Here is a 71,742-nt window from a genome sequence, read left to right on the forward strand (position 1 = left end):
CAACATTCTTCAAAATATCTTCTGTTGTGTTCTGCAGTCATATACGTTTGGAATGATATGTGGGTGAGTAAAACATGAAATGTTTCTCATTTTTTGTGTAATCACTTTCTATTCTGTTTTATTTGTCACGTTTTTATTCCTCCCGCAGTGACACTGATAGAATAAGGTTGCAGGATACTGTGAGTGTGAAATGTATTTATTAAATTTATTTGAATTAAAACTAAGACTTCATTTTCTTTCTTTAAATGCTAAAATTCTTTTTGAAAAGTGTTTTTATGCTATTGATCTCGTTCAGTGCTTTTAGTAGATAATATGACTCAAAACTCGGATCTGCTGTATGTAGAGATTGATTATAAAGACAGCACACCTCATGATCCAAACCAAACAAAACTGAATCGTGATACATTTTCTCACAAGTGTTTTGTGTATTTTAGGCTCATTTATTTACTCTGACTCAGGGCCTGTATGTGGCTCTCTGAATCTTACGTATGTCGTGCTTGTTTGGATGTTTATTGAAGAAAAGAGCAAGAAAAATATTCCTCTGTGCACTACAGAGCTTGTATATTTGAAATGCTGCCAGCACAGAGTGAAGTGGATCTTTCTTCAAGATTTTTGAGTCTTACATCATTGCAATTGTCATTAAAGATTGATTGAACTGAAACGTTTACAGTTAAAGTTACATTAAAACGTGAAGAACAGATACTATGATATTATGGTTTCCACAGGAAGCTGAAGTCTGTAGTGTGTCTATGACAATAATGTCAGCACATTCTGCTGGAGTGTCATTGCTCAAAGATCATGTCGATATGAGATGTGGTTTATTAGATATAGTTTTCCTGTATGGTTAGAGTGTGACTTAGAAACAAATGCAAGTCGCTTTGGATAAAAGCATCTGCAAAATGCATAAATGTAAATGTAGATTATTTAACCAGTTCATTTGTGTTATGTCAAGGTGTGTAATATTGTATAGACTCTTACAAATAAAGGTGCTTCACTATCCATAGAAGAACCTTTTTTGTCTTAATGGTTTCATAAAGAGCATTTTACATCCAATTTCCTGTTTCACAAAAGCTTTTTGCCTAAAAAAGGTTCTTCAGATTATGTAAGAAAGAGATGTTTCTTTCAAGAACCTTCGACTGAATGGTTCTCTGTGGAACCAAAAATGGTTATTCTACGGCACGGCTGTGAACAACCTTTTTAGCACCTTTAGCCTATTTTTAAGAGAGTAAAGGTTATTCATGTAATATAAATGTATTTTCGGAAAAAAATCACAATTTGTCTTTGTCACTGTACTTTTATGTTTTGTTATATGTCATTAAATGTAATTGTTTTGAGTGACATCATAATGTTTTAGTTACAAACACAAGTAAAAACAGCGTTATATTTGTATAACTTTACATTTACACACAGGCTCAACAGTTATGAGAAGCTTAAGACGGATCAAAGAAAACACAAATTTTGGTAATTTTATAACTTGAATATATTGCAACTCACTTTCTCAACATAGCATTGTTATGAAATTGTAATCGCATCTCTGCAAAAAAGAATAAAACAAGAGATTTGATGTCAAATGTTTGTCTGTCATCAATGTATATGATCAGATTTTTTTATGTGATAGAAAAGATCATAAAAATATGATATAAAGATGATTTTAAAGTATTTCATTATTTTAAGTGTAATCAACTTTATTAAATACCATGCCATAAGCTGAATTTACATTTGAGCATTTAACAGGTGCTTGAATCCAAAGCCCACACAAACACTTGACACATCAGCAGCACATGTACAGTACAGTGTGCATCTATACAGCTTCTTCAGATGTACTCTATCCTCATCATGTTTGTGTAGTTAACGCAGGTCACGTCTCTCTTCAGCGTCTGCGGGCACTTGGCGACCATTGGGTTCACTTCTAATTCTCCACGCTAATGCTAATGATGTAAAGTCCTCTTCAGACATGAGATGGCTTTCTCCATGTCCTGGCAAAAGCATTGACAATAGGACATAATCGCGGTGTTCACTTGACGCGTGTGGAGGAGCTGGTGAGAATGATGCCAGATCTTCAGAGGACAATCCACCTGAGCTCTCCATACAGCTCACACGCTCATGATAAGAGAACCTGTTCATCACATCTGTTTCAGAAACAATACTGTATAATACCATTGAAGCTACACTACATTACATTTACATACGATTTAAACTATACCTGACGGATAGCACTCCATGAAAGTTCTCATGTTGACTCCCATTTGCTCTGTTTTGATGCTTTAGGAGTGCTGCATTTTTTTAGGCCTGTACTGAGATGTAGTGTGAGGTTCTGTTGGGGACGGGACTCACATTCACAAGAAATCAGCAGAAATGAAGAGGACACGTCTGGATAAAGCACATGTTTAAAGGAATAGTTCACCCAAAAATATCAAATGTCTTTCATCATGTCGTGTCAAATCTGTATGAGTTTCTTTCTGCTGCAGATCACAAAATATATTTGAAAAATTTTGATAATCAAACAACAGTGAACCCCTTTTACTTTCATTGTATGGATACAAAACCACTGAGACATTTCACTAAAAATATATTTTTTGTGTTCCACTGAAGAAAGACATACAAGTTTACAAAGTTTTGTGAAAAACATTTGTTTTTAACTTTTGCAGGAATTATTTAACTTGTAGATAAAAACAATCAAAGATTCCATGACGCCTGAAGAACATGAATTGATATGAAATGTGTTGCACAATAAGAGACTAATAATGTAAAAGAAAGACTCCATTTGATCTAAATAACCGCTTTATAACACACAGAACAATCATTTTCATCTTGATGTGAGGGGTGAAAAGAGCCTTCAACATGATCCCTGCGTCGTGTGATGCTGCTCCGGTGAAGGGAGATGATGAGAATGAATTACTCTCTGTAAAATTCCTTTTAGCTCTCTATCGGTGTGAAGACTTAAGCCTTTAATCCTGGAACAGCAGGACAAATGACGGAGAAATATAAAGCACCGGTGTGTAGTGATTTTCTAAAAAGTATTTAATAACAGCAGTGTAAAGTGACGAATTACAAATACTCATATTACTGTAATTAAGACGTTTTTTTTCAGGAAATTAACTTTTTGAAGTAGTTTAACAACAGTGTTCTTTGACTTGAGTACTTTTTTAGCGCTTTATCGTTACTCTATGTGTTTAATTTTCATGTGATTGGCTGAAGAGAATAATCAGTCCCGTCACGTGACCCCATCCACTTAAATCGTGCATAGAAAACTTGCCACGACACCTGCAACACAATTATGGAAGGCCATTCAGGCAGAAATGTCTTTAGACGTAACGTGTACAGACATATTTGCATAAAATTGATTAAACATATAGCCGTGACGTCATCGTTCACGTAGCCACGTGTCATTCATGAATAATGCTTTAAACGTGACGTGCCCTTATGCGTGGCATTGCATATGGTCCTAGTTCCAGATACGTTCCGGATGTGTCAGCAATACGTAATTTTAGGACAAGGAAAAAGAGAGCATTTCAAAATACAAGCGGTAGAAGTAGACAAGGAAAAGCAATGTCTTTGCCAAATTTTCTTAACAATTGCAAACACGTTTTTCAAGAATGTGTACATCTTTGCATGTCAGATAATGTGGAGGTTTTTTCCCCTTAAGAGCCAAGTGATCTGCTACTCCTCACAGTGTTCCCACTTAGATTAGATTAGATTCAACTTTATTGTTATTACAGATATACAAGTACAGTGTAACGAAATGTAGTTTAGGTCTAACCAGAAGTGACATTAGCAAGTGCAGGATATACAGTTAGAATAAATACAGAATACAATATTGAGAAAATATTATACAGTGGGCATGGATTATGAAAATATTTTACAGTAGGTATGTTCTATGAAAATATGACAGTAGGTATGTACTATGAACAATATACAGAGATGACTATATACCATGAACATTAACACTATGAACATTAATGTACAGTTGGATATGAGCAGATAATAATTTAGACTAAACAATAGTGCAAGTGATTTAAGTGTGCATAGATTATTGACATTAGCTGTTAAAGTTGAAGTGCAATAGGTGAGTTAATGCAGTTGTTGAAGTAACAATGCAGTGGATGAGTTAATGCTGTTATTAAAGTTACGGTGCAGTATAAGAGTTAATAATAGGTTGCAGTCCAGAAGATGAGTTGATGCAGTTAATTAGGTTACAGTGCAGTAGATTAGTTAATGCAGTTATTGAAGTTATAGTGCAATAGATGAGTAGATGCAGTTAATAGAGTTACAGTGCAGTAGATTAGTTAGTGCAGTTATGAAAGTGGTCCATTAGTGCAAATGAGCATATTTCAGATGTGCAAGTGAGCAGTATAGAGTGCAAATGATGCTGTGCGTGTGTAAACAGTCCAGTAGAGCAGATAACATGAAGTACTGGTGTGTACAGTTCAGTCATGCATGCAGCCCTGTAGCGCAATGTAAACAATGTTATAACAGCTTGGAGTTCAAGGTAAGAGAGGTAGTGGAATCAGTGGGGGCAGAGTTTAATAATGAAACAGCTCTGGGAAAAAAGCTGTTTCTTAGTCTGCTGGTTCTTGTCCGGAGGCACCGGAAGCACCTACCGGAAGGCAGGAGAGTAAACAGTCTATGAGCGGGGTGAGAGGAGTCCTTGAGAATGCTGCGAGCTCGACGCAGACAGCGTTTCTTCTGGATGTCCTCAATGGTTGAAAGTGTAGTCCCTGTGATGCGCTGGGCTGTTTTCACCACCCGCTGCAGTGCCTTGCGCTCAGCAACAGAACAGATCCCGTACCAGACTGTGACATAGTTGGTCAGGATGCTCTCTAACGGCAAGCGATAGAAGTTCACCAGGATAGTTGAAGACAGTTGGTTCTTCTTCAGTGTCCTCAGATAGAAGAGACGCTGGTGAGCCTTCTTGACCAGGCATGAGGTGTTGGTGGTCCAGGACAGGTCCTCTGAAATATGAGTCCCCAGGAACTTAAAACTGGAAACACGTTCAACAGCCATTCCATTAATGTGGATGGGGTCGTGTGTGCCTCCTTTCGCCTTCCTGAAGTCCACGATGATCTCCTTTGTCTTGGAGGTTTTAAGGAGCAGGTTGTTGTCTGAGCACCATGTGGCCAGGTGCCGGACCTCCTCCCTGTATGCAGTCTCATCGTTGTTGCTGATGAGACCAATCACCGTTGTATCGTCTGCAAACTTGATGAAGGAGTTAGATCCGTTCACAGGCCTGCAGTCGAGTGTGAAAAGGGAGTAGAGAAAGGGGCTAAGTACACAGTTTTGCAGTGTGAATAATATGTTTTGTTAAAATATATGTTTTGAAATGCAAACTAAATGCAGCATATGATATTGGTTAACCAGTACACAAAACAGAGTTTTTTCCCCAAAATACTGTTTAGTAATTATAAATTTAATTATTTATATAATAATCTTAAACTGTATTTTCGCCATGCTTTTAAGCAAAATAAAAAGAGTCAAAGGTAAAGTGTAGCTAAAACGAAATACGGTAAGGGCTACAATTCTTGATGTGACTTTTAGTTTGACAGCGGAAGTTGTGGGTTTACGCGTCTACACGCAATAACGCATCAACGCGTCTAACGTCTGTACACGAAATTACGTCTTTAGGCGCAATAACGCGTACACGCGTTACAGCGTATGTACACGTTACGTCTAAAGACATTTCTGCCTAAATGGCCTTCCATACACAATAGGCCCTTCTCACAATACGTCATTCAACTTTCGCAAAGCAGTGTATCACAACTTCCGTTTTGCAAAAAAATAAATGAAGAAATTTAACAACAACCAGTTAAAATACAAGTGGTCAAAACATCAGTAAGATTATTATCAGGCATGCTAACATTTCGTAACGTTATTGACTGAGAGAACAAGCCGAGTACCTTTGCTAAAGCAAAAAGAAAACAAAACACTTACCTTCATTAGAAGAGATTGTATATTTTATCCAGCTTTTGATCTTGTCGTAAGCGACTTGTCATCTTGCCGTATTTGTAGCAGCTGTGTAAAATAACTCGGTAAACTCCACTAGCGGAAGTAACGATACACTGTTTCGCGGCAGAACGGAAGATGCGTGACGTCATGTGAAAAGGGCCCAATCATGGAGGAGGACGAAAGTGTGCGGCAAGTGTCATCCACACGGCTGTATCATGAGGTCAAAATGTCCATCTACATCAAGCGATCTGCCCTTAGAAGTGAGTAGGGAACATATGCGATTGGAACGCATGCGAGGCAGTTTTGCAAACTGTGCATTACCAGTTATAATGTAGTAAATAACGCTCAATTTATCCGATTAGCTTAAAAAACGTCATTAATACATTGAAAGAAGCCGCAGTGATTACTTTTATGTTGCCTCTATCTGTATTTTTAACTTTTAAAGACACGAACCCGTGGACCACAACTCCAGAATCTAAGAGTAATTGAGATATTACTGTGAATGCGAATCTAATGCAATATAGGTTACAAATGTTTTGCATTTTTTGCATGCAGTATGTTGGGGCTCTTAATGATTCATTTCTGCATTATGGGGTCTAGTACACGTGATTGAACAGTGTTGGAATTACATACATGGTTTTAACTGGAAAACTGAGCTCATGTCAGACAGACAGAACAACACATTGAATGATTATTTTGAATGAGTGGTATTCAGTTATATACTTTATCAGTAAGGTACATAGGCCTATGTGTTTAAAGCTATAAATCTCCAAATTTGATTATTAATAATAAATGTATAAGTCATTAAATAACACCGCCACAAAAGTAATGAATAACTTCTCTGAGTAGTTTTGGAGAAAAGTGATTTTTACTTTTACTCAATTCCTTTTTAACACCCGTAACTTGTAATTGAGTGCAATTTCAGCCAAGTAACAGTACTTGTACTCTTTCCAGCACTGTTTAATATACACATTTAAGATCTACAGAACAGAAAGAGGGATCACTTCATATTTATAAGATCAAATGAATGATGAAGTCTGATGATCTATCGGACTAAACATCATCACACTGAACTGCGGATACAATAAGATGAGCAATAATTATAACACAAATGCATCACATTTATTATCAGAATGAATCTTTTGTAATTGACAGAAAGATAAATGTCGAGAGGGTTTCCATCTGTGACTATAGGCTGACACCTAGTGGCCGTTTACGGGTACAGACACGTGATGCTGGGGATTTACAAAGATTTAAGGTGACGTGCTGCTGTTGCATCTATCTATATAGTTTCGGTGGATTCCAGACCTTATACTTCGACCTAAACTAAACTGGTTTAAAAATTGCTCTGCATAATATATGGAATCAGTTAGTTAGTTTCATAACTAATAGTTTTTTTTTTCCATTGCAAAAATGCTAAATTGAATTGCAACAATTGTTCACGTTTCATTATGTGTGTGTGGGGGGAGGGAGATTGTTTTATTTATTTAATTACTCATATTTTATTTATTCACATTTTCATGTGTTTCACGAATGGACTCGCGTCTCTCATTCGGTTTTAATCATTTTCCCAAACTGCACAACTTTCACAACACGCTTTACATGATCAAATATGAGCAATATTTAGGCAAGCTTAAGTATGAGCAATTACAGCCCAATAGCGACGCTTTCCTAAGCAAAACCAGCTCAAATAAAACCATAAAACAACCTCAGATGGAAGAAATCTGTGGCGGGAAGTTGGATTAAAATGACATGGTGTGTCAACTAAAAATCTTTATGTCTATCTGCATCCACAAGAAAACAGATCAAATCCATCAAGACCAAGAGAAAACCCACTAACACCAGTTCTTGCATTAGACCGCAGAGTATGTGGAGTTTGCTGCCTGATGGAAGATTAAAAACGTCTCTGACGTCTTCTGAGGAAACAATGAACAATGATGGGGGGTTATAAAGAGTCGGACCCCACACTGAAGAGAGCAGACAGACTCAGATCTTGAGCTGTTTTCCAGAGTTCCTTCTGATGTTCTGCCAAGCCTTTATGAAAGAGCACAAATAACAAACACTCTTATTTCATTCTGACATCTTCATCTCAATGCCATTTCTGTGAAGCGCTCCTCATTTCTTCTGTTGGTCTCCGTTGAGACCCTGTCGTGGATGTGACACTGACTCTTTGTGACCAGCGTTTAGAAAACCGCATTTTTGAGAATGACCATTCATGAGAGGTACGAAACCTTCAGAGACGGACTGTAATGTACCTTAACATCTGTGAAGGCAGCGTCTCTTAGATGTGTTATCAAAGACAGGCGGGATAAAGCCGACATTGTGGTGTACAGTGTGGGGAAACACTTCATGTTGTCTTGTGTAGTGTGAGAGTCAAACCACAGACCCCAAAAGTGTGTGTGATGAGTTGTGCCAGTACAGCCAAGCCCACCTGAAACACACAGCCAAAACAACACCAGAACATCTACACCTGACCTCCATCCCACATGAGAACAATCTCTCATACATATTTCCAGTGTTGGAATGGAACGTAGTAAAAAGAATAAAGTATTTTTGGGAGTATCTGTACTTGACTTGACTCTTTATAGTCTTTTACTTTTACTCCACTACATTTCCTGAACAAAATGTATACTTTTACTCTTATACATTTCCCCTAAGCATGTTCATTACTACAAAATAAAAGCACAGAAACAGAACTGAAATAGACAAGTTGGCGATCCGGTCACCGTGACAATGCTGAACCAGTCATTGGTTAAAGCTCAATGCGCAAGTGCATAAATATCCGTGTTTAATTTCAACACAAGGTTTTAATGTGATGCTTCTTTTAAAGATTAACGGCACAATTTTCAGTTTCAATTAATTATTAAATGACGGGATTAAGTGACAGATAAACTACTGAGCTTGAGACAGAGTTTTTTCATAGTTGTACATCTCTATGTAAGCACCATTTTCTTAACTTTGTCAAAAAAAATGTTTTTTATTAACAACATTTGCTTCGACTTTACTTCAAATACTTAAGTAGATTTAATATAAAAAGTGCTTTTTATTCTTAAGTGCATTATTATCTGTTACTTTAACTCGAGTCCTATTCTAAAAGGCTACTTTCACTTCTACCAAAGTCATTTTCTGCCAAGATATTTGTACTTTTACTCAAGTGTCGCTTTTAGTATACATCACTAATAATGAATAAAAATGTCACGAATCTTCAGTTTCAGAAGAGATGTCAACAACTGAGCTCAGATTTGTCTCGTCTGCAATCAAAAGTCATGTTGTTGAAGAACATTTCTCATCACCTTTAAACAAAATCTTTGGAGACAAAGTTGATACTTAAAATACTCCATAAAATCTCCTGAGAAATGAAAGAGATATAATGTTACAAAACAACACAACACGAGCATCAATCACATTTGTCCTCAAAAGGAAGCCTTACAAAATGATTTCCCCACCCCTTCAAATCTCATTTTATGAAAATAAATCAAAGAATGTAAATGGCAGAAAGAGGCCGATGAAAGGGAAGGCAATAATGAGACAGAAATGTTTTTGGCTGTGTGACATATTCCATGAGTGCATTTGAATGGAGAGAAATCTCTCCAAAACACATGTGTTAGATCCAAGACTCCAAATCCCAAACCCTGGAGGACAATTACAAAAATAACTGTAATTACAGTCTGTTATTTCTCTTAACAGCTTCCAGTTACCAGTTCTGGGTTTCTGCTTAAAAAGAACTGAGCTTATTCTTATTTGTATGTGAGATCTGCAGGGAATGTTGCTTCACTACAACATGTCTGTGGTTTGTGATCAGATCAGTTGTTGATAAAAACCATTCAAGACACATTTGCTGCTGAGATGCTTTAAACATGACAATTACACCACCTAGTGGTGACATAAAACATTTGTCTTTCATTTTGCCATACATGCTCAATATGTCATCTGGCCGGATTTACAAGCATCCCAGATAGCTGTAAGATGTCTGCTAAAGATCTGGAAAACATCTGTAGCTGTTGTTCATCCATTCTGAATCATACACATCTTACAGACGTCTTCTAGAGGTCTATATGACATCTGACAGCAGATGAAAATACAGAAATCAAACAGATGTCTTCCAGATGTACGTGTGCTTTCAGGGATGTATCTGTACTGTGAATTTACTCTCCATCTCTCGCTTTACCAAAATGAGATTTTTAGGATTGTGGCCAGATATCCATTTCAAAGAAGGGTGGGGCGTGACGATATTTACGCACACATTCCAACTCTACACATTTCACAGTCTCGGATTTCCGTCGTTCCATTTCCATCGTGTGGGACAGTTGAATGCGCACTCGTGCCCCCGGGGGACATTTCTTCTGATTGTCTCCATATGTCTTCCCACGTCGGCCCTCTGAAAGCATCCAGCATTATGTGTGTGGAACATTTTTCCTCTGCAGGTTTGATTCATGTGAGCTGTAAAAATAACCCTTCTCGCTTCAGAATAATATCACTTATATTTTCATTCTTTATCATCTTTTATCACTATAACTAGACACTTTGACACTTATGAATGCCCAACATTGAATCATTATTTCAACGTTTATTAAGGCTTTGATTATGAATTTCATAAGTATATTACATTGTGAATGATGTCATGTATTGTGTATATACTGTACATACATCCACCCTTTGTTCCAGTATCATGTTGTGGTATTTTGTGTTTTGTAGCAATGATGAAATTAATTTCTAACTTGTATTTACTGCAGACGCCACAGCTGGAATAAAACAGTTTGGCAGGCGGTAACACTGGATGTATTTCTGGATCAGAGAGAGATTCCACCAACACAAATCACATGTTTTGGCTTGAGATTGTTTTGAGGAAAGCATATGAAATTTGTATTGTTACGAAAAACATCCAGATGACAAAAGTAGAGTACAAACCATCCAGATGAGTTATTTTTCATCATCATATAATAAACACTGATCAGGACCACGACACGAAGAGGTTTATCTTATCATTACACAACACTAAACCACCCTGCTTACACTACACACGTATACCAAAATAAGACATGAAATATTGAAGATGTTCTGTTTGATTCTTCTGAGTAATTATTAAGTGTTGAATAGTGCAGTGATAGAATAGCAGATCTGTTTGACTGAGGCAGGTACACTGTCTAATATCTTCATCATAAAAGCCTTGTTCTTTGGTTTAACTCAACACAGAACTGTTGAAAGCTAAGATGCTACATTATATAATGTACAAAACAGCAGCAGTAAACCGTACAGAGCTCACATCACTATACTGTACATAACCATAATGCTGTAACTGTCCCATGCTAAATGACTAAATGCAAACTGAAGTGAAACAGGAATAGATTTAAAGCCCAGATGTGTGAGAGAAGAATCCAGAATAACACATCATAGATCACTGCGGTGCATGCAGAAATCAGGGCTTTCTAGAACATTATGGATTATTTCATTATCACATGTCTTCATGTTAAAGGAGTTTACTTGAATCTTTCCTGTACGCTTTGGCTGTTTGTGTGAACTTCCATTTGACCAGCATCTAATAAACTTCATTCCAGATGTGTGAGTGGGTGATCTGATCCTGTCAGTCACATGTGATGAGTACCATGAATCCAGCATAGATCGCATGTGCATTACTACATAACACATTTTGTAAACACAATCCACATAACGTCCCAAAAACATCTTGTTTTATAAGCGCAGTCCTGATAGTTTGACCTGTTAAGAATGTGAAAATAATAGACTGAATCTATTCAAATCTCTATTGATTTTTTCAATAATATTTATTTAAATAATTTCATCTCTTTTCTACACTTCCATGCTGGATAACATTAACAAAAAACAAATCTTTTGAACTGGCTTATTTTAATGTTAAATTAAAAACAAACCTTAATTTATTTTCACAATAAAGATGATGAGGACAGCATGAGAAGTGAAAGTGTTGTATGAGATAAATATTTGACCAGCATCACTTATTCAGCGTTGCTTTGATTCAAACACAAGACTTCATGTGATTTTACTGGAGGACAAATCCATTTCCACTGCAGTCCGTTTTAGCTGAACACCATCAATAATGCTGTGAAGAAGCACTCTTGCATTCAACATTACACATCCTTAAGAAATAAAGCCAAACATAACAAATGAAAACATCATTTCTCAAAACAAAAGATCAATGACTGTTTTACATCACTTCATAATACTGTAGATGGTCTCATTATTCGGATGTACTTTCCATAATAAATCACAAAATGGAGTCTTTATAGCCTAGATAGTATATACAGAAATGTGAAGGAAAGTTACATTAAGAATTCTCAAATCTTACATGATGGAATTCATCTTTTTTCAGCATTTTGTGCAAAACACGTCTTGCATTTACCCCAAAGTTACTTTTTCCTGTGTTAGGTTTTCCTGTGGTTGATATTTGGAGAACGCGACAGATTTATAAAAAGCCTGTTTTACAAGCCAAACCAATGTAATGAGAAACAAGAGTTTCACAAACAGCTTGAAAGATTTCAGAACAGATTAAATGCAAACCTTATCATTCACATCCCACAGCCCTCACGTGTTTCATTTATAACAGTCTGAAAACAGTAGTTTTACATCAAATTATATAAAAAATATTTTGGACTTTACAAGAGAAGGTTTTTTCCCCTCTCCTTCACAAACCAAGAAGCTCTTGTTGTTGTTGTCTCTGTGTTGAAGTCAAGCACTAGAGGGAGCTGTCCTGTAAAAGCTTGGCAAACATCTGGAGTGTATTTGATATGTTAATGAAGTGCAGTTTGTTCATGGTGAGCTTGTTCTCTTTTAAATATTTATGAGCGAGTGTCTGAAGTGGTACGTTCAAGTATTTGCTGTACTGTGGTCAAGCTGAAGGTATTTGTCCTATTTAATCTCGAGACTCGTCCACGAGTAAAGTCCAGCTGTGGGTCAAGTAAACGTGTATACTGCCATATATTCAAATGCTCAATAGAACATATAGAAAAAGTATAGTGTGATTTATTTGGCGCTGCTATTCTAACCGTGGCATGCTGAGGTATATATACACATCTCGTGGTGAAACTTTAAATAGAAAGTGTGTCACTAAAGTGCAGGACGGCAGATTCAGGTGCAGGGTTTGGATGTACAGTTGGTCTTTGACAAGGCTCCTGACAAACACTTCAGTTATGAGCTCTCAGCATGCATTACAATAATAATGAACAGTGATGTGTCCTACAGAAGTGTGCTGCACTTCAGAAATATAAACTCAAATAGGTCACACTAGGTTTTTTTTCATATACATTTGTATTTCTAACACAGAATTGTCCAAATGTCTACACGTGTTTTTATTTCTAGCCAACAACTAGCGCATAAATGAAGACTGTGAAGTAGGGCGGAGAAACAGACTCCAGGTTCATTTAAGGGAACAGTGACTCTCATCATCTCACCCTCATGTCAATCTGACCTCCTCAAAAAGCAAACATGACAAACCTTTAAGCATTTTATCTGTGATTTATGTATTTAAGGTGCTGTGTGCAATTGTTTTGACAGAAATGCAATATCATATTCATAACTATGTGTTCAGAGGAATAAAGAGACCTTATGAAGCTTTATGCTTTCATTACTTTAGAATGACCTATTTCTATCTACATACACATGGCATTCTCCGTGTTATTTCTACAGTAGCCCCAAACGACAAACCGCTCTTCAGAACGTGTTTCATAAATACATTATCTCCTTCGGCATAGAAAGCAAAGGCGTGATGACATCTTAGTTCTGTGTCACGACACCGTAGTGCTTCCAAAGGGAGGGGGAGCGGTGGAGTGAGCCGATGGCTGCAATTCACAACCTCACCGCTAGATGCCACTAAATGTCCTACACTGGACCTTTAAGGTACACCGTTTATGATGTTTATCATCAATGCTCCCCCAATTCAGCTATAGAAACACTTTATGTGAAAAACAGACAGAAATGTCATTGTTAAATAGTATATTGTTGTTATTTGTGATGTGTCCCATCACCAGCAGAATCGTGTAAAACAAGACAGCACGGACATCACATCCTGATAAACCCTTTTCCAGTCATACAGGTTTGGGAAAACATTAAGAAAAGTAAATGATGAATGTTTTCATTTTTGGCTAAAAATGTTCAAATCTAACAATTTCCCTGCTATAAAAAATCCCAATGGTTTTCATTACAAATGCAGTTATGACACATCAGCTGTTTACCACTAAACTCAATATAAAATGCCTTGATGTAGTGCATCTTGGGTCTTGTTCCAGTAGGATTTAATGGCGTTCTATTGGTTCATCTGGCAGAAAACATCTCATCAACACATTACCAGTAGATATCCACAGAGAACGTTATAGGTTCCATGAAACCCAAGCAATAAAGTGCACTTTATAACAGCCGAGGGTGTTCAAGCACGACGCAAAGCAGAGTCATTAAAACCCCTTTAGCTGTTATAAAATGCACTTGTAACCCATAGCTTCGCAGGGCTTGTTGCGTTTATAAAACGGTTATCCCACATGCGTAGCAAGGATTCATAAAATAAAGTGATATTTAGGCTGTGTAATGCGGTCAGCAGTTATAAATGAGGGTATTTTATAACGGCTTAGAACTGGGCACAATCAGAATTAAGGACCAGAACTGACCGTTTTATAGTTCCCATTAGAACCATTACATCCAGTGGAATTCCTTTGATAAAAATGTAATATTGTACACATACATGTCTGGAGGAACTGCAGCTTTTTAAGTTATAAAACTGTTTATTATTCATTACAAAATGTTACATAGCAACCTTGAGTTTTACTCCAAACACTGTTGGAGTAAATACATTTCTTAAAGTTTAGTTTCTACTACCGATACATCAACTGAACAAACAAAGAAAAGAAAGAAAAATACAATTGATTACCCCTAGGAGTACTGTGTCGCTTTCATATTGTCTCTTGGTACTTCCCCAAAATCTTTTGTGCAAAGAAATCATGCCGTTTTAAACGAAAAACTTTTCCAGCAAATGTTACACTTCATTTAATTCAGACGCAAATTTGACTGCTGCCAGCACTTACAGACCTAAAACTTATACACCAAATAAAACCAATTTTGACAATCTATCCTTAAACTGAAACCGATGGAAAGTCTGTACGTGTGCTTAACTAAGTGCTCCTAAAATCTTATTTCCCCAAATGTAGTTTGAAATTTCATTCGTCTCTCCTGATATAAAAGTCCTCTGAGTAAGCGTTCACAAGTGTACACCAGCAAATACAAAAGGTACTCGAGTAGTTCTGTAGACGCTGCGTTTCTCCTCCTAAAAGCAAAGCCCAAAATGGCCCTGGAGCCCCACAGTTCAGAGCAGTCTGAGAATACAGTAGCGTGTGATGTGACAAACGCCTTCAGTTCGTGAAGGTTATGTCCAAGCACCTCGGTCCTACATTTGACAAACACATTCCACATGGCCCCGGCGAGCAGCAGCGGGTTTGGCCGGGTGTGCGGTGAGCTGAAAGCCAGGCCAGTTGCAGACAGTGGTCAATGAAGCTTGTAAAGCTACCTCACATTTCATCACTGACGTTTAAGATTCCTTCGAGGAAAGCTTAGTTCATTTTATTTACATGTAACCGTGTAACACGTCAAACTGCAATACTGTGTTGTCTTTGTTTGCATCTGTATCAAATGTGATATCTCATTGCTTAACCCTTGTAGGATTGAAAAACAAACCACACTTTTACATTAAACAACAACAAGAAAAACACACAGTCAAGAGTCATGTGAAAAGAGTTAAGCAGGCAGCTCTTCCATTATCATGTGGTAGTGTTTCAGACAGACATAGCACTGTTGCATTGCACTGATTTGTCGCTCGACATTCCTTTGGACACCTCCGTGGAAATCCTGCCCATCTCCACTTGAGCACCTGTGGCAAGGCAACGTGTATTCCAAAACTTTTGAACAGTGCGGTGTGTAAGCCGCCATCTTGGCCCCTGTTCTTTGAAATGTGCAAATCATAAACTAGAGTGGCAAGATGATGAAAACAGAAACGACGCCTCCCGTGTGTCTTTAAACACTGCTATTGGTAAGATACGTAGTATGACCGTGCTTGTCAGAGAGCGTCAAGTCCGAGTTACGCGTGGGTTGAGTCACCTAGGTGAGTTTAGTGCTGGGGTGCACTGAAGAGAGCTGAGGGGGACTGAACGCCGGCTGAGGGTGGAGGGCCGACATGGGGTAGAGGCCAGGGTGCAGAAGGTCCCCGTACGATGTCCCCAACTGGTGCCTGTACATGTGGGCGGGGTTGGGCGCCAGGTACTGTCTCTGCATCATCAAGGAATGAATGGCGAAGGGGGGCATGAGGGGTGAGAGCACAGCCTGGTTCTTCAAGTACTGCAGCGGATGAGAGTAGGTCGGCGTGACGTGGGAGCCCAGGCTTTCGCACATGTCCTGTACCTGAGATACAAAAGCCCCTGGATACAGCCCTTGGAAAATGTGAGAGTGCAGCGGGAACTTGTGACCCTCCATAGTGTAACTGTGCACTGCGTGCGCGGCTTCCGCTGGCTTCGCCGACTCGCCGTCAGCTTCCGGCGTCCGCGCATTCCCTAGGCTGTCCCTTTGTGTCGAGCAGTGCAAGGGTGTCACGGCCCGGATCTTCTTCTCTGGCGCTCCGCTCTCCAGCTCTTCGAGGTTTCTCTTGAGTGGCCGTGTAGTGCAGATATTCTGCGGGCAGCTTTTGCTGCCCAGAATGGGCCGAGTCATCTCATCCATCTTGTAGCCCGACGTGTCTTCTGCCCTGCCGTCTCGAACCTTCTCCAGAACCCTCGGATATGATTCAACTACCTTTTTATGCATGGACACGGTCATGGGAGGAACGCGACAAGCCCTGGGATGGTAATCTACGCTTGAGCTCTGACCGGTGCCTGCTTGATATAGAGAAGAGTTTTTAATGTCCTGTTGCATTGTGGGATGCGGGAATGTGGAAAGGGACGGTTTGTGAGGAGAGGGCTTCGGGAGGCTTAAATCAGTTGGTTGCTCCTCTGTTGCCCTTTCTTCGGCCGGGCCCTTATCTTTCTGACTGAGCCGGGCACAGTAAGTCAAACCCATACTGTCAGGATGCTGGTTGGGGGGAAAGCCCTGCGCTGTCTCACAGTCCCGAGGGTAAGCATCCCTGTTGAGATACTTGCTTATCTGCTCATTGTTTAGATGATGCTCGGTTTGCCGGCAGAGGTCATGCAGGTGTGGCGAGGAATAAAAGTCACTCAGGAAGCTGGGAGCTTGGCCGGGATGAGGCATCTCAGACGATTTCTCCACGCTGGAATGGGTGTCATTCCTCGTAAGATATGGCTCTCTTATCTGGATGGGCTGTGACTGGGCTAGAGGTTCTCCCTCACCACACCCTTCTTTCTGAGAGGAGTCTGTTGAGCACCTCCTATCCTCACTAGCCCGGGACTTAAAGCTCTGAGCATGCTGGATAACCGATGGCCGTTTGATCACCATGTTTGGTTCTGTTGTAGAGGGAGTCTGGGAGCTCTGCTGCCCTGTGACTGACCCCTCTGTACCACTGCTGGATAACCTCCTGCTGACTAAAGGAGGTGGTGGTCCATATGGGTAATTATTAAGAAGTCCTGTGCCACTGACCTGGGACAGCATCTTCTTCTTGGCCAAGGGTGACATGATGCCCGGATTGGCGCTGGGGTAGAGGAGTGGATTATAACTGAAGCACGCTTCTTCCTTTCTAGGGACTTCAATCCTCTCGGGTGGGATTTCTGGAGTTGTGAGGGGTTTCTGCTTCAGAGTGGGCAGCACCATTCCCACCTGGTTGTGGCTCTCCTTTGGTTCCATCTTTCCGAGGATGCCAGGTGGAACCTTGTACTCCACCAACCCATGCTGCCATTGGTCTGCTGTGTGTGAGTTGGCGAGAGGGTGGGCATGGCATAACGGCACAGCTGGGGCAGAAACGGGAAACGGATCACAGTCCTCTGATTTGAGTGGCACGCCATCTTGTGGAAGGGAGGAAAGCACAATCCCATTTGCACGTTCATACGTGCTGTGGAGCACTGGCTTCTGCTCTTCATCCTTGACAACCAGCTGAACACCCTCATCTTCAGAAAGAGGACTTTCAGGTTCTCTCTCCTTCATGACTGGACCCGGATGGCTCTCCTGCTTTACCAACACCTCTTGTTCCTTGTCCTCTTGTCCCTTTAAACACACACGTATAAAGAAATAACCGTTAATGACAGTTACATGTATAGAGCAAGAATGCAATACTTTTATTCTTACACCACTACACAATCAGTCATTTGGATTATGCTGAAAAAGGCGCTGTCAGTTTGTATATAGCCTTTTGGTTTAAAGGTGGTTTCTTACCTAAAATGTCCACTAACACAACCGAACAAACAAACACAACGCTTGCTAAAGGCCGAAATCTTAGTCTTAGTCAGGTCGTGTAGTTCACTGAATGATGCTTGGCATGAATCTGAGAATCTTAAAGCCTACAGTACAATACTCTCTGTACACAAATACCTTTTCTCTCCTGTTATAATCACAAATGAAATAAAAATCGAGACTGTAAATCGAGCTCCATATCGAAGAAATCTACCTCCAGAATCTCAAAATACACACAGATTAAAAGAGAGCATAAAACCCAGTCAGCAAAACCCAAGTGTGTGGAAGAGACAGCGAGACGCCTGCTGCCAGTCCTGTCATCCCGAGCATGATGCAAGCTTTGCACTCTGGGTAAACTCGAGATGACTTTCATCCACATATGCTTGCCGGAACTTCAGAGCGGTGACAGAGGTACGAGCTCCGCCCATCTATTCATCATCAGTGTTGGAGGAAGAGATGCGCAGATGTTTGACATCAGCTGGTGTCAAAGGAAAGTCTGGCTCGTCCCTTTCACTCCATTTCCCTACTCAACATGGATAAATGTGCATGTGGATAATAGCATGTTCATTACACGCTGCAGAGACCAACAGCTTGTTGATTGGCTCATCATGACATCAGATAGTCAAAGCAATAAAATTAAAATAGTCTAATTGGAATTACAGACTTGTTTCTCAATCAACGTTTGGCCCCGTGACATTATAAGGTAATGTTTCAAACTGTATCTAATAATTGGGGTTTTCATTTATTTTTGGTGTGCATTGGACAGTTCACCCAAAAATGAAAATTCGGTAAACAGTTGACTCCCATAGAAGGGAAAAATGACTTGATAATGTAACCTCTAGGAGATATAATAAAGCGACACGGAGTAAGCTTTCACTGTTATGCTGATGATACGCAACTTTATATTTCCTTCGAAGCCTCATGAAACACAGCAATTCCATCGAATAGTGGAATGCATAGTCGATATAAAAAAGTGGATGAGTAGCAATTTTTTATTACTGAACTCGGACAAAACTGAAGTGTTACTTATCGGACCGAAAACCGCCCTACGTAACAACCAAGAATACTGCTTAACTATTGATGGATGTTCCATAAAACCCTCATCTTCAGCTAAGAATCTTGGCTTTATATTCGATAGTACTCTGTCATTTGAGAACCAGGTCGCCAACACCTCTAAGATTGCGTTTTTCCATCTTAAAAATATATCTAAATTACGTCATATGCTGTCATCATCAGATGCGGAGAAGCTTATACATGCCTTTATGACATCAAGACTAGATTACTGTAATGCACTATTAGGTGGTTGCCCTGCAGGCCTATTACAAAAACTCCAACTGGTCCAAAATGCGGCAGCTCGAGTTCTTACACGTACAAAAAATTATGAGCATATTAGCCCGGTTCTGTCAATCTTGCACTGGTTACCTATAAAGCATCGCATAAACTTTAAAATCTTGCTTATTACCTATAAAGCCCTGCATGTTTTTTCCCTTTAACAGAGACCAGTGAGTGACGATCTCCAGGCACTGCTCACCAGCCCACAGATACTTCACCACTTTCAACAGAGGCACGAGCACAACCTTTAATCCTGGGGACACACGAGGAGCTAACTTCCCCACAGCTGCACTCACCTGTAACCCTTTCGTTGTGTCTCACATTAAATCACCCTCTGGGGCTAAAAAGTTTGAAGTACTGTGTCGGTCTCGTCTATGCTTGCCACATAGTCCATCACGTGCACTACGCTCTCAGGCGTCCGGTCAGTTGGTAATACCTAGAATTTCAAAATCAAGTGCTGGCGGAAGATCCTTTTCCTATCTAGCGCCTAAACTTTGGAACAGTCTTCCCTGCACTGTCCGGGAGGCAGACACACTCTGTCAGTTTAAATCTAGACTAAAGACGCATCTTTTTAATCTTGCATACACTACACTATCATAATATAAATATTTCAAAGATCTAGGCTGCACTAGTTAGATCAACCGGAACCAGGGACACTTCCAATAACAACTGATGTGTTTGTAGCATCAAAGAGTGCAGAACAGTTCTCTACTCTCAGCCAGTCTTGTCTCATTGTTCCAAGGTTACCGGAGCGGGCAGGACGCAGTCCATTCCCAGACCTGACAAATGCTGGACGAAGGACGTGGTGACTCTACAAAATTTCAGCCGCTATTAGATTATTAATGATAATCTTAAATCTAAATGTTTTTTTATTTTGTCTTGTTGTGCAGCACTGTCGAGCTTGTGCAGAGGCTGCTGTTTTTGTCAGAGGGGAACTGGTATCCCCTGGTTATGCCTGGTTTCCCTCCGAGGTTTCTTTCTCCTCCAATGGAGTTTTGGGTTCCTCGCCACCGTTTGCAGACTGTTTTACACTGTTTGCCTGGCCGGGGGGGCTGCTAGAATTTGATAGTTTTATTTAATTAACACTGCATATAGGAATTTATTGTGTGTCTGATATTTGACCTGTGTTTTGACCTGCATAACCTTATATGTTTTACTTATAGTCAATGTTTTCTTGTACAGCTGCTTTGTAACAATGAAAATAGTCAAAAGCGCTATAGAAATAAAGCTGACTTGACTTTTGACTATGGGAGTCATTGGGGTCCAAGAACATTTGTCCAAATATCTTTCTGTGTCCATCAGAACATTTATTCAGATTTGTAACTCGAAATACGACATTTTTATTTTTGTGTGAACTATCTCTTTAAAGAATTGAATCATGTTTAGCTAATACTGTAATACTGAAATCATATGTATTTCGACATTTTAGAACTTGAAAATGTTATTCCACTGTTGCAATGATGCTTTTAAAAGGCAAAACTTTGAGAACGTCTTTAAGCGTGGTGAATCAGGTGACCTCAGGGGTCACTCTGTGTCCTGCCCTTTGGGTTCTCGTACAAGTGGTCATAAATGGGTCCATGAGAATGCTGTAATGGGCTCAGCGTTTATCTCTCAATAGGTGTGATTGTATGTGATGCCTGAGGAGGAACAGAGCATCTGTACATGACTAACTTCTGTCTCTCCTCTCTGAGATCTATAGCTCTGAACACCATTTTTATTTTCTGTCTTGTACAATGTACAATCAATTACATGGTTTTGCAAATGACACAACATAACAGACAGATGAGCTCTGGAAAAGAATCCACACCGGCCTTTTTGTTTCCACACCACAATCTACAATGCCTTTCACGTGTGGCAGACATGAACACGTGCCGCTTAATGCCTCTGAAATGTGTCTAACTTTGACAATTCAAACACTCCTTTCATCTTGTCTGTAATCATTTGCTTATTCATGTGAAAATAATAACTGCATTTTCATTCTGTTCTACAGCCGCGCTCTTCTTTTTCATATTTATGCTTAACTGGAGAGACATTTGCAAATCACCATGGATTTATCGGCTTTCGTGGATAAAAATAAGCCCTGTTCTTGCAATTTCTATGAGAAGAAAAAAACAGAATGAATTGGCCCTTTCATGTTAGTTTATCAGATGTGAAAACATCTGCAATGGCAGCGGCTCTGAACACAACAGATCTTGTTTATAAAAGGAATCCTGTCATGATTTTATCCACGAGGAGATTATTTTGATTGATTTGTGAAGGTAATTTAAACAGATTTACAGAAATACGGAATCAGTCTCAGTCTACAAGTCACATGGTTTCAGACGGACAGATGAACATCGTTTCTACAGGAAAGTCTTTGCTTTGATCACACCGATACATCATTGCCCAAAAATTCCCATTTCTGAAGAAAAGCCACACCGACAGACAGTAAATGACCCATCATCATTTGTTTTTTAATGTATTCAAGCAGCGTGGGTCCTCGACTCTGATCATTAGATACGTGTTGTTTATTGTAACTTTCAGACACGACACTGTTTCCCTCCGGACTCGAAATCTCGAAATAAAAGCTGCGTTGTGTGAGGTGATTGACAGATGACCATTGTATGATAAGAAATAATAATATATCAGAAAGACATATTATTCGCTCTCCACGATTAACATAATATCACGTGTGGAGTTTTCATGTGTTCACGTCTGTAAAATGCTGGTAAATAAGCAGGAATGCACATAATATATGTTTATTGAGTTGTGAAATGAAATGTGGAAAGCTGTTCTGGGATCAGTGTCAGCATCATTTCTGGAAATGGAATCGATGTAATAATGATGTTCAAGACTGAAATACCGACCTGTTCTGGGACTTTCCCCGAGACCTCCTTTTCAGTCCGACACTTTGCATTTTGTTCGTCTTTAGGTCGCTTGATGACTGTCAGTTTTGTTTTGACAGGCCCCTCCGGACCGCCACTCTCTTGTTTGCGGGATTTGGAGGGGGGGAGCGGTTTGTCCTCCTCTCCTTTGGTAAATCTCTCATAGGGCAAAATGAGCCTGAGGAAAAGAGGAAAGTGAGACGGGTTAGTGGAATGAGGAGTGACGCTTTATTGTCTTCCTTCCCTGATGATAATAATCATCTGTTATCTTACACAAACTCACGCATGACGTCATCAATCCATACGCCTTACTTTTTACTGTGAACTCTGAAACACTTCAAACAATGTCTTCTTGTTCAACATGTGATAAGGTTTATATTGTATGCGTTTCCTCAGTAACCAAATAAGTAACAAAAACTAAAAAAGGTGTTTTAAATGATTATTAAAAGTCTAAGTCTGACAGGTTGACTATAAGGCGTGTTAAAACACATAACATCTACAGTATATGAAGATGAGATTTTCAAAAAATCTTGATTTTTATTATGTTATCATGTATTTTTTGAGTTATTATGGCTTTCATCAAAACAACCAACTGTAGTTTGATTGATAGTAATCGGAATGCACAATAAAAAACTAGATTTTTGAACACTTTGAAAATCTCATTTTGGAAACAATGTATGTTTATATATATATATAAATAAAAGGCATTTAGAAAGCATTATAAATGAAAGAAGGCATAGTGAAGAGACCTTAAAAATACAAATGATGCAAAGATCCAAGATATTCTTTTAGGAAGAAACTGAAGGTATGAAAGTCAAGCGGTCCGTAGAGGATAATGATTTATTTCAGGACATGACAGTTTTGCTGGTTCACGGGAATCTGAGACGCGTTTCTGCTTGTGTAGTTTGTATAATGCGTCGCATGTGATGAATGAGTCTGGCTGGGAACTGTTTGAGGAATAAAACAGATCCACCTTAACATCATCAAAATACACTTCGCAGAATGATAAACAAAATAAATTGATGTTAATGTCCCTTTTTTAATACATTTATATCATAATAATCTTAAATCGAGTGAATATACTTTTATTTCTATGAGTATTTGGCAAGCTAAACGCCTTATTGCACTTCACTGGGAAAAGCTAGAGGCATCACGAATACTGAGGTGGTTCACAGAGATGGAACTAAATATGTTAATGGAGAAAAAACGTATATTATTAAATGCAAATACAAAGCTTTTGAAGATGCCTGGAACCCCTTTTATGTCTTTTATAGAAAATGAGAACGGAGACATGTTCAATGGAATAATGTTATTCATGTGTAATTTGTGTCCTGTAATAGGAGGTCTTAAAGATATGGGTTGTTTCTGTATATTTTATTACTTTTTCTTTATTTTCTTTATTTAGGTGTAAAAATATATGAATATTATTTGTGATTTAAATATATATAAAAAAACACGTCAAGTCCCACCAATTACAAACCACGAATGCAAAACAAGGTCCAGAAAAAGCCCTTAATACAACACCGGCCTTTCAGAGCCGGTTCTCCTCTTTCGTATCAACCGGATCACTACCGCACAAACGCTGGTCTCTTCTTTCTTCATTGTGCCTTAATAACATCTGTCAGGAATTCAGTTTGGAAATCTAGTTTGGAGCCGTGTGTTTATTGGACACAGAGATGTCCGGGCCGAACCGAGCACGTTCAGACAGGCCGTGCAGGAGAACTATGCCGGCTGAGGTTTGGCGTCCGGCCAGCGGCAAAGTTAAACAGCGGCCCCGGAGGGAACATTCATCTTCAGATCCCATTACCACAAGAGTTTAAACATGTTACAGCTGCTAAAAGTGGAAAACGACTCGGGCCTCGCAGTCAAATGAAAATAGCGGACAGCTGCCAAATACCTGAATAACACTGTAATGTTTCAATCCGTGTTTACATAGCGGAGGCCTAATAATGCACACAATGACTTATCTTGTTCACGGCTAATCCTCCCAAATATCTCTCGTCTGGAACGAACGGGAGTTTTGCAAACCCTCTCTTACCGAGATCTGCCAAATAATCACCTTGATATTCTCTCCAGAGGCATGTTTGTATTTGCGCATGTACGTCTGGATTTTCTGTGCGTGAGTGCATCGAGATAAGAATGGAAATAATAACCCCGTCCCGCTCGTAAGGTGAGAGAAGTCAGGAAATAAATCTCAACTCATTCTCTACACAAGACCATTTATGGCAATAACAAGTCACTGTTCCTTCCCATTTCCAAGAAAAAAAGCACTCGGAAAATCATTCCTTACAAGTTGAGCTGTGGAGTGTTTCCTCAGAGGGGAAACGTTTTGAAGAGGTTGAGGGCGTATGTGAGATTTACATTTTTGTTATTTTCATTGAGCTCAGCAGCTGGCAGATAGACAGCAACACAACTGTATTTCATAGAGCCGGCACCGATGCCAACAACTGGAAATATGCAATTAAATGTTCCTTTATGACACAGACAGAGAGAGAGAGAGCACAGCAAGGGCAGAGATTGGCTTTTGTTGAGAGAATTCAACTTTAGTTAAACCGCACAACTTTATCTGTGGATGGCTTTCCTTCCCTGTTTATTAATACTTGAGAACTGACATTTTCATTAAAACATGAAAAAAAAACAAGGAATGATGTGACTATTAATCTATTTTACAACTTATTTCTATGTCACTAGTAAAATGTGCACATTTGTGACATGTTAAGATCAAGGTTGAAAACACAACACATCAAAGAGATGCGAACAAGAAAAGATAAAGACCTTCTAAAAAAGGCCAGATGTACCGTTCCGTCACATATGAACCAGAAGCCTTCATGATGCTGTGAATGTGATGATCAACTGGACACGTGTGGCTGGAAACCGCACGCGTCTCATTCACAACAAGCTTCCAGGTCACATGTCAGGTCTTGTCTAACCTCCAGTGATGTCACCAGCGTCCGGCTGAGCTCTCAACATCTGAAGAGCATCCCAGACCCGTCTTCATATCATGTTTGTTCTGTGTTATGACATTTCTGCTCAATGAAAACAGCGTTTCCAAGTCAAAACCCTCTTCATCAGAGAAATTTTGTTTCAACCGTTTACAGTATGTGTCTATGGAAGCAAATACACAAGTGTGATTTCAACTAAATATAAATAATATTTTTAAATATAAATAAAATATTTATACAATAAAAAAGCATTTGATTTATTAACATTAAAAGTATTCTTTTAAATGTTTTCATCTATATGGTGCATAGTTTTTTCCAAAAATACTACACAGTCCCGACTGCATCATAATCACAAAACTGTGTAAAAACATAAGTTGTGTAATGTTCAGGTGCTGTGAAAGACCCCCAAATCCCCCATCGCTTGAAAACTAAAGACAGCCAATCACACCCATCACAGACACAAGATCAGGAATGTAAAGAGCTCGGCCGTTGCTAAGAGGTTGCTAGGGTGTCCATCTCCATCTGTGAATGTTTAATGTCAATCTGTGGGAGTTATGTGCTGAATACTTATGGTCTGGCAGGTGAACAAACCTTGAATCCAAAGTGTGATGATAGTTTTAGCGATGCTTACTTTAGCAAACCCCTCTTACTGTATGAATCCACTAAAGCCTAATTCAAACCACTAACATAAAAAAACGCCTCAAAGTCACAGTTTATGAGACACCTTAACCCTGCTCAAGTGAATCATAAAAGACAGGCAAGCCAGGAAAAACAAGAATTTCTCAAGGCATGAATTTATTATAGTCTGTGTATACAGTACAGTGATAAATATTCGGTTGTTTAGTCTGACGTCACGCACCACCATATACTGTTTCCAGGTACAAACGCTCATTGGCAAACATCCAAAAAATGGTTACATGCGCTCATGGCGAGCTCGGAAAACCACGATCCTAACCTTTATCTTCGTAAGAAAATCCCACATGGCCAGTCAGTGATTCATTTATTCAAATAATGATGTCGGAGATTCTGTAAGCCTGGAGACTGTAGTGTATACTGTGAGCTAATAAAGAGAACTTCTCTCAGCTGAGATGCTAATGAGATTCTCTCAGTAAATTACATACAAAGTCAATGCAAAGACGTTCATACGTGAACCCCTCCAGGCGGTGCAGACGCCCCAAAGGTTGAAAATATTTGTCATTTTGTTATCGCGAATTTCGAACTTTTCCGTTCCGTTCCACGCTCTTTATTGCTCGCGGGAAAAGTTATTTCCGCGCGAGTGACGCGAAATGACAAATATTTTCAAACTTCGCGGAAGACGAGATTGCTGCACGTTCGCGTCTGTACGCGTCTACTGTACTCTTTACTAGTTTCATTCGCGTTTGGTGTGAACCCAGCATTATAAAACACTCATTTATATAAGCAACTCCATTCGAATTAGGCCAATTTTGGCAATCGACTCAACTTTTCTTCATCATACAGTTGATATTTCAAATAAAACATTATCCATTCAATCTCATGAGCAACACCAGAACAAAAACAGATTCCTCCAGACGTCCACATGCAGATGATGAGAGATGTAAAGTGTATAACTGGAAGTCTACAGTGTTGGGTATCGATGGTGAGCGGTATTTTATGTCCTGTCATTTTGTGTTTTTATAGCTTCTGTTGGTACATTGAAGGAAGAAGCTGTCCTGAGGTCCGTGGTGTTTTCTGCACTGAGAACAGACCCTGCTGGATGTAATGAAGAACCAAAAGAGGAGAACTTCATCTGCTGAGAGCGCAACCACAGGAGCCGGCGGAACTGAAAGCCCGAGGACACTAAACATGAGGTCAGATTTTACACCTCAATTACGACTAAAGCCCGGCTGAATGAGGTCCAACACACGGATGATATCGACCATTCCACGTGTGTTCAGATAAATGACTGTAAATAAACCTCTGGAGTCTTACAGGAGCTCTCGCTCTCTCTAATTTGTTTGACTTTTGTCTGAAATTGAAATTGATTTCTTAAAAGAGAGTAACAACAGAAGACAGTATTTACACGCTAAGCCGTGTAAATAGAGAATCCGACATGGCGGGAGCGCAACTGGCTCTGAAAGGGAATGGAAGAAGATTGGTTTACTGAACGTTACACCTAAAGCAATCCGTTTAGACCATGTGCCCGGGCGCGCCAAACGTTTTCCAGCCTTTAAACTAGCAAAAGTGGATTCGGACACCTCCGCAGTATGCATTAAACCATGCGCTTAGATCGTGAGAATAGGGCCCTTATCAGTTAACGTTCGGATAACAAGTGTCGGTTCTCGGTTAGGGAAATGAACCGAAATGAGCACGGATCGATCGAGACGTTACTGAGATGTTTTCTAAAATGACAAGAGACTCCAGGTGCTCTCCTGTATTATGACAGAAATCTCATTTGTGACTCCACATCCCTGTGAGGTCAACGGCGAGGAACGGCTTCATCTGGTTTTCACCGGTGTGAATTAAAGATGTCCTACGAGTCGTTCAGGCTTCTCTGTCTTATACAAACATCATCTCAGTGTTATTTAACAGGCCGCCCCTGCAGTCGCTTTTAGAACAACAACACCTCACCGTTCCCGCTCAGCTTTCCTCTGTGTGCTGAAATAACTCATGCACAAATAACTGTTGATTTACATAAGCATTACATAATCCCATCGACTCGCATTGGAATAATAACAGTCAGACCATCCAGTGTTGCCACAGTAACGGAAAGAAATTCAAGAAGAAACGTTTGAAGAGCAGATTATATGATGTAAACTCAAGCTTGATCGACCTTCATCAGATCTATATGAATGTGATTTAACACACATGACAGCAGCAGATGTGTGACTCTCGCTGAACCCGATCCAAATAAATGAGAATTTATTTCACAATTGAACAGTTTCTCATCACCACGATGCAAGTATTCCTGGTGAAATCTATAAATATAATCAATATTATTAACATGTACTTTGTTCCTTTGTAAATCACTGCATGTCCCTTTGATAAAAGAATGAGCCAAATATATGATTGTTCTTACTGTAAAGCAAAAAAACCTGATCATTTTAACTTTGCTGTGCTTGTTTAACTGATTCAAAATATAATTCAATAATTGTATATTTACAGTATAAATGAAGAGTTTTTGAAAATCACGTTTTTTATTTGTGGATTCCAGGCAATATCAATCGATCAACAGTTTTGTTTTGGTGAAGTAATACAATTCATGTATTTACTGTATAATATCTATCTCTGTTCTACTTAAAATGTTTATAAAAAAAATTATAATAATATTTCTATACATTTACAACTTATCTCTGTATACTGCGGTAGGCTATAATGAGACTTGCACTTATGCTTTTTGTTGTCCTTCCAATTGATTCCTTTGTTTAGCTCAACTCGCTTTGGATAAAAGTGTCTCTAAATGACCATGTAAATGTTATAAAACATTATATAAAAACATGAATAATAATCTGTTTTGCCGCATACAGTTTACTGTATTTACAGTCACTTCTGTGTATAAGAAATGCCAAAACCAAGGTTACAATGTCAGAAAATCTTGAATACAAAATATAAATGAAGTTATTTTGCAATCATGGTGAAATGTTGGAGTTAGATTCACACCGTCATGAGCGTGCTGTCACTATTTTATATGGCGAGTATTTCTAACTGCTACGCTTCCATGTGTTTGTCACAAGAGGGCGCTACACCCGTCCATCAGACTACACAGAACAGGAAGTGAAACAAAACAAGATCAACTCTTTCAGCTCTATTTTTAGCATGTTTGAGTGCTATCAGAATCTCTCTCTCAGTCCACAAACCATTATAACCAAGACAAACACTTGTCGACATGAAGAATGGGTCTCACTGTGCTGTTTTGGTGCAGAAGAGACGTGACATTACTGCATATTAAACACATCGCCTGATGGAGACTTGACTTTTCATCTGCGCACACAGTAAAGCAAACACGCAGCTTCACATGCTTAATGAATGTTAAACAAACAACCGCAGGACATACTTATTGGACATAATGGAGGTTACAGCAGAGCAGCAGGGCCCGAGGACGGAGAAAACCCCAAAACCTCAAACCAGAGCGTTCAGAAACACATCCGTCCTCACTGCTGGGATCAAACTTCAGCTCTTTTGAGAGAGGGAAACAAATAAAGAACTCGGAGGAAAAAACGTCTTTTCTCCGCAGGGGGAAATGTTGAATTCATCATAGAGAAAACAGACATTGTTCCCTGAGCTTCACATAACGCCGGAAAGGTTTAGTTGAGAATTTGACCCTTGAACTAATCTAGACTGGGGTGGGGTGGAGGGGTCTTTTTACATTTTTGGCCTTTAGACCTGAAATGACCTCCCTCACTCCCTTCAGCCTAAAACCCTTTAACTTTCAAAAGCCAACTTTAATTATTAAACACTACAAATAATGCACAGCCAGCGGTGCTTTCTGTCATATGTACAGACTGACGTCCTCTCCGTGAAATATTGCCTGTGTTGGAATTAGATGTGATGCGGAGAGAATGAAAGACACTTTACTGAGCGGTGATTTAAAGACGTTATATTACAGAGGCGATCTCTTCAGTCCTCAGCCAAACATCCGACTGATAAAACCTACATGAAACAAACATGGAAAATTTAACTACATCCATATTGTGACCGTTACGAAACAAAAAAGTCCTTAAACGCTTCTCATCTCCTCATTCTAAATACACACATAAGTCATCTGTACAGGTTCACACTTTACTCACATTTTCTCTTTAAATACTCATTTCAGAATCAAGTTTTTGTACTGCGTAATATTATATCACTTCATAAAAAAGTGCTTTTAAAGTTAGGACATCTTTGTTATTTTAAGCAGTTGTTTTAAACGTTACACATATCACAGTTTTGACTATTTAACCAATATTTACTCTTTTGTTACATTTATTACATTTTTGGGTAAAGTGACTCACCTCAGAGGAGGCGACAGCTATTGTGTACTAAACAAACATCTTAAATTGTATCTTAAGAACGTTCTTATTTGAATCTTATTTAAGTAAAAAGTTTCAAATGAACGACAGCAGCAGGTCCGCTTTAATGCCGGTTCCTTAATTTCCAGACTGTGTTTGCTTAAATAACACATAACTATTTATTTTGCATTAATATACATTATTCTTATTATTTCATTCTATATGAATTGTATTGAATTGAATAAAAACGACTCGACAGTTATTGACTCTTTGATCTTTGGCACATTTTCCTCAGAACATCATCTTAACCGAGAAGACTCTGACAGATAATTCATCATCTTCAGACTCGTGTTAGTTTCTCTTGTTGAAGAACATGAAAGTGCGGCTGTAAATGGACATGCAAATAATGATGCTCAAGAAATGAGATCACTTGGGGATTTAATGAGGTTTCACATCAGCGTCACAAGCACAATGTCACACCGCTGACAAACACAACATCAGACATACATGTCAATCAATGATGGTCATTACTAACATTGGGTCTTTGTATGGCTCTTGTTTATGATTTTAAGGCCTAAAAAAGCACAGGAATATTGTTTAACCTGCAGTCAGAAACGATGCTGACACACCTCTGGGGACAGAAACAGCTGTTGCAATGCACGCTGGGAAAAAGGCTTCCTTCAAAGACACATCATTAAACTCCACTTATGGAGATGCATTAAAACTCTGTGGTACGGGCTCAGGGTTCAAGGATTGCTCCTGCGAGGCGTGAGGCTACACTCCTTCTAAAGGGCATACAAAAATCAATAGTCAAGTACCGCCAGGATCTTGCTCTGTGCTCCAAGTCCTACAAATAAAAACTGGCAAATTACACTTTACTTCAAAGTATGCCGTTTTACTTTCAAAACCCCACTCGCCGAATCAAAGCAGCCGGTCATGTTGCATTCATAACATGCTTCACTATATTTAGCAATGCAGTATTTAGTGAGCCCTTGCATTACGATGAAAAATCCATTGAAAGCAAGATCATATTTGCATGCGGTCTAGCAAATATTATTCAAACATTACGTAAAGCAATACGCTGTCTGATATGGATTGTGTTTGTGGCAGCGAGTGCATTGAGCAATCGTCCGCGGAGCTGTTTTAAAAAGCATAATAATATCTCACACCGCAACAAAATGGAGCTCAGCGGCAGAAAGACGAATGCTGCACGAGATTCATCTGCAAAGGCATTCACTGTGGAACAAAGATCTTTCTCTCCCTTGCTCTCTCTCTCTTTGGGAAAAGGAAGATTAAATAAATAAGCACGGCCAGATTGATCAGTGGCACTGACCTACATCATTAAACACCAGAGGGGGGGGAATGCCGCAGTCTCTTTCAAGGTTACTGATATCATTTTTATGACCTAATTTGTAATCTACATTTGTTTCTCTTCCTCTGCAACACAAAATCTCTTCAGATAATGAAGCAAATATTACTGACGGAAGACAAACTGTGACAGACATCAAAGGAATTCTTTAGCAAACGTTGCAACGTTTTGTTTCCTCATTCAGACTTTCTTATAAAGAACATCCCGGCATACACGTGTGAACTCTCGTCTGCCGTAAACCAACTGAAGACATTCAGAATACACCGAGAGATGACATGTCTGTTAAAGCGCAGACGCAGTCTTTGTTTGGAATGACTCCATATCGGCTTAAGAAAGCTCGCAGTGAGTTCAGATTCTTCAAAGACTAGGAAGTACTTAACAGTAAGAAATCTTATAAGAACTCGGTTTAACCTAAAGAGGGAGGGAGAGAAAAGATCAAGGCATGTTTGGCTTGTTTCACAGAACTGAGGGGAAAAACCTCAGACATCTTTATTCCCATCTGTGTCCAGGGCAGACGTGTGAGAGGACTTCTATGAAAAGAGCGGACGGATCGACCCATCGCTTCTGATCGCCTTCGTTTACTCAACTAATTCATTGGCTTCTGACAGCCTGTTAATCTCAGAACAGATATATATATATATATATTGGTGCCTATTGACTGGGCCTGAGGTTTGATGATGGGAGAACACAAACTTCACCTGTCCTGTCCTACTTAACCTCTCCAAGAGCCGGTCACAAGACAAACACACGTCACATAAACCTTCAGAACATCACGTACACCTCTCTAGACCAGCCCATAACCTGCGCCATATTCACAATAATGCCGGGCAAAGTGAAATCGATTCATCGCTGGAAGTGACTAAAATATTACACGAGCCAATAAAGTTATTTCATTTCATGGTATTGATGTATTTTATGATGTGGTTCATTTCACTGGATATTGAATAAAAACCGGCTTATGTTAAACAGGCTTGCAGGAGGATGATGGACAACCCAGACAAGGACATACTTGACAGATGAACGTGTCCATTATTTTCTCATAACACATCAAAGTCTGACATCTGTGTAAAAAGAGCTTCACTCGAGGTTCAAAAGAAACAAGCGAGTATAAAACGACTAAATGACTGAATGAGGTAAAATACACAGAATTCAGTCTTTACGTGCTTTTCTTTTATTCTCAACACGTTTCGACACTTATGTTATTAAAAGTGTTTCCTTTCCCCGAATCTCTCAGAGGTTTGAGATTGACAGCTCTTCAGATTGAGTCTTAATGTTTCATATAGCGATATAGACAAACCTCTCATAATGTCGGCGTGTACACGTGGCGGCGCTGGTGCTTCCCGGGTTTCCGCCCAGTTCATCGTATACATTTTTCCACTGCCGGCGAGCCGTGATCTGAAATGAGATTCCATAATCAATGCAGATACATTAATATCCCATTATTTAAATATGTTCTTTGCCGTTGAGTGTTGAACTTATGACGGTCAATTGAGTCGTATTAGAAAGATCTTTTATATTATACACCGACCACACACAGTACATGATGTCTGATGCGAGGTCATTTTGAAACGACACTGATGTCCTCGAACGGAACATCATACATATACAGTCTTTAGTGTCCATGAGAGACCTTCAGTGCATTCAGCGAATGATTTTAAATGGCTGTTTCCTGCAGCTCTTCTCTATAAAACAGACTCCATGGGAAAGCAGATGGAAATGAACGCATGTGAAATATGTGCGATGTTCCAGTATATGAGCCACAGAGATGCGTGAACTAAAATCTTGTCAAACGCAGAAGACTTTAAAAGCGTCTGCAGGTTTGACGCCTTTTATAAACTCCTGCCGTCATAATACTCTCTTAAAAATAAAGCTGCTAAAAAGGTTGTTCACGGCGAGGCCATAGAAAAAAACATTTTTGTTTCCACAATGAACCTTTCAGACAAATGTTCTGTAAAGAAACATCTCCATCTTACTTTTTTATAATCTGAAGAACCTTTTTTGCCACAAAGAAGCTTTTTTCAAACAGAAAGGTTCCTCAGATGTTAAAGGTTCTGTATGGAACCAAAAGGTTCTTCTATGGCAAGAGCGCTGTTATTTTTTAAATGCCCATTGTCAGGTTTCAGTACTCAAGAGTTCAACCCCGTGAGAGGAACTGAATCGGATCTTTCTGAGCAATGTTTCCAATGACATCATGGTGTGTCCTGCACAGTGATGATCTTTACAGATGTCAGAAGCGTCGTGCAGCTGAATGAATCTGAGCTTTGTACTGTAGCCGCTCGGGGACGTAACCGTTAGCGTAGCGCGAGAGAGGCGGCCGGCGCTATCAATACGCCAGATGGGAAGAGAAAATAAGCAACAAGTGTTTTCCTGTTGGCTGATAATCTGCCTTCAGCACAGACATACGAATACTGTAACATTACTGAAACGATCAGAAAAACCCGTTGCGTAGAGGAAACTTGAATGATTTCAGCAGAACAGATGTCAGATAAGCTGCCAAGCAAAGTCCTTTTATTGCACAGTTTTCTCATTGCACAATAACAGTCCCTCAAGAGTCTTAACATGGGCACTGAACGCACCCCGGCCAATTCTCTCCACCGCAAAAAAAAGGGTTACACGTGTTTTCCACTTGTAGATTTGACAACAACTGCGAGCGTTCAGGCCAAATTAGGATCTGAGAGAGTTGGGCGTCCAGGCCGGGGTCAAGTGAACGGCACACGGTACACGGCAGGCTGTTTTGGAGGAATCTTTGAGAGCTGAAGGAAAAAGCACACTGCCAAGGGCACTGGATGTCAAACAATACTCACCACCTCATATCCTCCCAGTTTCTGAGCCGCTTGAAACATAGTCCAGAGGTTTACTGTTAGAAAAAGATTCAGAAGAATAAAGGTCACATTCCCAGAAGAGCAAAATCACACTTCCATACTATTCTTAGTACGAGTACTTTTATTTACAGTATGCAAGCAAAATGACTACAGTCACTGTGACATCTTTCAAACATTAGTATCAGGCAGGTATAATATTCAATATATTTGTGTTAATATTACTTGAATACAAAAAATACCAGTTAACTGACATATAGACACATTAGTGACACAACTTTTGTTTAAACTATTTACAAAAACAAAAGTCAAGTGTAGTAACAGAAACAGTGTTGGTGTGCTGTTATCGGTGAAATATCCAAGCAGATTAGAGAACTGTTTTATAAAGGCATGAACAATATTGACATCAACACAATCTTCAAATCAACTGCTTGTCAAAGATTCATTTCCTTCCCGACTCATTTTCTCTGATTCAGTATTTGAAACTGAACAAGCAGACGTTGACCCATCTCATTATGACTGAACCTGTTGCTATAGAGATGTTTTGGATCTGATACATCAGTTCTGTGTGATTCACATGAAGAAGAATGTAAAACAGACATGTAATGATGAACATGTCATCTGTTCTCTGTGTGTGCATCTTGACATTCACGTTCTCTCAACAGCGATAAATGATCATGATTCTGCATATGCAGTATCAAACTCAAACTGTCTCTATCGTAAAGTACGTTTACACGATAAAAAACAGAAAAGTTTTAACTTTGCATTTTTTGAAATTTGCAGGTACACACGACAGCGTTGTCAAAACGATCTGCATTTACAGGAATCTGGGAAAACGTATAAAAACGCTGTTTTATGTATGCCAGGTTTATACCCTGTATTTATCTAAAAGCACTTTTAATACACTTTGTCGGCATGTATGTGTGTTTATACTAGTCTGTATATAAATACCATTTCTCCGCTGGTGCAGTAAATCTACTTTTTTGCAGGAGAAATGATCATAAGTATGTCACACGGAACAAACATGCAGCACGGAGGCCGCCATTATAGTTTGGGGAATACTCGCGCATGCAAACAAACTGAACGTGTGATATGCATGCGCATGTCGTCATCGTCTATGGAAAACACCGCCTTCAGAGTGGAAACGATAATAACGTTCACTTTGAGACCCAGTCCGTTTTCAATTTCCCAAATGCCGTGGTCGTGTAAATGTACCGCTGAAACTCATACAACTTTTCCGTTTTTAGTTAGAATCAACAACCCAAACAAGAGATTCAATTTGTGTGCGCATGTCATAAAGAGCACGCTGTATTCTTCCATCAGACGTTGTTTTAAATTCAAGCTGGATTTAATTTGTTCATATTCATATACAGATATTCTGATGCTTTGTCTGAACGCAGAAGGCAGAGATCTTCATGCATCTTCAGAGTTTGTTATTGATGCGTGGCGTGTTTTGCAGGTCAGAGCCGGATATCTTCAGGAGACCCGCAGAGCTGACTGGGAATAATTGCATTTTGTTGACCTACTTTGCAATCCTGCAATATAAATCGCACATGCGTGCTGTTTAGAGTCTCTGTGTTTGGTGTGAACTGAAAACTAAGTTTGAGCTTTGTGAATTTCACTCTCCATGTGTCTGCTGGCTTCAAGAACGTCTACATTAAATACAAGTGTACTCCCAAAAGTTAAAGGGAATTCTGTCATCGTTTATTCCCTCTCATGTGTTTGTCTTTAGTGGAACACGAAAGAAGATATTTTGAGGAATGTCTCAGTGGCTTTGTGTTCACACAATGGAAGTCAATTGGGTTCAGTGCTGTTTGATTTCAGAAAAGGTTCTTCTGTGTTCTGCAGGAGAAAGTCAAGAGTCGTGTCACAGCAGAAGCTAAACTTACTCTGTTTGAAGCCCAGGTATGGTATTCTCTCGATGGGGCTTTTTCTTTCTTTCATGTACTTGTAGAGCGCCACCAGAAAGGCCTGTTCATCCGTGTGACACTCCTCAGGTGTCTCCATCCGCTGTTTCTCCTCACCTGTGATTCTCTTACAGCTGCTGCCGGCGCTCCTCGGCTTCCACACACCCGGTTTTGAGTCCACCTTCACCTGAACGCCACACAACAAGAGAAAGAACAGAAGAACGATGAAGAACACAACCGGAAGATCCAACGACAGAGGATATATCCTACAAACCCCTGTTTCTTAACCAAGATTAAACCGCAAAATATGTCAAACTAGTTTGCATTTCTTGACTTGTTCCCTCCAGTCTGACTCAATCACACGGATTGGTCATATCGATTGTTCTCAGATCAGTGAAAAAGGACGTGACGCAACAATAGACGCTGTGCATTTCAATCACACACGGCGAGCCCTCAAAGACTTTAAATAGCTGTTGTGACCCGAGCGTGAGCGTGTGAGAACTGTTCCAGAATCAGTCTTTCAGTGTCATGTACTGCAGTCACGGCTGGCCCACACACGTCTGTTTGTCCATCTGTTCCTGATAATCAAGAGAGCTTATTTTCCTAAAGAAAACATCAAGGCCAGCGGAATAGGTCAAGAAAAATAAAAAAACAACGTTCATGTTGACATGAATAAAAAACAGTTTCACGTGCTTTGGTTGTATTCATGTGATCAATAAACACACGCCACTTGTTTCTGTAATTAGACATTATCACAGTTGTGTTGTTATGATGTGAGTGAGTGAGTGAATAAACATCAACAGCGATTAGTTGCGATGGCACTGATTTGAGTATTGCCGGCTCTAAAGTGATGTGTCAGGTGATGTCCTCTTCTCTGGATGGGCAATTCTTGGTGAAAAAACCTCAGTGTAGTGGTCAAGAGCACATGGTGGTGTCATCTGTCTGCAGTATATCAGTGCGCTGTGATGTCTAATGAGTGCACTACCTTGACAGGTGACTTGTTCTCCACGGCACTGCTGGCCTCTTTAGCTCCGCTCTGACCCTGCGAGTCTCGTCTCTGACAGATGGAGAGCCTCTTCTTTCTGGGCCGGCCCTTCAGGTTGGGTGCTGTAGATGACAGGACATCACTTACAGACATCTGAATACACCCACGCCCCGTAAAGAACACTGACGTCCACTCCAACACAGAAACAGGACATGACAACACATACATACATTTAAAATTCTCTGCTTTCATTCTGGATATTTTTACTTTGGACGCAATTACGAGGAAATTCTGTCCCTCACTGTTACACACATGCACACACAGATATCATTATCTAGAAATCCAGAAGTCATTATTTATCCTAAAGCTGCTAAAAACCTGCGGTGATTTAAAATCAGTTGACAAAATAAAAGTGAAGGACGAGAGTGAAACAATCACTCATACATCATCACGGCACAGGGGGAGAGATGCTGTGCTTTCATTAGAAACTGGGTCTCAGTGGCTATGTTGGCAGTAGATCGTAAGCTTATTACCACCGCACACTACATACTGCATAATATTTTATTATACAGTAATAACAGTACGATCACCTCACACATCATCCATCCTTATAAACACTTCAGTTTTATACTTCATTACTGTCACATGACCTAGTGCGTGGTGTTTATAGAACAAGCAGGATCATTCTAATAAATAATATCTGATATCAGCAGTCTCCCGGTGAGCAAGCCAACACGGCCCTGTGGCGAGGAACCCAAACTCCAAGGAGAAATAAATGGCCTCGGGAGAAATCAGACTCAGCCGGGAGGACCAGTCCTCCTCTGACGTGTCACAGCTGCCCTCACTGACTCTGATTTAAAGTTCCTGAGTAAATGTTTATGAATAATAGGGAGAGATTATTAGTTCTGATTAAGGAAATCTCTAAAAGGTCTAATTTCTCATTTTGAATGTTGATCTAGTTTAGCTTTCGGCCTTTTTACTATCTGCTTTAATTTATTTCTACATGTTTTATATTGCTTTATACGTTTAATCGGTTTTCATTTTAATGTTTTAACCGAGCGTTTATTTATTTGTGACTGATCTAGAATTTATTTCAGCGTATCGAGAAATCAACTTTCTTATCTTCTGTTTTCCAAATATGTTCTGAAAAAACTCTTACAACCAGATCAAGTCCGGCAGACCCATCGAAGGGTCCAAAATCCCAACAGCAGCGGCACCGCGGAGAGGACAGGTGCAGAGAACGGGTTCAGTGAGGTCGCCCGGCCAGCACTGCATTCCATACGCTGAAGATTAAATCATCGTCAAGGTTACTGAGGACCGCGCTCACAATGATACACTTGATCTTCAAACAAAGCATCGACACCGGCCAAATGATATCTTGTTTGAGAAAAGATTGATTATCTAAACAGCTTTTGCTGTTATGTTTCGGTGTTTTCTCATTACAGCACTGTTTAATATTGAATCTGGAGCTGGCAGTAATGAGGTCATCAAATGAGTCCATTTGCTCATAAATAAACATTTATGTAAGAAGCCTTTTTGTCACCTTGGCAACAGGCAGGTTGTTTACTTGGCTGCTGTTCCTATGGCAAACACATTTGTACAGACGTCCGTGGGCTCTGCTTACGTTCAGGGAGGAAATAAGATGCTTCTTTCTCAAATGTCACTTTTCTTTTGTTATTGACAATAATTCGCACACACACAGACAAATATGAAAAAAAGGATTTAATTCAGGCTCTGTGAGTGATGTTTTACTCATCAGCTCTTTTAAAATGATCTGTGGGATCACAGACGCTCTAATCTAAAATATACACCACCTCTAACTTAAGACGTCACATAAATGAAACCGAACACGCTGAGATATTTCTCACGTTTTACAATGTTAAGTATGGATCTTTATGCTTGAAGACAAGACATTGTATAACTGAATGTGTAACATCAGAATATTAAGCGTGAGTTTGTTTGACACGCGCTGCAGTCACTAATATTACAGTCAGATTTAACTATAAACCTCGCTCTGGTTATGAAACAAATAATTATGGCAGAATAAAACTAAATGCAAATGCAATGTAAAGTACATCGGTCACTTCTGTCACTGTGGTTACAAGAGTAAAGACTGTAATAAATGCTGACGGCTGTTCTCTGTCCATAACAAACACTTTTGGATTATTGTACACAGATTGATTCGTGAGTCACATCTTTAGTCATTTCTTCATACACGTGTACAAAGACACTGAATCCACAGAATGACACATCATACGGTGTCACAGTTATATTACTGATATTATCTTGCCTGAAATGAAGTCTGCTGTAGCTCAAAGTCAAAATCAAACTCATTTGAGTGATGTCTAATATATGTTCTTTTTAACAATTTCAGCAACCGAAATGTATTATTTATTGATATAATTGCATTCTATTAGCCATAAGCAAAACTAAAGACAGCTTTTCTCTGTTTTGTAAACTGACGAGAACAACAACATGATGCTTCAGTGTTACACACATCGTGTAGAGATGAGCTCATCTGTGGCCAGTTTGTTTGCAGTAATCCGAAGGATTTACACCGAAGCTGAACGATGTAAAGCTGAGCAAAACTTCTCTACATTCTTTCCAGAGTCATTAGAGAGCTCTATGGGGTCTCTGAGCGATCAAAAAGATCTGCTTGTGCAGTCCTGTGGTCTTGCTTTTCTCTCCGAGCAAATACGTTTGAAGTGGATCTGTGGATTCCCAGAGATTTGGCCTGAAACCTTTGTGGTGGATAGAAGTTTTAGAGGAATCTGAACGAGTCTCAGCCTCGCCTCCGTCCACACACACACGCTACAGTACAGGAACTAGTACAGTATGTTTACTTTTCACTTTTGTAATGTGCTGTATTCCTGATTCAGTCAGAAAATAAATGCAGAAACTTGATATTTATATCATTTAGTTGTCAGATTTTGTTTTCCCCTGTATGATGTTAGCAGACAGTTATTAAATGTATTGAAATCTATGAGATCTAACTTTTGGTTTAAAATGATGCAGAAAAATGAATGAAGAGGTTATAGCCGTACACGCCCCTCTGCCAGTCCAGTACCGCCCATCTTTCATCACATCCGCTGCAGTTCATTCAAGCATCCCAGCACACGTCAGCGCACTCGTATACAGTATGACAGAAACATTCAGATCCATAATCCAGAATAAAGATCCTCATCAGAGACTAAAACAGTTAGCACAGTGTTCTTTGTGTTTTTCTCTATTGCCTTTCCACACACAGAATTGATTAAGAATCAACATTCACTTTCTGAAAACACAGCAAAAGCTCTGTGATCCTCTGACTGCTGTGTGTGATTTAATCCAGCACTACACAGCAGATGGCACTGCGAGGTGCAGAAGGAGCAAAACATACAGGATGAATAAATGATATCGCTGGAGTTAAATAATGCTGCGCGCGTCCAGATCGCATCTGACACAGCCGTGCCTCTGAAGGGTCTGAATCAGCAGCAGTCGACTTCTGCCGCGCTCAGATTGAACAGACTGAAGCAAACAATGAGTCAATGTCACAGCGCATTCACTCTCTGGGGGGGGGGTGTATGCGGCGCGAGCGCATGGATGACGCGCACATCAAGGTCACATGTTAATTCAGGAGAGCGCAAGCGGTCCGGTCACACGCAGGCGCATGCCGGAGGACCACTGGACACACACGTGTGTGATTTATTTATCTGAATTGTTTATGAGAATGCTGCATCAGCTCCATCCCTCACCCTGCGTCACTCCTCCCATCTGAAAAGTGTTATAGGTGGTTGCTAGGGCATTGTGATGCAGTTGCTAGGGTAATTCCTATGTGGTTTCTAGGGCATTTAAAGGGCTTGATTAATTGTTCGGGTTGGTTGCTAGGGTGCAGCTATTGTGTTTTAGATGCTTGCTAGTGAGTTGCTAGGGTGGATGGTTGCTACTCGGTCAAAAGCGATCACCTCCAGCTCACTATGGAGCTCTGCTCTGTTGATACAGTATGACTCGGTTCCTCTTTCAGTGTACATCTGATATTCTTGCCTTGTTTTATCATCTCAAGGTCAAACATTATGAGCCCTGACAGTTTAGACAAGTAATAATACACCTGAGTCACATGATCTGTGATGTCATATCAATAAAACATGCTTTAAATCAGGTTACATGTTTCATCTGCTATTGTTATACGTACCAGTTTTAAGCAGAACCATAAATCAACCAGCCATCTTAATGTATCCTTTCTGTTCTTAAGAAATGCCAAGAGATACGTTACAGCCGCCAAATGATGTATTGTGGGTAATAAAATAAAGCGATGTAATAGAATCAGGTTGTTTTGTTGTGCTAGTGAGTCGCTAGGGTTATTCCCATACCAGCTTTAAACCTGCAAACTCAGATTCTGCTATTCTGACCGTCATCTGATCTCTTAAAATAATCTCTCATTCATCACACAGTCTGTGTGTTTTAGTGTAGGTGAAACAGTTCAACACTGAAGAGCGTCACGAGCACATGCTGTGTTAGTACAGACTGAAGAATATTGACAGTGTTACTGAATTATTTACAGCCGTCATGTTACTGTAGAGGAGTCTCCATGACAGTCAGATGCCCTCTAGTGTTACTGCGAGGAATCACACACACACACACAGTACTGTATTACACAAACAGTCAATATCGCCAATGTAGCAGAAGCGCTTTAACCTCATGCTGTCATGACCTCATAATAAATAATGTAGTTGACTAATGGAAGCACCCTGATATCCCGTACAGATTCTATTAAATATGACGTGCCCTTTTATAACGGCTCTAGTTGTCATGAAAATAACGCTTAAAACAGCCTTCATTTTCATATTTTATTTAATAAAAGAATTGAGTGAGATAACAGATAAAAACGATTTAATTAACTCGAGTATTAATGACAAGTTGTATGATGGTTTTGAGGGGTCTATTTGATGGTTATGAGGGGTCTATTTGATGGTTATGTGGGGGGGTTAATAAAATAAGCACTTACTGAGATCACCGTCACCTCAACCTGTTCACATTTGACCTGATCTGCAAAAAGAAAATATAAAAAAGCTAAAAGCCAGCTCCGTTATCCAAACGCCTCCCGACCGCCAGCTGGTCATCGGGAGCGCCGCCTCCTGAAAGCTGCTGGCACCGGGCTCGGCCTTGGCGAGTGTGGAACGAGACGCTACGAGTTTATAGACATCCAAATTAACAGTGGATGCTGAACAACAGATGCACGGTCACCCGATCCGGCCCCTCTGCGTTTATTTAGTGTCTCTTCCATGTGCTGGATTACATCCTCATTTAGACACACAGTCATGACTGTAAGCACGCGCCCACCGTCTCAAGAAGACCATCAGGACCATTCCTCACTGAAAATGCTAATATTGCCTTAAAACAATCCGGCGAGGTCTTGAAATCTCAGAGCAATCAATTCCATGCAAACAGTACTATGAATTATTCTTATTGTATACAGTATATAATTCATAGTATAGTATAATATGATATAGTATACAGTGTTCCGTGTATAATGTAGTGATAATAAATAGTTAAATATCTCAAAACAACAAAAAACTTCCAGGACAATATATTTAAACCATAATGTAAATATGTGTTCTAAACAACACGATGATTAAATTATAATCTTACATGAAAATATTTAACAACCTATTTTTGTATTTAAATACATAGAAAATATTTGTGTAATAAATACGTGGCAGAGACTTGGGTAAACAACGAATGGCTTTGTGTTTTCGAAGAAGATGCAATAATGCACAAAAGCACTTCATCCTTTAGTAAATTCATCAAACTAAATTGCATGATCCAAAGGGAGGGCAGAGAGCGCAGTGCACATTTGCATAAGAATTGCTGATGCAACCACATTAGCGGCAGCGCAGCGCGAGCACAGAGCGACTGACAGATGAATCCCGCGGGAGAAAATAAAAGGCCAGCATGTGCCACAGACACTCCTCTCTATACTGTGTGTGTGTGTGAGAGAGATCAGTCCACTTATATAAACTAGCTGTTCATCATCTCATCTGTGTGTTCAGTCCGGGTGCTTGCGGTGGTCCTGAGGTGGTCGGGGGGATACAGCAGGTTACAGATGGCAACTCATATGTTGCAGTATCAGTTTCCTCACACTGCACACCAGACACATTATGGTCATGATACAACACTTGCCAGATGAGAAATATTCAATGGACCAAAATGAACCCTTCCATATTACACGCTCAACACACTTCACCATTTCACAATCATCAGATTATTTAGTCAAAACTTGCCCATAACACGGATGAGATCTCATTCATATCTCCTGAGAGAAAGAGTTTGAAATGTGTCATAAAACAATGTGCCTGTCACGAGAGTTTGAGAAGAGACGTCAACAGATTTGTGTCGTCTGCAATCAAAAGTCAATATTATTGAAGATCAATATCAACTGAGATTATTTGACCTCTACAATCTAAAGTACGTTCATTTACGCTGATTTTAACAACAGTCTCATTTGTTTTTCAATTTCTTGATCAGCTGTAGGAGAAACACGAGAGATCTGATACTTAAATGAAGCACAACTCAGCAATACATGTTTCTCTGGGTGTGTGTGTGCGTGTAGAAGAAACAGAGTTTGTTCATTGCTGCAGATATAATGTGAATTCCACGCTGGCTGTGATTTCCAGGGAGACGGTGAGCTATAGAAAGGATCTGCTTCAGAAACTTTGATTTGCACTGAATATAATTACACAGCACAGCGTGTGCTTTTTGTCCAAGTCAACACCAAAGGGGGTTATTTCACAAGCTCACGTTGTGTCTCCGGCATTAATGATTTTCATTAGCACACAACTAAAACTAACGTCTACGCAATTCTACTGCACACTTCATGTGACCTTTATTTTAATATAAACATTCACGCTCGCATAAAGGTCCCAGATTAATCCTTTAACTCTTAACCTATAAGAACTTCAAAGGATGACATTGAGGGGGTAGAGACTTCACCCAGGATAGTTATTGGCCAATTACTAGTCATTCTTATATTTACATTATACATAATTACTGTTGGACCCAGTACCACAACATCCCCATGATGACCTTACGCCCCGACACCACGTTGTCCCCTCATGACAACCCCGCGCCCAGGTACCACGCCGTCCCCGCCGTGACAACCCCGCGCCCAGGTACCACGCCGTCCCTGCCGTGACAACCCTACTCCGGGTACCACCGCATCCCCCCAGTGACAACTGTACCCCTTTGCCACAATATCCCCGTGACAACCGTAGATCCCATACCACTTCATCCCTGTGACAACCTCGCACCCCATAAAAACATCATCCCCATGACAACCGTGGTTTTGGCTGAGCATGTGTATTTGGCAGAATCTTAACAGAACTGTGATGTCAGAGCTCTCTGTTATAGTTGAGCTGTATGAAGTGATGTGATGGAATAAATTCAAACACAGAATGTTAGTGTCTCATTTAAAACTGAGCAATGTGCCAGTCAGCAGTTAAAACGTCTCCTTCTTCTTCATTTTTTTAAATGATGAGATAAGTTATGGACATCTGTTCTCGTTTAAGGATCACCTTGTACCCAAAGGAAATGCTTTAATTTCAGTTCTCTTTTAAGCATTTCTTCAATCATTCTGAGAGGTTATTTTTAAGACGGTTGGTTTACTTACTTACATTTCTAAGTTTGGTTGATTTAAGTTGAGAATTGTTTTTCTGAGATGTACATCAGGTGTTTCTGACTGCATCAGACAAAGGTCTCTGGCCAACCTCAGTGTATTTCCGAAAACTAAAGAGGAAATTGAACTCCATTCCACGAAGCTATACACATTAGCTGTAAGATAAACTCTGTGTTTATATGTCCATCTTCAATATCATGGGAATGTCATCCTGGAATTTCATGCCATAACCTTTCGAACACACAGTTACATTCCATAATCTTTTCAATGCAAGGACCTTTGTGAAAACAGGCCAGCTCTCTCCACAGTGTTGAGTTTTTATTTGCATCTTATCCACAGACACTTAACAAACTCTTTATAATACAAAGACAAAGTGTTAAAGTCCCAGAGAGATAAAAAATGACAATGCCTATTTTTCATGAAATATTGTAAACAGTTTATCAATGTGGGTCATTCTCTTATTAAAATCGTGTGCCCTCATCATCTTCAGTAAAATGCACTTCCTTCCTGTAATGACTCTCCATCTTAAATGATGGCTTGGGCGGAGCATCCGTTAACTCCTCCCCTTCAACTGTCGGTCTTCATTTTTGCATTTCCAAATCGCAATCAAATCAAATCGCAGAGAAAGAGGAAAGCAACGTCCACTATTTTCTCATTAGAAATTCCATTTCATTCAGAAATGCGTCAAAATACGGAAGTAAAAGCTATCGCATCTTCCGGTTCATGGGGACTTTAACTCCATGAACGCCCCACTGAATCCACCAGCAGATCCAGCTCACCTCACGAGCTCAAGACACGCCCCTCATCTTCCCTAGAGGGAATCCCATGTAAAGAGGGCAGCCCAAGCCCCTCCCCCTTCCACTCAAATCTTTAGCCCCTCCCTCTCTGTGCCAGCGTTCACAATGATATCATTTACATATCACTGTCAGGATCTGAATCAGCAGCTTTCTCATCTTTGGCAGGAGTCGGCGCTGTTAACCTGCCTCGGGCCCTGCGGGAGCACAGACGTTTGTTTTACAGGAATGGATCTGCTCCGCTGGCCGATGGTGGAATTTACATAATTTTCCATTCATTTCCATATACTGTAAATATATATATAAAGAATACATTTGAAATGTAAATGTGACACAGAGAATAGACATCGGTCAGGATATCGGGTCAATGCTTGACTTCCTCTTTCAGATATGACTTTGTTTAAAGGGGAGTTCATTACGGTCAGTAAAGAGGAATCATAAACAGTGAGGGGCTGACTCCTGAGCTCTTAAAGGAACACGTCACACAATATGCAAACACAGATCACTCCTTCACCTGAGATCTCAAAACGAATCTTGTAAGAAAGGAAAAGATATGTGGGTGGTGATTTATACTGCCAAAATCCAAAAGGACGAGGAGGGTATCAAAAAGACTACATATGAATCACATGCTATATTTTGACCCTTCTTAAGTCATTGAGTGTTCATTGGAACATCATTTACTCAGCCGCACGGCATCCAAAGCATTTTGACTTTTATTTTTCAGCTGAACACAATCAGAGTTCTTTCTAGTTTTGAGTGGGGGCTCAAGCTAAATGTATGTTAAACGTTTCATTTTTTGAGCTTCTTTAGCAATCACGCCATGTAGAAATGAGGACAGACTGGATTTTTAGGGCTTCGTACACTTAACAACACAAGGAAGAAACTCTAATTGTGTTTAACTGAAGAAACAAAAGGGAAGTCACAGACACCTAGAATGGCATGATGAGCGCAAATGAAAAGGAAAGGATTTTCAAGTGAACCTGTTCTAGTAATGACTAAACAAGGACAAACTTCTGAACTCTTGCTCAGTGCTGAAATGAAGTGTTTCCATAGGCGTGGGGAAGCGACATCTTTCATTAATGTTAATAATAAATGAAAAAAAACAGGAAGCAGTAATTAAACAAGACAAAGAACTATTGAGCGAACAAACTTCACAGTGGCTGGAAAGCCTTTTTACACTACATCAAATCTACAGTTAAAGGGCTGAAGACATCACAGAAGAGAACCCACAGATCGTCGGTCACCTGCAGACTAGTTCAGTCACACATAAAGTCTTCATGTGTTCTCTGAGGGTCATGATCTCACGCAAAGACCACCGTAACAATACTGCATTGTACACTAGCAATACATTTCACTCCACAAGCCTTCGCCGTCCCCGGTGCTTTACAATACACAAACTGTCCTCTGAAATCCAGAGGAAATTCTCAATGGATAAAGCGTTTAACAGCGGCAGGCCGCACTCGAATCTACTTTCACACAACATGAAACCAGAAATGTGTTATGAGATTTTTGCAATGACCTTTGTAAAGAGAAAACAACAGGTCAAAATGATGGTTTGTAAGGTGCTCTAAGCCGAACATGAACTGGAAGCAGATCTGTTTGAAGCAGAGAAATGAAAAATGATACTGAGGGGGAAATGGAAAGAGCATATGGACTGCCTAAGCCGAACATGAACTGGAAGCAGATCTGTTTGACGTGTGTGTTTGAAGCAGAGAAATGAAAAATGATACTGAGGGGAAATGGAAAGAGCATATGGACTGCACCTGTAAACACATTCATTGTTATTCATCTTGTTTGGTTTTAACAGCGCTCTCTGTCATCTTCCCAACATGACACTTGAAATAAAATCTCAAAAATGATTGGGAATGCTGTACACAGGCGCTTCTGTATCAGAGTCTCTTTATGCATCATGCAAATAACACTTCTAACAGCTTACACTTCTTACACAAATAAATCATCATTAAAAGGGACGGTCACCCAAAAATAACAATTCTGTCATCATCCAGTTGTACCAAATGTGTATAAATGTCTTCGTTGTGACGAACACAGAGAAAGATATTTGGAAGAATGATTATAACGAAACAGATCGTGGACCGCAATGACTCCCCCATTGAAATCATTTTGTGTTTTTTGTTCTGTAAAGCACAAAAGAAGATGTTTTGAAGAATGCGGGACAGTGAACAGAACTTTTGACCACCATTGTATTTTTTCCTACTATAAGAGTCAACGGTAGCCAAGAACTGTTCATTTATGACATGTTTTTATGACATTCAGGCGCTTATAATGTGCATCCCGTCAAACATCATCATTATAAATATACTTTACTATCATGAAAATACCTGAGAAAAACATTGATAGAAAGCATTTTTTGGAACTACGTGTGGTGTTGTTCTTCACCTGATGTGCTTATTTGGAGTTTCTGCGCAAGAGCGCCCTCTGGCTTTCAGGCGCAGCAGCATTTAACTGTACCTTACTGAAGAACTGCGCAGAAACAATCGTAATAAATCGGCTAATCGTGTGCGGTTTATTACTAGAACAACTAGAGAGCGAGTAATTCATAGCAGAATTTTCATTTGTGCGTGAACAATCCCTTTAACTCTTAAGAGTTGGAGGCACATGGGAGTTTGACATTAGCATCTTGCTAGTCAACAATATCACGTAACACATTTGATTTTATTACACTGGTTCTGGCATTATCCAATAGAAAAACTCTCTTCTCTCGGCATGTTCACCAATTCTTTTTTCTTTTAACAGAGCCTATCGCAATGCATTCTGGGATTGTGTTTTCTGTTAGAAATGTCTACCACAAGTGACTCCGTTCATATGAAGTGTTTTGTTTATGTACATGTAAATCCAGCTGCATTAAATGTTAACTTTAAGAGCCATCAGAAAGCACTGGCGCATCCGTAGTGAACTTATCAAACACACACGAGCCAATCAATAATCTGCCTTTGAAGAAAGACTATTGGACGACTACAGATGGCTCATTAAAATTCATGATTCACTGTGATGAGGTTGATAATGTTGTCTAGATGATATTATATTTGACCACAGAACACACAGAGCTCATATCAACACTGGCTGTTGTTGTTGTTGTTTTGCTCTGGTGTTGTAATTATTCCTCACAATGACCTTGTTGAAACAGCATGTTCTCTCCTCACGTTTACATGCTCAGAATGATGTGTGATTGGCCCTGTGATTCTGTGCTTCAAATGGCCGGGGAGGTGCAATGCGCTACCTAATTGTTTAAGCGTATCGGAGGGCCATTAAAGAATCTCTTGACAACAGAGCTCCATTATTTCTGCACCAATGATACCACGCTATGCGAACTCATCCGGGGCCTGCCGCTCACTTCAGAGATGTGTCAAACGCTGACGGTATACGAGCAAATAAACAACAAGCGTTATTATAAGAGTTTTCATCAGGTTTAAGGAAAGTCAAGTTTTTTTAATTTCCCAAGTAGCCAAAAGCACTCAGACTAATGACAGTTAATTACAGTGAAATACAACGCCGGGCAAATTTGTCCCCTGGGTCACTGATATGTCAGCTTGGCATGCAAAGCGCGCTTGTGCCCTAAAGCCCTGCGGGGGGGTTGACAGGCATATCTTCACATGGATGTTTAAAAGCAGCTGAACCCCTCATGGTTGGGCTATTGTTCACCCTCATGACTCCAGAATCACGACTCGGCTTTATTCATATTAAATGACATCACGTGTCATCGCAGACAGATAGGAGGGTGAATGTGCAGTATTATTAAGTGCTGTACTGTCACAGCCATTTAAACCGTATATACTGACATAAGGCTTAAGTATAGTTCCCCTTTTACGCATACGCGAGTGACAGCGTACAGTGAGCGCGTCACAAATTTCGTACAAAGTCACGCATGCGCATTCCATTTCTTGCAGTAATTAGTCTAACCACTAGGGGGCAACAGTGTAGGGGGACCATCGGTTAAAGGTAGTAGAAGAAAAACTGACCCCTGTAGGCCCGGAGAGGCATTGCAATATGTCGTAAAACACACGGCGTATCAAAAGCAGGCTAGGTTGTGCATTCACTCGCGAACACATAAAATAAAAGAAGTATGCCACAGGCTTTACACTGACCTCACGTAATTTGACAAAGAAACTCCAATGGTGATGTTTATGTGCTCATGCTGCACCGGGAAATGAATAAATCATGTGTTTTTATTATTGGCTTTGGTTTGTTTGGCTGTTGTCGTCCCTGTAAGAACATTAACAGATGAGAAACATCTCTCTCTCTCAGTTTAATTTGGTGGCTTTCAAGTAGAAACAACGGCGATGTTAAAGAATACAATTCTCAAATGTTTCTGCAGCGAGGTGGAGAGAGCAGACGAAAGCCTTTGTAACCCAGAATTCTCACAAGATTATCTCAGATATATTATCTTATATTTATCACAGCTGAAAACTCTCCTTATCGATGAAAGAGCGACTTTAGAGCAATACAATTTTCTTCTGGGTTTTGTCAGTCACAACACATTAAGCTTAAAATATTTCACTTAAACACTTATATTCCGTCATCGTTTACTCGTCCTCTTGTCATTTTAAACCTGTATGACTTTCGTCTGCAGAACACAAAAGAAGATATTTCATTGGTCCCCAATGTCAACGGTGGCCAACGGTTAGATATCTTCTCTTGTGTTCTGCAAAAGAAAGTCATATAGGTTTAACATGACAAGAGGATTTTCATTTGGGTAAACTATCACTTTTATTCAAAGCATTGATGAAATGAAGCACAAACCTTCTACATGTTTATAGCTATTTTTACGAGGTATCGTTATGACAGATCAAGCCTGCTTCCATTCAAAGAACTCACTGTGAAATCTTATAAAACACGTACAGCGAGTGCAGTAATATAAGCTCATGTATAATTCACAACAGCGTCTGTGTGATACAGTGAGATGTGATGATGTTTAATGCCTCAATGTCTAATGAATTGATAAAGTCAAATGAAAGAGAAAAAGTGCAGAAGCAGACACGTCCTCAGCGTGCGGCCGGAATGAATATGGATGGTTCTGTGTTCAGAGAGCACCTGCCGGGAATCTGGCTCTTTACCTGGAAGCGCTCACAGCGGGAGCTTCACTTTCACCGCGGCCGGGCCTGGGCCACGCACGACATCCCACTGCAAAACCTAATGCAATTAAATGTGTACTTGAGCAAACATAAGCAAGCGGAGACATTACTCATGCGGTCAGCACATTCAAAACTACAGCTTGTTGCAGAGAAAGCCACGGCAGTCAAACGTGATGTAGGTCGTGCATGTCATGTGACTCTCCGCATCATCCATCACTCAGTGATATCACTCCACTTCGTTTGTTAATACGGCCTCGTGAAGGAAAAGCAAGAGTCCTCAAAAACTTCATGTCCGGCTGTCCGAGACATAATCCATCACACGTGTCCGGTCACCGTGAAACTGCAGTGCAGCTGTTCTGAACTACACCGTGAACAATACATGAAACATCCAAGCTTTTCTCTCTCTCTCTCTCTCTCTCTCTCTTTCTGTACAAAAACATATAATCAACACATTTAGAATTAGAGATGCGCCAAGTATTTGTCCATAAAAGAAAAATGTCACACTATTGGCCAATATTCTAAAAACAGCTGTTGATCAGGGTCCAATTATCCGATCAATCAAAACTGGACAGGATAATGAATTCGTGCTCTGTATATAGAAAATACTAAGAAACATTACCAGTTCGATGTTCAATATGCATAGGCGTCATATGAATTAATAACATTCAGAAAGTTATGATCAGTATCGGCAGGTATCCCTCTGAATAACCAGCGGTAGCTGCATCTCTATTTATAATGCCTTTACAATACATACTGCAGTCCTTTAAGAAAAGACTTGATCTAAAAAGAAAAACAATGTCATTATTTATTCACTCTCATCTGAATTCAGTGGAACACAAAAGAAGATATTTTGAGAAATGTCTCGGCGGCTTTGTGTTCATACAATGGAAGTGAATGGAGTTCAGTGTCGTTGTTGACTAATATCTTCGATAGTGTACAGATGGTGAAATGTGAATGTATAATTTGTCATGTGCTAACGGCTATGCTAAGAGCTTATATCTTCTGCAAGTTTAATATATGAAGAACAGTTAGCGCCCTACTTCTGTGATAACATACAGCACACTAGATGAGAGAGAGAGAGAGAGAGAGAGAGAGAGAGATGAAGCATTATGTGAAACTATAAATATCCATCCGAGTAATGAGCGGGTTATTGAAGTTTCCCTGCGAGCCGTGTTTATTGGTCATTGTTTAGACGGGAGGAAAAGCCTTTTAAAGATTAATTTGATAGAAAAAGCTCAAGGCCGCTGCAAACAGTGAAGCGCGTGGTGTTACGCAACCCGTGCCATAGAACAAATCAAACAATGGAGCGTTCATAATGTCTTTACATGGACATGAAAGATCAGTGGACAGACGGAGAGATTTACTGCGAATCATAATAAAAGTGTTCAGATGAAATCTGTGAGCGGTCACAGAGCGACACCGCAGCGCATGCGACCGCACGCATTCCATTTCTGTCGCAAGATTCCATCACCAAACACGTGTTTACATTCTGAATATGCCCATATGAGAGAAATGCCATTTACCACCGCTTTCATCCGCAACCACGGCAGAGCCCTTTAATTCCCCAGCTGCAAAATTACAAAGAGAAACATCCGTCACAACCAGAACGCAAGAGAAAAAGCAGAAGCGCATTCATTCCACTGAAACCCATTTGACTTCAAATACATGAGATAAAGCAAACTGCAGTCGTGGGCCATCGGACAGCCGTTCATTATCAGATTACATCAGTTATGACGCTCTCAAATAATAACAACACAACTGAGCGAACCACACATGGGGAAGTAACGTTTTCCCAACGGTCCTAGAAGATCTGTTTACTTGAAAGCTATTATCGGAAACATTTCACAAGCTTTTCTTTCACGTCCGTGTATTTAGTCTCATGAAATGTTTATGGGGAAGGGCTCGGAACGAGGCAATAAATCATACAGATGCATCTACACGTCTTCTGTAAATCCAGGCCACATAACACAGCTCTGAAAAAGAGAATTAAACCGTAAAAGCCATCGGGATTTCCTGATTCACATTAAATAACACATTTAGTCTTAATGCACACGTAAAAACATGTTCTTAAACCCTGTGTTTGTGTCTATATATATATATATATATATATGTTCATATACACATTTCTTTGATTCATTTCTGTGTGTAGTGCTGTCCGAGCGAGCACAACAGCCACTGCATGTGAATAATCTCTGGCCCTGAACTGTTTTTACCATGAATTATTAAACCAGGAATACATGCAACTAAAAATCTAACTCGATGTTTATTTTCTCAGCGCAGCATTCTGAATCGGTGTTTCTTTACAACACTACAAGTGTTGACACGCACGGCTCTTTTCCAGAACACAGAAAGAAGAAAAAAAGAGGTGATTCGTGGAGAAGCGTCAGCTCTTCTCCGGAGGATTTATTGCCAAGAATGAGCCTTTTAAACTAAAGGGAGCCAACCGAGCAATTAGTCCAAATCACAACGGAGGACGCTAAAAATATCAACGCAACCTCATATGTCACGTCTAACAGACATCCACTGGACCAAAACCTGGATTTGCTATAGGAATGAGATAAGAGAGAGTGACACTATGTTGAAAGCGTCCTTAAAGAATCAGGCCGGACACAACAATGATGGGTGTGAGGGGACACAATGTGTATGTGCTGGTCGGGTGTCGTTCTCTGCTCCTAAATAAACTAGTTTATAACACACTGAGCTGTCCAAAAGCCAAACCACCGACACAGCAGGGAGCATTAGGTGGAAATAATGGCAATTTGGTTTTAATTTGAAGTGATGCGTTACAAAACACTTACTGGAAAATACTCCCTCTTTTTCTTTCCTTCTCTCCATTCCTGAGAAGTTCTTGAGCTGATGAATGCCAACAGAACGACTGCTATTGAACACAGAGCCACGCTGGAATAAATGTGCAGATTTCAAATGCCTTTAATGTCAAAAACAGACCGGACTGGCACGGTGGTCCCAACACACACACCTGAGAGACGCTGATGAATAAGTCACACTGATCCCTTAAGCCAACCACACCTTTTTTTAATGATATGTAAACGCAGGAACGTAAAGGAATGCAAGCTTGATTCCACCGCTGCGGAGTTACAAACACACCAACAGAGTGCCATTCACACATTATGTTCCCAGAACAATATTGTAAAAGCTGTATCAAGATTAAGTTACGATTCTTCAGTTGTTTTTCTGTTTGTGTATGTTTCTCTTTAAGGTTACACATAAACTCTTCACAAGACGTTACTGTTCTCTGACACACAAAAATCAAGTTTGCATAGATTATATGTCTGTGTTCACAAACTACGTAAGTGTGTGTTTCAGGATGGGGATTGTGTGTTGCTGCCGTAATGAAACATCTGCAAATGACAGTCAACAAATAAACACTGACACTGAACACACACACGTCTGGTTTATTATCACCGTGGGGACAGTCCATAGGCGTAATGATTGTTATACTGTACAAACTTTATATTTTGCCCCTAAAGCTAAAGATCAAAGAAAAGATTTTTACAATATATAGTTCTGCACGATTTATACGCTTTTATATACGGCCCCACTGTGACACGAGTCCCCATTGGTGTGCATTCATGTCCCCACCGGGATATAAAAAACAAGGCCAAACACACACACTTCAGCAGAAATGGTTGTTTCTCAAGGCTGTTCTGGCATAACTTGCTTCTAATAATCTGCATGTGGCCGTCTTGTACGTTATTCATTATGAAACAGGAGAAATAGTAAAACCTCACTGTACAATTATGTAAATTGTGCTGAAATGTAAAACATTTTCTGATTTGAGAGCTCGTTTAATTGCAGGAGTGGGAACGAGATGAATGTGCGGACAAAGGTACGAACAAAGATGACTCTGAAATGAAAAAGCGAAAAGATGAAATGGGCCCTTCACTTTCTCCTTGAATTCTTAATAAGACACATGGATGAGGCATATGGGCTTTTAAAAATGCATGACCTTTAGTAATCCAAGCCAGATTGTGAAATAGGTGAAAAGAATGGAATCAAACAGAACGGAAAACAAAAAAGAACATTTTCACATTTACAGTATGAGCTCATTCATTTCTAACAACTGTACGTATGGCCACAACTGCTGGAACAAGAGGCAGAGAGAGAGAGCGAGAGAGAGAGAGAGAGAGAGATGAATCCAAAAAAAAAGAAATACAAAAACACGATTTGTTATGGAATACAGAAACAAAGCCAGAATCTTCAGAGTTTTTTGGTTGAATTCATACAATGATGATGATGATGACATCATGAACTATCGTAATATTTTTGCGGAGTATTTCAGGTCATTTTGAAGCGTGTCGCCCTCACTCTCTTTTCACTTCCATAATACGCACAACAACGTCTTCTGTATTCTGTTTAAATTCCCTTTTTATGTTCCACAGAAGGAAAAAGTAATATGCACTTGGAAGAACATGATGACAGTATTTTGGTATTTGGACAAACGATCCGGTTAAGTGCGGAAAACAATAATCGTTTAACATTTTGTTTACTGAAAACGTCTTTAGCAATCTCTCTGCACAGAATTACAGTGGAAAGTGGCTTTTCATCCCCACATTGCAATGCTAAAACACATCTGGACGGCATTAATAACTTTAACATTAAATCTGGTGCTGGGAACATGCGAGAGAGAGAGAGAGAGAATGTGGGACGTTCTAGTGAAGTGCACGCTGTCAAACAAACACAGACGCAAGTATTCAGCTGTAATGAAGAAGAGAATCACAGAAATAGAGAAGTGAAGTCAATTCACTGGAAATGTTGTAAAGACAGAAGTGTGTCAGAGGTAATCTTGTTTTTTCTCTCTTCTGATGGGTGGGAATAAAAAGGGTGTGTCGGATGTTTCTCAACGTTCAACAAAAGTCATTTCTTTGCTCACAGAATGATGAATTCTTTCCCAGCGTCCAATTATTTCAAGCTTTCAAAAGCCACATGTGCTACCCAGAAGCCTTCGCCTGCTTTTCCCAAAGTCCACGCTCTGGAAAACACTTCAGCCAAATATGAATATAATACAAACCCCTGGACCAATCCTTCAACACTACGCCACCATCCCCATCAAATACTTCAGATGTTTTATTAAGACGCTTCTGTTAAACATTTCTCCCCGAGCCTCCTCGATGGCGCTGCTGTGATCTGCAGGGAAACAAAATAAATGACCCATTTTTATAGCGGTGTATGTGGTAAACACGGCATCTACATGAAGGAGCAGACGAAAGCCAGTCGCTGCCATTCCAAACGGCGATACAGGAGGAAAACACGCCCGTAATTACTTTTATTTTAAGAGCAAATTATTAACACTCAAGTGCTTAAACTGAGAGACGTCTTGAGAAATATAAACGGCTGTGATCCTCTCACAAAACAACACGCTATCATTAAAATCCCTGAGGCGGTGAATATCAATCACACTGTAATCATACATACAGCATTCCCATCACAGCTCAGCTCCTGCTGGATTACCCACAATCCTCTCTGTCTGCCCATCAAACCCATTCAGAGTAACACACTCGTGATCGCTCCTTTAAACAGATGATGAGGGTCGGGAATCAATTCAAAAGTTTGTATGCTTTCCCAGCTCGTCGAAAAAACTCAAAGCATCACCGAACTGTTTATTAAGCTTAAATATATTCCATCTTAGTGATGACTTGTTGTAACTGGATAAAAGTCAAAACTGCTTAACTTGTTTTGATGAGTTAATGTAAAACACGTGTTGCCATGACTCACATGACTTTGTACAGTGTACTATACAGACTGTAATCGTATCATGAAAACAACTGAAGTTATGAAACATATTTCTTCACATTTACACTACATACAACCACTTGGGCTCAAAGCAGAATTCTTTTCACGTGAGGAATTACACGCGTGAGGAATGAAGATGATTCTTCACACGGCTCATGTCATAATGACGAGAACGTGATCGGTTCGTTCCCTCTGAAGCTCGTGCGCTCAATCCAACTCACTTTTTTCTGCAGTAAGTGTGTGTTCATACAATAATACTGACTGACCTCCTAAACATAACCTCCTGAGAGACGGCAAATGAATCAAGAGAGAGAGAAATAACAGTGTGTGGCCATTACATGATACCAAACTCTCTTCAATAATTCACCATTACACAAACACACAAATACACACAGACGCAGCCATTAACAGTGTTCATCTAAACATTCACTGATCTATTCCACAGGACTGAAGTCTTGCTCTGCCTGGCAGTTTTGTTGAGGTATATTTCTAAAAAACGGGTCGTATCATGAACATTTTTTGTGATACGAGTTCACGTACTACATACGAAAAACATTCAGTAACTTTTACAAGTGTTCCTCAAAACTGTCCAAAATAAGAATTGACTTCATGATTCTGTATTTCGCAGTGTTATATTAACTACAGAATCATTTACGGTGCACTATAAGATGCGTCAGTTCTGGGGTTATCCAATAATAAACACTTAAACATCGAGATGCCACATTCAACCGCTCCGTGTCCGCCATCATGGAATGGTCAAAACTTCTGTTGCTGTCATCAAAGTGAAAGTCAATGAGTATTTCAAGATGCCACAACATTGCGCAGCCACTGGTTGTAAAAACATCTGAATTTAAACCTTTCACAGGTTTTTATATTTCTGAACTCAATGTTCGTTTTCAAACTATAGTCACTGTTTAATGTCATGTTAACAAACGTCTTCGTATTGTCGTATTGTGTTAGATTGCATGAAACATTTGATAATTATACGTGTGTATAACAGGTTGCAGGTTTTGACTTTTCCAATATGGCGGATACCCTCTGAACAGCTGCTCGTAGAAACAGATATTAAAGTCCTTGTGAACCAGAAGTTGTGGCCATTTTCATTCTGTATTTTGACGCATTTCCGAGTTAAATGGAATTTCTAATGTAGTGGCCGTGGCTTTCGTCTTTCTCTGCGATTTGATTAGATGTATAAAAACAGCTGTTGCATTTTGAAGTGGCTGAGGGGAGGAGTTAACGGATGCTCCGCCCAATAAGTCTAAAACACGTCATTTGAGATGGAGAGTCATTACAGGAAGGAAGTGCACTTTCAGATTTTAACTAAAGATTATGAGGGCGCATGAATTTTAACAAGACAATGACCCGCATTGATAAACTATTTCCAATAAACCTTGCGATATTTCATGAAAAAATAAGCATTGTAATATTGAATTTCAATGGGACTTTAATAAGGGCATCTGTGTGCATTTTTCTATGCTTTCATCTTCCTGAAGGTCACTCAAGTGAAAATGAGACTTCAGTCAACATCCGGCTGTTTAAGAAGCATGCGAATCCAACCCTGCCTGCAGTTATTTCCATTAGAAGAGGAACAAATGACTAAATATATAATAGACATCTCAAATAGCACAGCTCTCTGTTCTCATCTTTGTTCTAGAATGCATTGGAAGTGAATTCTGGAGAACCCCTCTCTCCATTGCCAAGCCCTCGCTGTTATTCTCTTCAAACAATTAATGACAAGACTAAACGCACAACATTATCCGCCAAGTAACCGTCACTCCGAGCAGAAAAAGCACTCTTGATTCTTTTTTCTCTCATCTGTCTTGGCTTCACAAATCAGATCTATTCCCCTGTAACAAATCCAGAGTTTGTGAACGATGACTTCATATGTTGAGCTAAAGCCTTAATAAATAACACACCCTACGAAGATCATTCTCAGGGTTGTAATACAGCACGTCAGGGCTCTGCTGAGAAGAAGAATTCCTGATTCAAGCACACTCACTTCTGTTTTATTTGTAGAGAGCAGAACATGTTTTTGAGCAGAATATAGTGAGTCATTGATGCAGTTTGTCTGATTGTTCTCTACTCTTAACCAACGATGTCTTGAAAACAGCGTTCAGAAACCCAACTTTCCCCAACATCAGCTCCAGCAGTAAACTTGACTGTTTTTTTAACTGGCAGCATCTGTGGAAAACCGAGGCGCTCAGGAACCGTTGTGTTTTGTGAAATGACCTCCAATTCAATAAACAACACAAGCACTGAAGTACAGAACACTTACAGTAAGAATGAGAACACAAATGAAACGACCTCAAGCTAAATCCAAATCACTTACATTTAAATAATCACTCTGATGTGTGAGGCAGTGAATGATTTCGTTCACTTTTTAAATTCAGAGGGGCAGGACACCCCGAAATGAGAAGTCTTTCATTATTTCTTCATCCTCATGTGACCTGAAAGAAAAGATTCTTTCTTCTTCAGAACACCTTTTGAAGAATGTTGATAATCAAACAACACCGAACCCCAGTGGCTTCCATTATATGAACACAAAACCATTTCTCAAAATATATTTTATTTTGTGTTCCACTTAAGAAAGACTCAACAGAATTACAACCACAAAAAAATGTTTTTAGGGGCTAACTATTTCAAACCTTTAGACCCCTGGAGTGCAACAACATGTTCTGGAGGAGTATGTCACACAACAGGTTGCCTTCAAAGATTTACAGCCCTTCCTTTATCTTGATTTACATCTCCTGAGGTCAGAATTCCAGTGCTTACAAAGCAGAAAGTTAGTGTCATGTCAAGTGGCTTGTCTTCTGTTGGCTGTGCTTGATAACCAACACAGCAAATGAATGAAGACAGAGCATGTTATAGCACACTCTAAAATGTTGGGTTGCTTCAACCCATGGTTGGATAAAATATGAACAAGTAATTTGACCCAGGGTGTATTTAGAGCATACAGACGTGAGAAAGATGACCAAATGAAAGTCAAGTCAATAAAGTTGGTCACGGGATAATAACAATACATTTCATCCGTTTAGAGACATACTTCATTTTAGAGCCAGTAATGACACAGCTGGGTTTCTGACAATCAATTCACATTAAATATCAAAGCAGCCTTTCTAAAGGAACATGTTCCTGACACGAGCTGATGGCTGGTGACAGATTCAGACTTAAGTGTAAAAACAGTCTTTCAGTTCAGCTTTGAAAGTTTCAGACTCTTGACAGGCCAATTGCACTAAAAGCCACGAGTGTCTGTTTCCATCACCAGTTCCAAGTCAGTTCTGCATGTTTGTAGAGCAACACAACATGAAAACCCTGATGGTCCTTATACACAGCCCAGCGGCACTCCACTAATGAAGATAAAAGCTCAATCAGTAGAAGTAATCAGCACCCAATCATACGTTTACTCATTCATTCCTTTATTTATTTTCAACCCTCACTTAATTACAATTACAATTAAGCGATTACATTTGCTGTTCAAGTCGTTAGTTTGTGAAAAACACGCTCCAAACTATGCAGGACAAACTCTGCAGTTATTATGTGGTTTGCTTCAGCAACTACAGAGTTATTAATCAGTTTGTTTGATAATTAATCTATAAACAAACGTCAGCGCCTATAAGGTCACACGGTCATTTTAACTTGCGCAGAACAAGCACTTACCGAATTCATCACACACGCTCTCGTTCTCCACCAGCGTGGGGTGATCGAAGGTGTCCCTGCAGTACATGATCTGAGTGTTGTTGGTCAAGGAGGCAATGCCGCCCAGCGCCAGCACCACATGGTCGGTCAGGAGGGAAGTGGGCCGCTCGCGGAGTCTCGCGATGATGGACCGGTACCGGCAGTATTGAGGATAACTCAACACCAAAACTCTCTTCTCTTCCAACTCATCACCTGGACACAAGAGAAAATCATTCACGTTAATTCAATCAATTCCTTCATCGTGAAGACAAGCTCCCATTGATGTATTGAACGGTCAGGATGCACGGAAATTGTTACGTACACCGTCAAGGCCATTCATGAATCTTCAATATTATCTTTGCCGTAATGATAATTCAATCCAAATGGAAGTGCTATGAGTTCATATAGCTAATCTCATTCTATAATGGAGGATTGTGGAGGAGAGCTGCTCCCAGGGGTGGGGATATAGATTTGTGGGCTATTATGTTTTACTACAGCCTGAGCTGCTGGTTTAACATGACAGCGTTCTGTTAGGATTGGCAATATAAAAGATTCTGGGCAAGAAGCCATGTGATTCAGTTCCTGGAGATGAGAGCTCGGAGCGATGGTGTGCGCAGGTTAGTCTTCCCATCACCCAACCTGCCTCCTCAAATACCTGCAATGAGCTTAATATTCTATTGGACTTTTTCTGCATGTATCTAGTTTCTCACAGTGTGAAAAACATCTTCTCTCTAACCTTCTCATGACCCGTACTGCACTAAAATGACATTCAAAATGAAGGTATTTGTATGCCTGCCTTATTACCAAAACTGTAATATATCACTCCGTTAAAAAAAAACTAAGATTCCATGTTTAACTGTGAAATAAAACACATTGGAGGGCAACACAATACTCTGCCATTTCATCAATTATTACACAAAATCAAGTCTTGACTGCATTTGTCAAGATGAATCGTTCAACCCTGTTACTGTAATTACTAATCCAGCCCCTACAGATTTCTTACTCAACCCTGTTTCATCATTTAATTCTGATATATTTGTATTTATTGCTAGAAAATATCATCACATAAATGAAGGTTTTAAACTGTATTTAGTCCTGCACTTTACCATCGAGTCAACCATGATCTAAAGAAGATTTCAAACCACACAAAGCTTATTCGCTGTTTATAGACACTGTATGACATCTTGATATGACGAAACTAATTTGTTTTCAAGTTTAAGTGCCTCGTCTCACTACATATTTGTTGAAAAACACTCTAACCTTGTATCCTTCACTCCCGGATGTATTTGACAGCATGTGTAATGCTAATCACGCTGGACTTCACGTACATTTGCTTGATTAGATTTGGCTTTGGGCTACAGAAGAGGTCAAGAGAAGCTCTGCCGTCACACTCTTAATAACATCTTTAATTGGCTAAGAAGGCGCTATGATTCCAGCCTTGATAAATCACATTCTGTAAACGCTCTTGACAAGAAGCTTTTGTGACGGAGGAGGACAACACCCCGACGACCTCCCATTGGTTGTTAAATCAATAGGCTGAAATGGCCATGAATAATCCTGGCGTGTCTTATCAGATCAGAGCGACAGGACTCGGTCTGCTTCTCATTCACAGCTCAAGTGCTCCACAAAATGTCAAAGGGGTCTCTGTGGAATAGATCTACATAACACCTCTGCTGCAAAGAGGACCAATTAAACATAAAACACGCGCGTGCGCCCCCGAGCTTTAATAATTCATGTTATTTTGCTTCCTGTAAAACTTTCAGGATGTGTGACATCAATCAAACGAATGAAGCCGTTCTTCAAAAGAACTTTTGTTTGTTTTTGATGAGACTCTTGAATTCATTATTTCACAACAGGACGGCGTGTCAGGATACAAGACAGAACAAAATGTTTTGAGAGAAGAAAACGGCAATAACACATGACGGTACATAGAGTTTCCACAGCAAAGATCGCTCGTGGATTTTACACTGCAATTACCATGTAACATGACAAAAATAATCCAGGCCTGATAAACGGCTCATAATGCTTGTGTAAAGTTCACTGTCAAACCTGTCCGAGCTTGTGACGCCACTTTAAAGAGCTCTTTATCCAAACCACCTGTTAGCACGTCTTTCACAAATACACCTGGTCCTGAAATTAACTATTTGTGTGTGTGTGTGTGTGTGTCTGATCCCTTCATGAATTATGTAACACGTTCATTTAATGTTCAACGGTAGAAAACAAAAAACAAAACAAAAACATTTAACGTTTTGGTTACAGGATTACCATCGCTTAATATTACAAAACACTTATCGTTCATTTATTCCTCCTCGCTTTCATTACTGACTTGATGTTTTTTTATAACCTATTTGTGGATCTCTTTATATTTATAAAGTGTGACATAAAAAACAAAGAGAGTTCAAATGTTGTATTGCTTGTGTAAACCTGCCTGAGCTTGTCATGGGAGATTACAGGGCCATTTATCCAAATGACTTGTGGGCAGGTTTTACGTGATCTTTTTCCTATTTTTGTCGATCAACCAAAGCAAATACCTCTATAAACCCAGATTACCACATGAAAAAAACCCTTTGATTTGTAACACCCAACATCCCAGTACACCATTGTTCCTTATCAGCCAAACATCTGCAGACAATGACTAATCTTCAATATTACCAACCGCCGCTAATGTGCATCACGTCTAACCTTCAAAAGTTTCGGCCCGGGTGAATTCCCAGAAAGTCAAACACGGGTCTTAAGATACATTCCTGTTGATCTCCACCCTCCCAAACCACCCCGAGTCAATACATTCTCCCTGTCAGCGCTTTAATAGCTACCTGTCTCTTTAAAATATGCAGGTCGAAATCTCAAATCAAGCGCGAGGACGAAGATAGAGGCGTAAAACACAGACTCCTGGAATCCTGACTGCTTATTAGTCGTCCTGGTTACTGTATTAAAATAAGATATTATTAGCGCTCGCTGCACTGCAGCACAACACAATAATGAAAGGAAAATGTGTGTCATTGCCACGGCAACTGTTTTGATGGAAGACTCCCCGTCAATAATACTTAACAAAATTGCACTTTAGTCATAAACCCACAAATCAATTTCATGTGTGAGGATGTGTGTGTGTGTGTGTGTGTGTTGAACGGGCAAATGGAGATTGAAGAGAAATGTGAAATGCATGTCTCATTACAGTTGAACAGAATCAGTCTTTTCCTAATTATTATTCACAGCCGCGACCTGTAATGAGTCAAACAACATTCATGTATTAAAGCTGCGAGCTGCTGGGATTCTGAGCCGCTGTTGGGTCATTAAATCTGTTCGGATGCTTCAATATGTCACAGCGTTCACAACCCAGAAAAACATCCATCAATATGATATCAATGCACAGACATTTACATTTAACTTACAGTGAAAATACATTTCATCGGTGAGTGAAACGCAGAAACACCGCTTTTATTATATACTTCATTATTCATTTCTTAATATCATGAAGATGTATAAAGAAATGAATGATTGCGTTTGGTGTGTATAAATAATCTGATCTGAATGGTGAAATGTCTTCATTTACTTGCCCTCAAGTTGTTCCAAAGCTGTATAAATGTCTTTACTCCGTTGAAAAGATATACATTGACTACCATCATAGGAAAGAAACTATTACTACGAAAGTCAATGGTGCCCCAGAGCTATTGCTTTCCCACATTCTTCAAAATATCCTCTTTTCATCCTCTTCATAGCTGTTTGGTATATTTCTGTACTTAAAAGGATAGTTCACCCAAAAATAAAACATTCTGTCATCATCACCCTCTTTGTTATCTTTTCAAACCTGTAAGAATGGCTTTGTTCTTATGAACACGAAGGAAGATATTTAGAAGAATGTCAGAAACCAAACAAATCCCTTCGTATTTATTCTCCCTACTATAGCAGTAAACGGGAGGAAGAGATATTCACACAAATATCTTCCTTTGTGTCACCAGAACAAAGACATTTACGCAGACCACCTGAGGGTGAGTGAACCATGACAAACTTTTCATTTTTGGGTGAACTGTCCCTTATTTTCTACGCAGAAGTATGTTTGTTTATTATCATTACTCACTTGATAATATGATGTCACAATAGAATGCTGTATTCCTGTAATTATTGTGCTGAACATGAAGTTTTATTTGTACTCAATAATCAGCTCGTGTACACAAATGCAATATTCAAGGCTGTTGCTTTATGGAAGGCACAAGGCCATTTGGTGATTTCACATTTGTCGGTGAATAATTGTGCAGCTTTACACAAAAACAGCCGCTTCTATATGAAGAAAGTGTTGTGATGGAAACACCGTTTGAGTCTTTCAAGAGTGTTATAGCTCCTGCCGGGCTTCTACTCTTCATGATGATGACGCTGTGACACACAACACACAAACACTGCAGACTTTCACGCTGTGTGTCTTTCTATACGATAACATGCGTGCACTCTCAAGACAACCAATCACATGACACGAGAGTTTTACATAAGTCAAATACATAAAGCCTTTTATATGTCCTCCGCCCGCTCTTCTTAAAGGCAAAAAAATCCATCAAGATTCCACAACAAGCCCTTATTTCATCCAGTGGTGAACACTGAAAGAAATCCTTCCATACATAATAGGCACCTGAAAAAATACACTCGCATCTCTCAATGACAATTTCTGGAGTGAATTTGTAAGATTGCCGTTTACGTGCCAAAAGAAACACTTGGAGAGTAAACTCAATATGCTTTGATTCACTCTATACAGATGTGGGCGGCACGGCTCTGCCCGTGATTCTGTGATATTGGTCTTTATTCCACGTCCGAGGTGTTATTACCCCGAGCTCATTTTTCCAGCATATCCCTCGATTTCAACGTCAAACCTTTTGTTGATGATTTATGGCACCTGTCGATATTTTACAGCGGCAGGCATCCGTTCGCAACAGTTTCAGCACATTTGTTGTCGCTCCCTAGCAACATGCCTAAGCTGTAATATTCCTGCAGGGAGAGCGGCTCCAAATATAACTGTCTGTATTATTGATCACCAGACTGCAAACTTTGCATTTAATGGCTCTTGTAAAACATGACAGGCTAGAACAAATTTGGTTATGTCAAAACGTTCTACCTTGTGAAAAGAGACGCGTCTAGCCTATTATTCTAATGATGCCTCCGTATAGAGACGTGAATAACAAGGTGCCGTCACATACAAAAGATGCAGATAGTGTTTCGTGCAGAGGAAAAGTGTCATTGTTAGAAACCAGAGAGGCGCTTACAAAATGTGTGTCGCCGATAGATTATGCATTTACAATACGTTGCATCATGAACAGGACTAGTTAAGTGATGAGTAATGTAATAAGTATAACATGCGTGATGTGAATAGTCCAACACAGGCTCAATGGAGACTCTCTGTTTGTCCATCGATGGCAGACGGAAGGAGGGGTTCAGGAAACTGCGGTGAATTCAGTTTGGTTATGCTGGTACCCCTCACTGTCAAAGGTCCAGAATTGAAGTCATGAAAATGTCTTCAAAATGTCCTTTTGTATAACAACTGCCAATAATAAGGAACAGTGAGTAAGACGTGTGAGAAGGAATATTCGTTTTGAAGATGTAGAAGAGTTAGTTTGGTGAACGGAGGATTGGAACTTGGTTGATAGCATCACATATCATATCCCACAGGCTTTTTTTTCAACAACGTATGGGAACGTTTTCATTTTGGCCCGTTTTTTCGACACAGCCTCACAGCATGAGTTCTCATGAGACTTTTGTTCATATAAAATCAGTTTGCAAAAACAAAATTGTTGACAGTGGAAATGCCGGGTAGCTAGTGTAACGGAGACCAGCGAGAGAGAGAGAGCCGTGCAAGTAAACCGGACTTCAAGGGTTGATCGAGCGTCAGACGCTTTGATGATTGATTTACATGGTTCACTGGTGATATTAGGTATAATTATTGACACCCCACCACAGACCACACTCATTATCAAACCCTGGCTACGGCCATGAAAGGGCTAACCTTAGCTAATGCTGGAGTCATTTGTTCAAAGTGCTCCAGGTTGACTACATGCAAGTACATGTTTGTTAGATAATGTATTAATGTAAAGAACATGGAGTTCTTCTGAGTATGTGTAATGAGCAGCTGGATTCGTAGTGGTCCTCCCATTACACATTTGATCATTTGTATGGAGAGCGGGGCTTCACATAAACACTGTTAGCGCATCCAAGTAGCCTCAAAATGATATAATAAATGTGGGGGAAATGACAAAAAAGGTCCACTCTTTGAGAAAATGAACCACCCCTTCCACAAGGCTGGTTACGGCTGGTATGTACGAATAAATTCAATTCATTTCTGTGAATCACTGTAAGTCATCCATTTAAGTGAGTCATACCTCAAAAGACATTCAATGATTTGTTCGCAATGAAAAAAGTACAAAAATTTAATCATTACTTTGATAAAGAAAATAAAATAAGACGACGGGATAGGCAAGGCAGGTATTTTATTTACTGTGGTGGGCTGAGAGCAGTTTTACTGCACCTATGCATTGTTGTTCTTTTGTTGAACATATTGCTTCTATTGCTTTTTGGATAAAAGCGTCTGCTAAATGACTAAATGTAATAAAAATATGAAAAGAAGATAAGAGCTTGGCTTATTTGAGTTATTCAGAACAAAAGCTTTTGATCTGTCCGTGCCTCGTAAATATAAATATCACATGTTCTTCTATTAATAAACAGTGTTCAAAGCTTGACAGGGTTGTTTTTAACTCAAAATGTGATGTATTTTCTTCTTGCATTCAGTTGAGGTTTTGCACATTGTCTCCTCTGTTGAAATCCATCACATAATTCGAGGCTGAAACGCATAGAAATGCACTTCTGGTCTAATGTAAACATTCTACACATTAGAAAACAGTCTGTATAATCATGATTATTCATTGTGAAAAATATGCAGGCCTTCAAGCAGAAGATGAAAACAAATCTGGCACCGTTTTTAAAAATAAACCCTCCGAGTGTCATACGAGTGAAAATAAAAGGTTTCTTATAGAAGCGCGAATAGACAGAGCGAGCGAAGCCGAATAAATACAGGTCTGTGTTTCTACAGCTGTTCAACACTCATGAGAGTATTACACAAAAGCAGAATGATGCAACAGAACGTTTCTATATAAACGTGAATTATAGGATCTGAACTGTTGGTATGAATGAAGGGAGGGCAAAACTTTCACGACTCGATATCATGAAACATCGTCGTACACACAACAAAAGAACAGCACGCTGGAAATCATCTCCAGTTGAGTCCATCTCAAAGCACTAATACAATGGAAATAAAGAAGCTTTCATCTGTGAAATTCATAGTCAAGACACGGATTAACATGTCCACCGTCTTTGACTTGACATGAGAAAACAGCCAAGCGTAGCTAACTTTCAATAAATACTCAAAGCAAAACTGCACTTATATCGGTGTGTTATGCTTACACACACACACACACACAAGCACACGCACACACACACAAGCACACACACACACGTGTCAAATCATTCAATAATTCAAGAGTGAAGTCAGAATTTGTACAACGTGAATGATAAACACACAGCATTATTACAAAAAGAGCAATACAACCTCTAAACACAACACCAGTGAGGTGAAATGAGCAGATCGTGTGGCGTCGCACACATTCACACGAATCAGCCACCAATCCACTGCAATGTGAAAGACTTATAAACGGCTGTGAGATTTGTTTCTGTATGACATGAAATGCAATCTGCAGACACGTTCATGGGAAACGATGGAGTGTATTCTGAGCAGCTCCGCTGGAAACAATGGCAGCGCTCATGTGACGACAATAGCCGCAGACAGAAGCAAAGCAGCGCATTAGCCAATGAAACTAATTAAAAAGCGTTTGGAGTGCGACACAAAAGAAGGGATTAGATGACACAGGATAAGACGATAGTTTGCCATCAATGCACCATTGTGCTCATTTCTATATCTGCGGCGGTCAGTGGCAGACGAGCGCCTTCGCAATTACTGTCGAAAGAATTAATCATTCATAATTCTAAGAGCTGTCACACACCAGCGAGTGTTTCCGTCCATCTCAAACCGCCGCACGTTCCCATGTGGGAAACAGCAGACTGACCGCATGTACAGAACTCATTCATCTTTACTGGTCAGAGGCGTTTCTGGGCACGATGACCAACACATATATGAGCAGAGTCACAGGTGGACTCGCAGGGCTTTCTTTCTATCAAAGATATCGTGATAGTCACTGTTGGGGAAAACCCACTGCATTAAATAGTTGAAAAATAAAACATTGATGTAACTATTGACACTTTTGGTAAAGCATTAACTAACACAAACTTTTTCTTTGGTCTTTGTTAATGTTATTTCTGTTTATATCATGGTCTGTTTGAATACTGGATTCTGATTGGCTGGAAGGTGTGCATTTAAACCGTTTAAAACACAGGAAGTGCCAGTATGTTTGATCAATGTTTGAAATGAACTGACGAAAATCCGTATGATCAAAAATGACACTGTAAACATCAATAACAGCGTGTGGTGAATGGCCGTGGTATAAGCGGGCCGGCCGTGGATTATTTCTTACTCCATGCATAGTTGATTCTAAACTCATGTACAGACCGATACCTGAAATTTGCTTTGAAAGTATTTATTTTTTCATAGGGGTATGTGTAAGAATATGTACAGGTATAGGTAAGTATCGTATATTACAACACAAAAACATTAAGATATGTATCGTAGACTATGGCAATATTTTTTTTGTGAAATTATTTCTTCATAGGTTTTATTTAAAATTTTGTTTTATTTTTCAGTGACAGATCTGTTCAGTTTTTTTGTTGTGTTAAACCTTGAATGTTGTCATTTCTTTGATAAAATAAGAAATGTTACTAAAACTACTAATAATGTAATAATGAAGCTGTTGTTTTTGTATCAGTCTCACTGTGTTGTGAAAAGATACAGGCATCAGTGTCGGTACACGTACTCGGTCTTTAAAAAATGGTATCGGTGCAAGTCTAAAAGCTGATTTAAAAATGCATAAAATTAACATGAATTATGATGAAGAAATGCTTAGTTCAGGTTAACTAATGTACTTAAGTGAAGTTACCAAATCTCTTATTTTGGGAAAATTGGTGGACACAACCAAAAAGAAAATATTATTCACAGGATATGAACAAATAGTCTGGCAATCCGGCATTATTGAGACAGTCCAGCTGTGGGTTTGTTCGTGGCAGGACACTCATCACTGTAGATGAATTTGAGATTGAGTTTGAGATGTTGTTGGATGTTAGACACCTCGAGTCTAAAGGTGTCATGTTGATATGTGTGTGTTTGAAGAAGAAAGGAAACACTGGTGTTCACTAATGGCCGTCGTTAAGAGACCGCAACATTCTGTGAGGTTAAAGGTCAAACGGACAACTGCCCCGGGGGGTGAATAAGAATCCACTGTGTTGTTATTGTGCAAAAATGTCATAGTAGTTATACAGAACAGTAAACATTTGACCAACATCTTAACAGGTCTCAGATCAGCAGGGGAGGACTAACAGCTGACTTTATAAATCAATCCAAGAGAGCTTTTCATCATTTCATAAGAATGAAATGATTTCCAGATTTGTAATATAGTACACAAGTTATTCAGACATCTTCAGTTACACCTTTCAGTCAATTTGGTGGCAAATGTGGTCCGTGTACCGTGTCCAATATTGTGATTTAATACGCGATTCTTTTTTAAGCACCTTATCTTCTGTATTATTTAATAAAGCAAATCAGAAAACCATGGCAACACGCAATATTAGACAGATTGACCATTAACTGTAGGCCAGCCTCATGATGAAATTAGGTGATGCATGAACTGATTGACATATTTCTACAGAATTACCTCAATCACATTGTATATTGAATGATTTGTACATTTTCTAGCCATGTAAACATGTAATAGTTATTATGCCAAAGCGTTACTTTAAATGCAGATGCGTGGGAAGCGTACTTAAATAGAGAGCGGCGCAGTCGTGGCGTGCATGTGGTGCAGTGCGCTCTTCAGCCGCGGCTCACGGTTCAAATACAGAATCATGTCAAACATGCTCAAACAGCGCATGAGGTGCAGTCACCACGAGAGAGCAAGCTCACGTCCCGGGCACTTTGGGGAAAAAGAGAAAGCTGTGTGCCCGCATATTTCATGCATTTTTGTATGCTTTTGAGATGCGGCGAGCAGGGTTGCATCAAACTGTACATCCACATAATTACTCGCAGTCTTAGAAAATGGTGTTTTATCAAACGTTCAGCACCGCTTTGAGCACCTCTTACGGTCAAGCTTTTCTGAATGCTGACGCTGCACTTATAGTGTCTAAATGCAGCAGAATTTTCCATCAAGTGAGCATTGTATTCTGCACCACTGCTACGATATTATAAAAATATGGTCTACATCTACATAATAATGTGCTTTGATATATACCTCGAAGAGGACATGACGTATAACAACATCATCTGTGTTTAGTGTGGACTACATAAGAATCAACTCCAGCATTAGTCTGAAAGCGAGGAGAAGCAGTCATGACACTAATACACATTGTGCAGGTCCTCAATCCTCCCTGTGTTTGTGTTTATTCACATCTCAACACCTGATCATCTTCAACATTCTCCATCCGGCGTCCAGTTACACACACACACACACACATCAGGGTGTGTCCTAAACACCTCCGATAGCACAAAGACACTCTTCAATCTCATATGTCACATATAGATCATACTACTGGACCACACAGAGAGGTTTGTGTTATACTCGTACAGACAGAGAACCTTCACTCACGTTCATGTTCGCAGGCAAAGATATCTGTATCATCACAGGATTTCATTTGAGAAAGTAAATCTCACAGACAGGAGGTCAAGCATCATCAGACAGAACCAAGGCCAGAGGCGAGATCCGTTAATTACAACATCAAAACCACATCACCATGTTTTTCAGCGAGAAGCATTGAAGCTTTCGTCTCATCTAACATGGAAATTTGGCAGCTGACACACAATATAAGCAAGAATCTCAGTTTCCTACTGCGGAAATAAAACGTCACTTCATAACTAATGACAGCCACTTGACACTTGTTTCCCGATATAGATATGCTCTTAATAAAGACACACGCACACACATACTGGAAGATATCAGCCAATGATATTCTGATGATCTGCTCGTGCTCATCATCACACTTTTCTAAGATCCTCAAAAGAGTGTTTGGATCAGGAGGACAAAAGCAGAACTCGTACATGATTAAATCTACGCCACTTATACAAGGTCAGCGTCAACATCTGACCTATTATAATACGCATCCTTACAGCCCATTCCCTCGAGACCCAGATGAATATAATCCCTCCGTC

General features: G+C 39.8%; 1 protein-coding gene across 1 annotated transcript; it reads right to left on the reverse strand.

Annotated features, from left to right (window-relative positions):
• Positions 1-14,664: 14,664 nt before the first annotated feature.
• On the reverse strand, positions 14,665-60,615 carry arid5b (AT-rich interaction domain 5B). Its single transcript, XM_079477182.1, has 7 exons — positions 60,390-60,615; positions 37,447-37,568; positions 36,444-36,648; positions 34,540-34,592; positions 33,033-33,130; positions 22,461-22,656; positions 14,665-18,096 (listed from the first exon to the last, which is right to left on the reverse strand). Exons 1-7 carry the CDS (start codon positions 60,454-60,456, stop codon positions 16,051-16,053), a joined length of 2,787 nt encoding a protein of 928 aa, XP_079333308.1. The 5' UTR covers positions 60,457-60,615; the 3' UTR covers positions 14,665-16,050.
• Between the last annotated feature and the right edge of the window lie 11,127 nt (positions 60,616-71,742).

Source organism: Barbatula barbatula (genome assembly GCF_947034865.1).
Source record: "Barbatula barbatula genome assembly, chromosome: 16".
Lineage (NCBI taxonomy): Eukaryota > Metazoa > Chordata > Actinopteri > Cypriniformes > Nemacheilidae > Barbatula > Barbatula barbatula.

Coding starts and splice junctions, on each gene's coding strand:
- arid5b (XM_079477182.1), bottom strand. CDS start 60,456: ATGTACTGCAGGGACACCTTCGATCACCCCACGCTGGTGGAGAACGAG. Junction 36,649..37,446: donor AGAACAAGTCACCTGTCAAG/GTAGTGCACTCA, acceptor TGTGGCGTTCAG/GTGAAGGTGGACTCAAAACC. Junction 18,097..22,460: donor CGGGGAAAGTCCCAGAACAG/GTCGGTATTTCA, acceptor GTGTGTTTAAAG/GGACAAGAGGACAAGGAACA.